Raw genomic sequence first — 60,948 nt, 5'->3', positions numbered from 1 at the left:
GAAAAGTCAGAAGGGCAAGACAATATAACTTCCTGTTCTGAGAAAAATCCTATTATATGAACCTCCATTTTATCTTGTTATTCACTGCCAAACTTCGGAAACATATAGTTGGCACCTGCTGAATCCATTTCCTTAAAACTCCTGCAAATTGGCTTGTCCTCTCATGACAGATAGGTCGGGTAAAAATATGAATGCTTTTTTCACCAACGTCAGACTTACCAAAAAGACTGATTTTTAGCATTGCTTTACTGAAATTCCAGCAGCTCACCAAAACTTTTCTTACATTTTGGACAAACAGCTTAGAGAAAAGCAATCTTCTTTTAAATACAAAAGTGTCTTTATTTCTTTAATAATAAATTAACTAATCAAAATATCTGTCATTTTGGTTTACAAAAAATGCTTATTTCTTTACCTTGATACTTCTACATGTATTTGGTATTATTTCAGGAAGCAAACATAAAGACAGTGACATTTAGAAATTCTCTCTCAATCATGACGGATTTTTTTTTGTCATCAGCCTTGCTGTGGTTTTTAACCTCACTATGTGCATTAAAATGTGCACTAAATGCACATTTAAAAAAAAAGAATCATAGCTAAGGCCTCTATCCCAAGATTTGTTTTCAGCACTTAGATGACGATACTCAACAATGAAGCACAGCTTCAGGACTAGAAGGGACTTCAGATGCCATCAAGTGTATCCATCAGTGATTTTGCAGATGAGGGAAATCAGGTGCAGAAAGGGAAAGTAGTTTGGCCAAAACCAGCCAGGTAACAAGGGGCTCTGGCCCTCTTCAGTGACTCCTCAGGTCTTTTTCCTACACTTTCTTCCTCAGGAATTTTTTTACTTATACCATTCAAAATGTGACTTATACATGGACAATTCTCAAAGCTCCATTTCCGACCCTGAACCTCAGCACCTCATACAGAGTCTGTCTGGCAAGGAAGGGAACAAGATGAAGATGAGTTCTGAAATCATGACAAAAGAGGAACAGAAAGATTGAGAATGGGCACAGACAAGGATAACACGTGGTAGCAGTCTTCAAATACTTAGAGGGTTATCTCATAGAATTAGAAGTAGACTGGTTCTGTGTGGTTCCAGGAAACACAATTAGAACCAAAGGATAGAAGGAATGAGGGGGGAAAAAGAATTTCAGATTAGCAGAAGAAATTTAGAAAAATTAGAGCCATGTAATAATGGGACAGGACAGCTTAAAAAATAGTAAGCTCTATGCAACAGAAAGCATTCACATAGAAGAAGTCTACCATTCTGAAAACTTTCATTTATACGTATACCCAGCAACTCTCCAGGAGACAGACAAATTGACTACATGCACCAGGAGAGACAGTTTTCCTAACAAGAGTTCCTCATACCAGTGAAAGTACAGGGCTGAACCAAAAAACAAACAAAAAATATTCTCATTAAGAACCCATGGCTAGTTCTTGACCTGGAATCCAAAGAACCTGGGCTCTGGAGTCAGCTCTCTCTTCCACGTCGCCATACTAGAGAAGGATCATAGTTTACAATGAGGTAAAGAGCATTCCACTGAGTTAATCTAAGAAAGTTTATTAGTATTAAGTCACAATGGCCAACAAGCCACTTCCCAGCATTTAGTCATCTGAAATGTTACAAGAATTGGACTTCCTTTCCAACAGGTAATAAAAATAACATCATTGATAAAACCTTGTGAACACTCCTTCCTGAAAAATGGGCCTTCCTTGATCTGAGTGTGTAAGGCCAGTCCCTTGATCTCGTTTCCTGAGAACATTCATGGACTTCAAATATGTCACCCTTCCATGAAATTCCACTGAGTCTATAAGCAGGTGTCAATCTCCATCCCCTTCTGACTACAGCCACATTTAGTGAACTCTTTTTTCAGTTAACTTAAGTGAACTCCTGAGTTTCCAGTAGAGGGAGCGTAGGACCATAAAGGCTGAATGGCTGAATTACAGACACCTACATCATGTGTGAATCAGAAGGGACTTAGAGATCGTTTAGTCCAACTGCCTCAATTTACAGATGAGGAAACAGAGGCTCAAAGTCACATGGCTAGATAATAGTGGTGCCAGGACTTGAACCCAGATCCTGGACCTTGTTCTAATCTATTGCACTGATGTTCAATCTCACAAAGTAACTATATAATACTTTTTCTGTGTGTCAACTTATTTAAAAAAAAGTTTTAAAAAATATATGGCACTAATGCGTAAAACTATATGACTTCATAGACTTGGAATTTCCTAGTTTCCAGACAGTAGCAGCTAAGCTTTGTTCTAAATGTACAACTGGTGGGATGCCAGGGTATCCATGAAAGGCCTCACAAGGTTGTCAGTGGAAAAGTAGAAGATGAGACCGAAGGTGATGGAGATGGGCAGGGCAGGCAAGGCCTTCTTGAACACGGCCAGCAGCAAGAGTGTCAAACACAGACCCTGTGGGAAGGACAGAAAGTGAGGCTGGAGAAGACCAAGGTAAACTGTAGTGTGTGCCTTTGTGTGTAAGCAAGAGATCTGCTCTGACCAGAAGACTGTTCATCATGAAACTAAACTCCAAAGCATCTAGCACCCAGAGATGTGTGCTTTCTGAGATACATTCCCATCCCCAGGGTCACTCAATCCTCTCTGTCAATTTTATGAAACAAGTGCTGCAAAACGTTATTTTATCTTCATTTCTTACAGAAGGAGAGCAGATCACAAAGAGGTTTAGCTCATACATCAAGAAGAGAATGTGCAGCTTTTCTCTAGTATTTGAGCGTATTTTAAGAGTTGCAAAGTGCTTTACAAATAGGACCTCCTTATATTCTCATGAAAACTCTGCATGAGGGGAAGGTAGGTGCTATTATTATCCTCTTTTTACAGATGAGGAAACTGAGGCAGAAAGAGGCTAAATAACTTGCTCAGAGTCACACAATCAGTAGGTGAGTGAGGCCGGATTTCCTGAGTCCAGGCCCAGCATTCTTATCTACTATGCCAGAGGAACTTCCCCTCTCACTCTCCAAGGCAATGAAATAACATTAGCAGACACAGGACACTGTATCTCTAATGTAGCACACATACCTCAAATGAATGGGAACTGCAAAAGGCCAATGGGGTTGTCACTAGCTTGAGCTGTGACTGGATAACTATGACCCCCAAAACTCCTCCTCTCAGCACAGCACTAGCTGCAGGTCATTGTAAGCAAACTCTCTGGGCTGGGACCAATCTTCTTGGTTCTTATTATAACAGACCCAAGAACTATGTGAGACCAAGAATTGAGAGGTGGTACCTGGTCGTTCAAGGACTGTTTTTGCAATTGGTATGGTACCATTTGACAAGCAGATGATTCATAGCTGCTTCTGAAAGGGGAAGGAGGCCATTCAACCCAAGCCAGACATCTGTTAGATACATGCTAAGTGTAAGACACCAGACTTGGAAGCCCAGAGACTTCTTGCCAGAGCTGGGCACGTTACAGCAGGTGTTCCTTTGGCACATAGGTCAGATTAGGGCACCACAGAGATTCCTTTCAACTCTCACATTCTGTGACTCCCTTAAGCCCTGCTTTTAAGGCTCATGGTTGTATGGCCCCAAGTGACTCACATGACCACTGGGCCTCAGTTCCTTCATCTATAAAAATGAGGATAACATGACTATTTCATGGTCTGGATCAGACAGACGACAGACGATGGCTAGCTGGGGTTATGCAAATTTAAGTTGTTCCCCTTACTGCCAGCATCTGTCTTGCTACTTACGATGAGAATGGCGACAAAGCAGGCTAGTGTGGTGTTCCAGTCCCCACTGGCCGTGGCTGCTGCTTTGCCCACAAGAACACTGTAGAAAATGAAGTCTCCCAGGCCCAGCTTCACTCCCCCTGTGAGGAAAGACAAAAACCAAGCCTTGTAAGTCTTGTGGCAAGTACCGGTGGAAGGTCGATGACAAAGGATGAGGGATGACACTGACTCAGTGAATGGAAAGCTGACTTATCTCCACACTCACTGTACATCCAGTTCTCTCCGATTTCGGGATCACAGAAAACAGCTGATATCTGAAAGGGTTAGAGAGCCTAAGAGCTCACTCTGGCCCACCAAGTGTGTCACTGCCTCCTTCCCCACCACACTCTGAATCACATGGAAGCCCCAGTGGGAGCTCTGAAACGGATGATGGCCTTAGATTTCCATAACCTATTCAAAATCTTCTGAAATACTGACGGAACTCTTCAAAAATGCTAGGCAGTGATAGAATGCAAACAAAAGGCTGGGAAGTCCCACTGCCTGGAAAAGGCACAGCCCAAACTCATGCTTGTCCTTCAGATTAGCTGGATCAGGCCTGGAAAGAGGCATTGTTCTGGGCCCAGAATAACGAGTGGGATTGGGACTGGATTGATGACTTTACTGGTATAGGGACCTTCCCAGCAAAGAACTACCTCTCCTCAGGCAGTCTGGCACTTTCTGTGCCAGTAAATCTAAAAGGGTAAACCAGGTTATGTTAAAAGTAAAGTTACATAAAAAGTAAGTTTGCTATATCAGAATGCTTGTGTGAGGATGGGGGAGGCAAGAGAAGGATGGAGAAAAATTTAGAACATAAAATCTTACAAAAATAAATGATGTAAACTTTCTTTACATGTATTTGGAAAACAAAAATATCACTGATAATAAAAAAATAAGTCTGAATTTAAATCTATTTTAAGAAACTGTAATTCTATAACTTTGAAGAACATAGAAAACTTCAACTGTGGAACCAAATGCTACATTGGATTTGTAGTCAAAGAACTTGGGTTCAAATCCCAACTTGCTGCTTCCTACCTATGTGACACTGGAGAGATCATTAAAATTCTCTGGGCCTCAATCCTGATGTATAAATTAGATGCCTGACAAGATCCCTTCTGTTCTAAATCTGTGATCCCTAGTCCTGCTTTAAAAAATCAACCAGAATGACGTGGGTTGATAAAGCTAATTTTTGTCTGCAAGATTGGCCTCGTGACAATGGGATATCTGAAGTGTGCCAGCTATGGAGAGACGGCAACAGAGCTGCTCCAGCTTTTCCCATGAAAAAAGAATCAGCTATACCCAGTGTAAATGCCTGGGGGCATGCAGGATACTCCACATTTTTATACACATTAGGGTAATTTCTAGGAAGTTATCATGTCCTAGAATGACCTCTCTACATCTGTCTCCCGATCACGTTGGTCTCTTAACAAGTCAAAGAATAATCTCCTTTGTCTTTTCCTATCCCAGATCCCACAGGCTGATCACTTTGACAGTGGTGACCAGGCCACACTTATCCATGAAACTAACATGCTACTGAGCACCTTTTATGTGCCAGGGATTGTGCTGAGCAATGGGAAAACAAAGACAGAGGGAACCACCAGAAGCCAAAGGACTGTAGCTTGGATTCCTGGGAGTCTGTGATATAGACTCCTTTTCTAAATTTTTCTTTTTTCCTTTTGGAAGGAGATCTTTGTATGGGTGTATAGGAACGCTCTCTCGAGGGAATTGGGAATCCTCTTCCCAGCTGTCCTTCTTCCCACCCTAGTGCCCACTTGGCTAGAGAAAACTAATCCACCTTACTTTCCTCCTCTTCTTCCAGCTCCTCCACTGCATAGGAAGGCACATGGAGTGGGGTGCACCTCGGAGAGTCGTAGGTTTCAGAGTAAGAGTGGTCCCCAGAAGTGTCACTTGAGTCTTCATCTGTGTTCCCAGACAGAGCAGAGCATAAAAAAAAAAAAAAAAAAAAAAAAAAAAAGGCTTGAGAAGCACAATCAGAAGAAATTTTCATTGGGGAAGAAGAGACTGATATGGGGAGAAGATAACTATTCTTCAGGGAAGAGTCCAAGGTGGATCAGAACTTGGATTTAAATGAGTCCCTCTCCTTAAAATTAGTCCTTCCCTATCTTTCTCCTATCCTTCCCACCACCATGGTCAATTACTTATCTTTGGCTCAAAGAAAATCTTGGCAATAACAAAGATAACTGAAAAGGAAATAGAGGAAGGGTCTGGGACATCTCCAGTGTGCCAGCTATGGAGAGATGGCAACAGAGCTGCTCCAGCTTTTCTCATTAAAAAAAGAATCAGCTATACCCAGTTTAAATGCCTCGGGGCATGCAGGATACTCCACATTTTGATACACATTGGGGTAATTTCTAAGAAGTTATCATGTCCTAGAATGACCTCTCCACATCTGAAAATCTCTAGCCCAAACTAATGTTTATGCTTCATTAGGTAAAAGAGCCAGATGTGGAACTAGGATTTCTGGGACTATATCAGGGACTGGGCCTTGGCCTAAACCTATCATTTCATTGGTATTGGAAATTCCCTGGTAAAGATACTCCTTCTACCACTAAAGGCTGGCCCCTTTTCTGCAACTTATGGCCTTAATGGATGTCCAGATACTGAGAATGACTTGCCCAGTGGCACTAGTGTCGGAGATGGACTTGACTCCAGGTCTTACTGGCTCTGACAACACCTCTATCTGCTAACCAGTACTACTTACAATGGCCATATGTACGGTCATAAGGCTTCCTGCTCCCCCGGAGTCTCCACAGCCATCCTGCTACAAGGATGACTGAGCCTGAGGCTGGCCCAGTGGCTGCCGAGTTGGCTCACTTCTTTCTACCATTCCCACCCTTAGCTTTCCCCTTCTCCCCCCGTCCTTCTCTTTTAGAATGTAATCTCCCTTAAATCATTAGCATTTTTATGTTACCAAAAAATCACAGCAGCAAAATAAAGAAAAAATAATCCCGTTTAAAATAACTGTAGACAATATAAAATATTTGGGAGTCTACCTGGCAAGACAAAGCTAGAACTCTATGAACACCATTACAAAGTATTTTTTACCCAAATAAAGATAGCTCTACACAACTGGAGGAATATCAAATGCTCATGAGTAGACTAAGATAATGTAATAAAAATGACAATTCTACCTAAATTAATCTATTCACTGTCATCCCAATCAAATTGCCAAGAAATTACCTTATAGAGCTAGAAAAAATAACAAAAAAGTTGATCTGAAGAACAAAAAGTCAATATTTCAAGGAAATTAATGAAAAAAAAATGCAAAGGAAGTTGGCCTAACTGTACAAGACCCAATACAATATATATATCAAATGAAGTAGTCATCAAAACCATTTGGTACCACCTAAGAAATAGAGTAGTGAATTAGTGGAATAAGTTAGATACAATAGTCAGACCCGATAGTTAGTGACTAGAGTAATTTAATGTTTGATAAACCCAAAGACTCCACCTTCTGGGAGAAGAACTCACTATTTGGCAAAAATTTCTGGGAAAACTGGAAAACAGTATGGCAGAAACTAGGCACTGATACCCAGATAAGATTGAAATGGGTTCATGATATAGACATAAAGGATATATCATAAACAACTTAGGAGGACAAAGGATAGTCTGCCTCTCAGATCTATTGAGAAGGAAGGAATTTCTGGCCAAATAAGAACTAGAGAAATACAAAAACTAGAAAAATATAAAACAGATAATTTTGATTACATTAAATTAAAAAGGGTTTACAGAAATAAAACCAGTGCAGCCAAGATTAGAAAGCAAACAGAAAACTGGGAAAATTTTTATATCCAGTGTTTTTCATAAAGGTCCCATTTCTAAAATATATAGAGAATTGACTCAAATTGATAAAAACACAAACCATTCCCCAAGTGATAAATGGTCAAAGGCTATGAATAGACAATTTTCAGATAAAGAAATCAAAGCTATTTCTAGTCATATAAAAAATGCTCTAAATCACTGTTGATCAGAGAAATGCAAATCAAGACAACTCTTAAGATACCATCATACACTCAGATTGGCTAAAATGACAGGAAAAGACAATGATGAGTATTGGAGGGGATGTGGGAAAACTGGGACACTTATGCATTGTTGGTGGACTTTGATACAGCAGTGTTTCCACTGGGTCTGTATTCCAAAAAGATCATTAAGAGGGAAAAGGACCTACATGCACAAAAATGTTTTGTAGAAGCCTTTTTGTAGGGGGGCAAAGAACTGGAAACTGTGGATGCTCATCAGTTGGGGAAAGGCTAAATAAGTTATAATATATGAATATAAGGCAATATTCTTGTTCTGTAAGAAATAATGAGCAGAATGATTTCAGAAAAGCCTGGAAAGACTTACATGAACTGATGCTAAGTGATGCAAGAAGAACCAAGACAACACTGTACACAATAACAAGAAGATTATGTAATAATCAATTGTGATAGACTTTGCTCCTTTCAACAATGAGGTGATTTCAAGGCAATTCCAATGGACTTGTCATCAAAAGTGTCATCTGCATCCAGGAGGAACTACAGGGACTGAATGTGGATCAAAGCATAGTATTTTCACCTCTTTATTGTTATTTGCTTGTTTGTTTGTTTTTTTTTTCCTCATGTTTTTTTTCTCTTGATCTGATATTTCTTGTGCAGCATGACAAATATGAAAATATGTAAATATGTTTAGATGAATTGCACATGTTTAACCTATATGGAAATATTTGCTGTCTTGGGGAGGGAGAAAAATTTGGAACACAAAATTTTGTAACAGCGAATGTTGAAAACTATCTTTGCATGTATTTGAAAAAATAAATACTATTAAAATGTGAAAAAAAAAAAAGAATGTAATCTCCTTGAATGAAGGAACTAATTCTGCTTTCTTGTACACTTGACATAATGCAGGGCACATAATAAGCACTCAATAAATAGTCTAGTGATCTTTCTGTCTGTCTCCCATGCCCAGAAGGAGGGCCAGACTCCTACAGTGACTGTGGGACACTACATTTTAGGCCTGTGGGTCTGCTTCAGAGACACTGACCTTGCTCTTGGTCCTTGGGGAGGGCTCCCTTTGTTGGTGTATCCACTTTTGCCATGCCAACAGTCCATACCATGGCAGCTGAAAAAAAAAAAAAAACCAGGACAAGGCCACGGTCATTGTGATTGCACAGTCAGCAAATTACACTTTCTTATTCCTACTGTGCCTCAAGAATGATTCTGAATTACAGTATATTGTATTTAATAATATACAAGGTAAATGACATAGTAGAAAGAGCCTTGAGTGTGGAGAACAAAGAACAGAGTTTGAGGCCTGGATGTTGCTACTTAGAGGCTCAAATTTCTTCATTCCTTTGTGGAACAATTTCTTCATATGGGAAATGGAGACGATAATGATACACAATTATATTATATGACTGAAATAATGATAACATACTACAAACTTTAACAATAACATTGCATTTTCTCTGAGCCCCCTCTGATTTCTTCCCTATCCATGTGCTTATCAGTTTTGTTGCCACTGTTGTTTTTTAAATAATCATTGTCAACACCTATGTTTCTGTTTCATTAGGCTCAATCTTTACCATGTTTCTTTTTTCTTTCTTTCTTTCTTTTTTTTTTTTTGGTGTTCTTCAGGGGTGAACGATGGCTAGTGCTATAATGATGAAGGGAAGGATGAAGTAGAATACGAAGAATCGGGTGAGGGTGGCTTTATCTACTGCAAAACCCTCTCATATTCACTCGGCCAAAGTGGTGCTGATGTAGGGGATGGCTGATAGGAGATTAGTAATTACGGTAACGCAATTACTAGTGTAATCTAACACATCCTCAGATTACCTCCCCAAACTGGGTAGAGAGTATTTAAGCAACTGCCTTGACTTCAAAATTCACAAAGTTATTTTAAAGCTACAAGCAACCTCAGACAGACCATCACTCTCTTCCAATCCCTCATGTGACAGAATAAGGAATTGAGGCCCAGAGAAGGGAGATTAATGTGGAAAGAGCCCCAGGACCTGGCTTCACTGCTGCCTCTGAAGCTTGCTGCCTCTGTGTCCTGGCACAAATCTCTGAGCCAAGTGCACTTCAGTTTCCCCAGCTATACAAAGAGGCGAAGATACCTTCTGGTCTAGATCTAAAGCACCTTACTCCTGTAAGCCACTGTGTGGGGACGTATCAAGCACATGGAAGTGACTGGGGGGCAGTTTCATCCCTAGCAATAAGAGATAGCCCACTGGAAGCACAGGCCAAAGGACCTTCCATCACAGATGCTACAGGAGGATGCACTGGGAGCTTAGGCTAGAGATTGAGGACTTTGTAACTCTAAGACTACAATTCTAGTGGACAACATGCTATTTAACAATCTTCAATAATTAAAAAAAAAAAAAAAAGGTCAATTTCCCATTGAATATCAGAGAGAAAAGAGACCAACTCCCCTCTCTTCCCTGCCCCCATCCCCGACCTTGGAAAAGGGTTCTTTATCATAATTGTGAAAGGAAAGAATCAGGAAATGATTATTGGCACTGGGAAAACCAACAGGGAAAGGGTGTGAAGAGATAAGCACCCTCACATGGTTTAAGCTGCTTAGCAGGGGTTGAAGTGGGAGGACTTACATGAATATATGAGTGCAGGAAATATAGGTTCATTTCTTTCCTGAGCAGTTTCTACAAGCATCCTCAAGGGCCCTTTAGGACACAACACAGCCACAAGATCTGTGAAAACCAAGAAGTCCTTGTCAGGGAAAAGCGACCCTCATTCTTAAGCACATTCCAGAAACTTGTTTGATTCAAACTCTTTGAAATGGATAGCTGGGCTTCCCTCACCCCTGACCAAAAAGAAGAATGGATCCCCTCATTTGTCCTTGGTTTTCATCCCTTACTTAAAGCTTACCCATTGTTGAACAAATTTCTGCCCTAAACTATGATGTGTGCCCAAGAACTAGCAAAAAGTTGGAATCTAAAATAGGTATGAAAGAATCAATTTTTAAAAAAAGACAAAATAAGAATTAAATAACTTCTATTTTTTTTGGAAGGTCATTTACTAGTCAAAACCCTCATTTTTGTTTCATAAGATTCACTTCAACACGCACATATTAAATGCCTGTAATGTGCCAGGCACTGGACATACAGTACCTGTTGATAAAAATGAAGTAGTTCCTGCTCTTAAGGAGCTTACATTCTCCAGAAGGAAGACACTTAAAAGATTAACTAGAATTATTCAATCAATAAGCATTTATTAAGTACCTCATGTACCAGATCCTGCCTTAACTTTAAAGATATAAATGACAGTCCCTGCCCTCAAGGATCTTACATTCTAGTGCGTAAAATGATAGGATTTGACCCTTATTGTTTGGTGCAAGATAAGCACCCCTGCCCATGGCTGTCCTACCATACACAGAGATGGCTCCCAGGATGACCCAGGCTGACCATTCTGGGAGGTACTTGATGAAGACCAAGGCCATGAGAGCACTGATCATGATGAGGTAGGCCTGCTGCAGCACCAGGGGACCTTTCCAGTGGATACAGATCATTCCCACTGCCCCAAAGTTCCAGATGACCAAGAAAAGGGTTGGGTAATCCATAGCCACATTGTAAGTCTTGAGCACTTCCCTGAAAAGCAAGACCAGCAGAGAGGAAGTCATTGGGAATGGGGGGAAAAACTCCTGTTTGCATAGTAACTTTCAACTAATTAGACCCTGATCTAATTTAAAATCTTCTACCTTCCAAATGGCAGAGTAGATAAAGTGCTCAACTTGGAGTCAGACAATCTTGGGTTTAAATTCTGCCTTGGATGCCTCTTTACTATGTGACTCTGGGAAGACACCCTCTCTGAGACTTAGTTTCTATGGCTATAAAATAAGAGTAAATAAGAATCTGCTCTACAGAGTTTTCATAACGATCAAAAGAGAGAATATATATAAAATGCTTCAAGAACCTTGAAATCCTATGAAAACTACTAACAGGAGTAATCTCTTCCTCCTCCATGGAATGTTACAGAAACACTACTGGCTCATGATCAGCTTTTTCCCCCCACTATAAACTGCTGGAGATGTTTCATTGGCCTCATACACACACCCACAGCTTCCCTCTCCCTGTCCCTCTCCCTCTCCTTCTTCCTTTTCCTCTCCTTCTCCCTTTTCCTTTCCCTTTCCCTCTCCTTCTCTCTTTCTCTCTCCCTTTCCCTCTTCTTTTTCCTCTCCCTCTCCCTCTCCCTCTCTGAATATGTCACTTCCATTTCTGATAGCTGGATGTACTTTCTTCTAACTCCTATCAATGTCCAGGCAGAAAGAGCAGCCTTTTAGAGTTATAAAAAGCCAGGCCTATACTCCAGCTTTTCCATGTAGTTTCTGAATGACTGAAGAAAACTCTCTAATTTCCCCAGGTCTCAGCTTTCCATTCTGCAGTAAGGAAATTGTACTATGATCTCTAAGGTTCCTTCTAGTGCTAAGATCTCCGTTATCTTAAATGTTCAAATAAGTTTCCACTTCCACTCCAAAATATATTGTCATGAAGAGAGATCTTGTTACATTCATTTTAAGTCCACTATTTGGTTTATTTTAGAATGTCATTTGAAATTTCCTTTAGACTAGGGGATTGTAAATTTTTTTGTACTATAGAGCTCTTTGACAAAGTCTGGTGAAACCTATGGACTCCTTCTCAGAATTTTGATTTTAAAAATATAAGTAAAATAGGATTCCAAAGGACACCAATTATTTAGGTTATAATTAAAAAAAAAAAAAAAACCCAGCTCACGGATCCCTAGTTGACCTCCTGACTTTAGATATCCGAATTTTACTCATCAATCCAGCAAGAAACATAACAGAATATTAGCTGCCCATATCCCCCAAAGCACTAGGAAACCTTTGTTTTGTGTCTTTCTTGCATCACTTAGGAATCTCGAATAAGGAGACATCTCAAAACAGAGTAGTATAATGTCCCAAATCAATCATTTTCTAAATTTGGAATTAACCAAGTTTTAGATTAAAGAATAAAACTTAGATAAGAAGAGTTTTACATCCAACACTGGAGCTGAGGACTTTGGCCTAAATCCCTCTGCACTTATTACCTATGTGACTATGGGCAACTTGCCACTGTGCTGCCTGAATTTCCTCATGTCTAAAATAAGAAGGTTCCATTTGATGGCTTCCCTCCGAGGTCTCTACTAGCTCTCAATATACAATTTCTTAATCAAGTTTAGAGCAAAATGTCAATTTGTTTTTAAATTTTGGTCCTGGATCTGGGTTTTCACTGTTTGAGAGAAGAAGGCCCTGTACCAAGACAAGTTGACACCCATTCTGTATATAGTCTTGGACAGATTGCCTACAGCACTAAGAGCTTGACTAGCTCTGGTCATGTAGCCAGGAGGTGTCAGAGGAAGGACCTGAACCTAGTCTTTTTGATTCCAAAGCCAGAACTTTGTTCACTATGTCATGCTGCCTCTCTCTCTATTATTTTTACAGGAGACAGAAAACACAACACACAGCCAACCAAGGTAGATCAATCTCCATAAGAAAATGGGAATAGAAGTTCCTTGGGCCTAGCTCAGTGCCTGGCACATAGTATTGCTTAATAAATGTCTACTGATTGGCTAGGTGTTCTAGCACCAGAGAGAAGGCAATCCTAGTACTGCTTGTTCCTATATTCTTCCTTTGCTAAATATCATTTTTGTTCCTTATTGAAGTGTATTTCAAAAAGCAACAGAGGCCTTGGGATCAGAGGAAGTGGATCTAGTCCTGGTTCTGACCATGCCCCTCTCGAACTCTTCCAGCTGAATGACTGTGTGTGCCTCAGATTTCTAGTCTGTAAAGTGCAGGGCTGTTATGAGGAAAGGTGGATGCACATCTCCATCTCTGTCCTGGGCCCCCTTTCATGCCCTTCACATCAGGGAGCAGTACGGTTGAAAGCGTAACTGAAACAGTCCCAAACCTCGGGGCAGACACTTACCCAAGATAAATGTAGGTGAAGAGGAAGAGCAGCATCAGAGAAGACAGGATCAACCAGCCATGGATAAACTGGACAACAGAAACACACACCATTGTTTACACAAGAAACGTTCTCGGCCTGCATGCTATTTCAGAGAAAGCTAGGCTTAGCAACAGTAGCGGAGGGCAAGGATGCGCATGGCTCACCTCGGCACTGCCGCGGTGTCCTGTCCAACCTGGACGAATCAGAGCAGGAAAGATGAAGGGCCCCACGACCCCCCACAGGCACCCAGTGTCTCTGTTTCAAAGTGTTTTCCCATTAGCCAATGGCTCAATAACAGCAGCTACAGGTTCTACTCTATGGCTTCACGGTTCCCAAAGGGATCGGGCGTCTCCTGACCCACTGCACTCTCTCTAAGGCCTTGTGCTTTTGCCATCCACTGCTTGGCTGCTGGGCTCTAAGGATGGGACCTTTCCATGTGACTTGCAGCTGAAACCTCCCCTTGTCAGAATGTGAGCCCCTGAGAGCAGGGAATGGCTGACTTTCCTCTTTGAACTCCCAGGGCTCAGCAGTCCTTTGCATGCAGTAAGCACTGAATGAGTGTAGCTGGACCAATAGTGAGCACTAGTGTGGTACAGCAGAAAAGAATGCAGAATTTGGAGTTAGAGGACCTGGGTCTGAAGCCTGCTTCTGTCACTTATAACCTGGGTGATTGTGAGCAAATCTGCAGCTCTTCAAGTCTCAGTTTCCCCGTCTGTAAGGAATAAGGATAATAATTCTTATACTAATTATGTGGCTTTGGGAATTACATGAGATAATGTGCATAAAATGCTTTGAAGATAATGAAAAAAAGTTATAGACTTTAAGAAATTCGAGACTTCCTTAGCACAGATACTAATCTCTTAACCACAAACAAGGATTTAGACCCTTGAATAACAGGAGCTGCTTTGCCCTTTCATGTCCTATCTATGTTATTAGTATAAATTAGGGTCACTGAGGAGCTAGCAAGTTTTAAAGGATCATCAAATAAGGAACACTCCCCAACCTCAGAACAGAAGCCAAGTGGGAAGACAGGCAGTTTCTTTAAGAGGAGGGGGAAGGGATTTCTCTCTAGTACTAGCCCTTTCACCTACAGAGGCAGCAGTGATGATCACGGCACCAACTCTCACAGTAAAGTACATCCCTAGGAAATACTGACCCATTATTCTCTCTTAAGAAGCATCCACTTCAGACATAATGTGTAATTCCTCCAAAAGAAAATGGCAATCAGGAGAGAATCCCTTAGACTTAATTTATATACTAGCAATAAATTTGAATTCTGACAATAAGTAATAAATATGAATTAATTTTATCTTTACAGAATTGGCAATACTTATGTTAGTTGATGATTTAGCAACACAGCCCTCTGGCAACCCTAGCAAGCTAATTCTGGGGTATCTGTCACTAGACTGGGAGTCAGGGACCAAGGTTGCTCAGCCATTAAATCGTCGTATGACCTGGGCCCCAATTTTCTCATCCATATGATAAAAACCTTAAACAGGGTGATTTCTAAGGCCCTTCCAGCTTTAAAATTCTAGGATTCCTGTATATTCCATAACAAGAAAAGGAACTGTAGGGCCATTGTTCCAAAGGCACCAACTCTCTGGGAAGAGCCAGCAGAGGTAAGGAGATATCTTGGTGCAGCCACACTGCCTGGAACTGCCCAGACAAAAGACAGTCTCCAGATGAAATGGCTCTTGGAGACAGGGGCTGAAAGCCTCTCAGACCACAGGGTGGAATCTGCACAGAGCCAGTTCCAGAGGGAAATGGGAAAAGAAAACAAAACAAAAACCAGTTGTGGCAGTTATAACCTTCAAATAAAGTTTTATTTCTTCATAAGGAGAATCAAGGTGGAAATTAATTTTTAACATAGGGAAGTGATACTCTGAACAATCTAAATAAAAAAAGGAACTCTGATAGCACATTTTAAGAAATAAATCATAGCACAATACAACTATACAGCATGTCCAGAAGGGATATGAGGAGGAAAAGGGGAAAGATGCAAACACCTTAACTTGTCTGGCATTAAATACAAACTAGTGGGTAAGCAGCTGGACTGGCCTTTTTCAGGGTACACTCATATATGCAGGGAATGCCTATACGAGGAAGGCTGGCAGGGCAGACAGAGGGCCTCCCCCAAATTAGGAAGCTTTGCATCAAATCCCTGTATATCTGTTTATCTATCTACACACACAAAGTTGTCAATCATCATTGCTAAAAAGGACTTTCTTTACAGAGTTCCTTATACCAAAGGAATTATCAATCTAGACCCCCCCAAAAGACACACACAAACATACAATAACATGTGTATCTCTGACATTTTTCTAGTGCTTTAAAGTTTATAAAATGCTTTATCTCCATTACTTCATTTAAGCCTCACAACAATTCTGTGAAGTAGAAATTAGTATCACAATTCTATAAAGAAGGAAGTGGAGAATGCAATAATAAGTATATATGTAATAATGTCAGAGGCTGGATTTGAACCTGGCTCTCTCCCAATTTCAAGGTTGACACTCTTCATTCTATCACTTCCTCTACTAACAAAACAGATTGCTAGCTACAGAAACAGACAGACATACACATGTATATATGTATACATAGAAGATGTGATTTAAAACATATATATACAAATATGTGATGATTACAATAAGATTAATAACTGACACATGCTCCCACTAGATCAGGTACTGTGCCAAGTGCTTTACATGATATCTCATTTGATCCTCCCAACAAAATGTTACTCCATTTAAGTAAAGGAAATTAAAGCAAACAGAGATTAAGCGACTTGGCAGAATTAAATAATGTAAGTGTGTGGGCCTATGTTTGAATTCAGGTCTTCCTGATTCCTATCCCCGTGCTTTATCTACTGCACCGTCTACACAAATATATATACGTTATGTATAAAACACAATATATACATGTATATATTTTTATATAAGAGGGAGTAATAGAGTGGAAGAGCACCAAACTCAGAATTGGAACAGCCTCAGGTTCAAACCTTATCTCTCACCTTTATGGGTAGCCTGTCCTTATCTTGAGCAAGTTATTTAACCTGGGATAGTATCCAAAGACAAATGAAACTATATAGTAGAAAAAGGACAGGTTCTGAAATTGGAGGCCTTTCTAAACCTTGAAAGCACTGGAAAACATCACAGATATACACACACATTGGGTACAGAAATCTTTTTTTGGACTAGACCTGTATTTTATTGTAACAAACTCACAGAAAGAAAACTTCTTTTGATCAAAGCAAAATGGCAACTGTCCTGTAAGTCATGGTCTTAGAAAGTTGCCTGGAGCATTAAGGTTAAGTGACTTGCCAGCGTCACTGACACATGAGACATGAAGGCTGCCTGTAGGTATGTCAGTCTATGCAAATATCCATGGCATGTCCCAATAGTGAGGGAGACAGCAGGCATGGTGAGAATCTTCACACCAAACTCTCCAAAGAACACAGACAAGAACTGCACAGGATGAGCAGGTATGGATGGAATTCCCAAATGATGAGATCTCAGATTGATGAGGACATCTGAGTATATATACACACAATTATAAAAAGCTATATTGTATGTCACAAGTATACATATATACACCAGGCAAATACACATGTTCACACATACATGCAAAATACGTGTATACCAATCACACAGCCTGAAAGGACAGAGCTGGTCAGGCAGTGACACTGACTCCAGAGCTTCACATGCTTCAGTGCTGATTCAGAACAAGCCCAAAGCAAGGTCCTGACAGACCTCCCTCCACCAGCACTCACCTTGTAGCAGCGATGCTTGTATAGCACAACCAGGAATATCGTCATGACCACAATGACACTGATCATGATGAGGGTGTTTAGCACCGAGTTGAGCAAGCGTTGACCAATAGAAGGGGTATCTTCTGTAAAGGGTGTGTAGATGCTGAAGGAAAAGAGAAAGGATAACTAGTCCCCTAACTTCATCTCTCTCTCAGACCTATCTACACCTAACCTTTTCTCCTCTTCATTTGAACTCTCTCACCCATTTTCTCCCTTTACTTCTCCAGGTCCTTGGCTGACCCACCATTTTAGGTCAGGCTTTGTCATTCTGCCAGTAGACCCAGATTTTCCAAGAATTCACCCAACTCCTCAGGTTAGGTAACTTCAAATTTCAGTCTGTTTTCTAGTCTTAATCTAGCAGGAAGCAAGGAAAGATGGGAGGCCTTATCAAAAGTCTTTTTCTTAGCTAAGATTAAAATTCAGACATTAGTTTCTTGAAAATAATTATGTTTTAGAGGTAAAGTCCTGGGCTCTAATCTCTGTCCTACAGTGACTTTTCTCTGACACAGAGAAAATTATTTAACCCCCAGCCCCTAGTTTCCATACATGTAAAACAGGAATTGGGTTAGCTCAGAGATCATCAAACTGTTAGGAACAGATTAAAATGTAATTAGGAAATATTTAATAAAATAAATACAAAAACAATAGAGCCTTATTTATATATGGTCAATATGCCACCTGCAGGTATAATTTAGTGACCCAGCTTCTATTTTGAGTAGGACACCATTTGGCTAGAGGCTCTGTGAGGGCTTTTCCAGTTCTAATTGTTTTCTCTCTTTCCACATTGAGGACTACAAATCTATCAGGTCCCTTTGTTCTCTCTCTGGCCCCACTCCCAACCCCAACATGCACATTTGTACACCTGCACATATACACGCACACATCCTGCTAGCCTGAGTACACCGTACACAGGGCTGACTCACAGCTGTCCATTCTTCTCTGTATAGAAGCGGACTGACTTAATGGTTGCCACGACGACCACCATGCAGAGAGTAACCGGCACAAAGAGCATGATCACGTGCTTTGCCCCATATTTGAGTGTTAGCTCTTCTTCCTCTTCATCCTCCTCCAGGCTGCTGCTTCTCGATGAGCCCCTGCTGTCGGGGGTACACTGGTCGGCATTGCCATGGTTACATAGACTGCCTTGGCGTTTCTGCAGGAGAGTGACAGACATCATCAGGGGCTGCCTCTCCTTCTATAGGCACTCAAGAATGGGGCCCAAGGAGGATGAGGACAATCCCCCCTTCTTTTTGTTAATAACAACATGCATGTTCTCATTCCATTCTCATGCTTGATGGGGAGATGCTGAGAATACAAGAACCCTGAGCACACTGTCAATTCACAAACACAACTGACATCTTATGGGATGAAGATGACAGAGAAAAGCAAAGAACACAGTCCCTTCTGTCAAGGAGCACATATTCTAATTCTGGAGACAATATGTAAATAACAATGATATACAAGATTGTAGCCAACATACTATGTGGTTTGTTGATTATTTTTAAAAAGGCACTAATTTGGCAGAGTAAAAAAAAAATCACCTCAATGGTTCTCTTCCAAGAAGGAATCTCGTATGTTTAAAACCACACAAGATTCCTTCAAATTTTTAACAAAGGTAACTTTGTTTGATGACTCTTTGATCATTAATGTTAAGGGGACATAAAATCTGGAGACCTCTGCTGGCCACACAGCAGATCTCTGTCATGGAGATTATCTGCCACAGTCCAGATGGATTAAGGAGCCCTTAGAGATAGTAAAACTTCCAAGATATAATCTATTCTGACTTCTCAGAGACATTTAAAAAAAAACTTGGTTTTATATATTTAACATATTTAACATGTATTGGTCTATCTGCCATCTGGGGGAGGGAATGCGGCAAAGAGGGGAAAAGTTGGAACAGAAGGTTTTGCAAGGGTCAATGCTGAAAAATTACCTATGCATATATCTTGTAAATAAAAAGCTATTAAAAAAAATAAAAAAAAAAATTTGGTTCTTGGTCATATTCCACCAAAGTTCTAGTTAAGTGAGATATTAATGTGAGTGTCAAGAATTTTTAACCTTTAACCTATTCAAATATCATAGAATTATGGAACTAGAAGAAAGGTCACCCTGTCCAGTGGTTCTTAACTTGGGGTATGTGAGCAGACAGACCAAAAGGACAGGCGACTCAAAACAACGAAAGTCAATTGCTCAATGGGCAGATTTCCCAAGGGAAAAGTTTCTATTTTTTCTCCTTTTTCTTAATTTAGTGTTTTGTTTTTCCCTAGTTATATGTAAAAACAATTTTTAACATTCATTTCTAAAACTGAGTTCCAGATTCTTTCCCTTCCTTCCTATACCTCCTCATTAAGAAGACAAGCAATTCAATATGGGTAATACATGTGTAATCATGCAAAACATTTCTGTATTAGTCATGTTATGAAAAAAAAACAGAGGCTCCCCCCAAAAAACCCTCAAAAAATAAAGTAAAAAAATATGCTTCGATCTGTATTCACACATCCTCAGTTCTTTCACTGGATATGGATAGTATTTTTCATCATAAGTCCTTCAGAGTCTTGGATCACTTATTGCTGAGAATAGTTATGCCATTCACAGCTAATCATTTTACACTATTGCTGTTACTTTGTCCATAGTACATTTCCCTTTGCATCAGCTCAGGAAAGTCTTTTCAAGTTTTTTTTTGAGAGCATCCTGCTTATCATTTCTTATAGTACAATTCCATATTCCACCACAATTACATATTACAATTTAGTCAGTCATTTCCCAATTGGTGGGCATCCCCTCAATTTTTTGTATATATAGGTCCTTTTTCTTTCCATCTTTCTTTTTAAATCTCTTTTGGGATACAGAGCTAGTTGTGGGAAACTGAACTTTAAGTGGGGATGGTGAAATTCCTCTTACTTTATTTCTCCTAGCTCTAGGACCCTTCCTTCCCTCCTCTTACAGCAACAGAATCTTCTTTTGTGAGATCAGGCAAAATTTATCAGTGGCGTGCAGCTCACAAGGGAAGGAACTCAATATCGAGGGAAGGTTTCCTCAATAGACACATTTAGCATCCTTACTCATGGAATTGAAGATGATGCGGTTCCCTCTGGAAGATGGACAACATCAAACCAACATCACTGAAGATTTCATATTGTTATATAGGTGCCAACCTGAACTCCAATACTTTAAGGGAAGAAAGGAAGCACTTACTATGGGTGAAGTGTTATTGTCTCTTTTGATCCTTGGCAACAACCTTGGGAGATAGGAGTACAAATATTTTTTACAGATGAAGAAAGTGAGACAGACAGAGGTAAAGTGATCTGCCCAGCATCCAAAACCCCTAAATGTCAGAGGTTGTATATGAACTAAGGTCTTCCTGACTCTAGATTTAGAGCTCTATCCACCTTGCTACCTAACTGCCTCTCCCTACCTTATTAGCAGGGGCCATATAAGCCAAGGATTCTTCATCTTTCTGTGGGTCATGGACTTGTTGGGCAGTATGGTGAAGCCTACAAATCCTTTTCAGAATAATGTTTTTAAATGTATAAAATAAATAGGATTACAAAGGGAAATAATAAAACTGAAGATAAGATGTAATTTTTCCTCCCTACAAGTTCATGGACCCCCTAAAATCTATCCACGAATATCCTGGGAATTTGAGGATCTCTTAGTGGAACACAAATATTCTTTAAAATACCCCCAATAAGCTAGTCCTTGGAGGCCATTTGAAAACCTCTAGTGAAGAGGAATTCATGGGCATTTCTTTGGACTGAGTGGAAATGCACCTCTCTCCACCTTCACTCATGTGCTCTGGTTCTGCCTTTTGGTCTACATCCTTGGTCACAGACAATTTCCCACTCAACTATGAGCACCCACGGAGGACAAAGGGAATATCCCAGGAAGCAGAGGGCCTTGTGGGCTGCAGGGAGAGGGATTGAAGCCTAAGAATGTGGCTCTCACTTGCTCAGAGAGTGACTCCTTTCTGCCTCAGTCTCCTGATCTTCACTAAAATTGGAATGCACTGTATTTTGTTGGGGGAAGGCTGAAATAAGTGATGATTATTGCAAATTTCCTTCCCGCTTTTTAAAAGCAAGAAATCATAAATTATACATTTTATAATAATAGTAGTTCAACCCAATAGGGTTGGCTAAGTACCTTCTTACTTGGCAGCTTTGGTACTTGATTCTCACAACTCTGGAAAGAAAGTACTACTGTTGGTGTTGTTCAGTTGTTTTCCTGCATATCCAAAACTTGATGACCCCATTTGGAGTTTTTTTGACAAAGATACTGGAATGGTTTGCCACTTCATTCTTCAACTCATTTTTACTAATGAGGAAACTGAGGCAAACAGAATTAAATGACTTGCCTGGACTCACACACTAATAAGTATCCGAGGCCGGATTTGAACTCAGGTCTTCCTAATTTCAGCTCTGGCATTCTTTCTCCTTTGCCACTAAGCTGCCCCTGAAGTGCTGTTATGATCTTCATTTTACACATAAGGAGGCTGAGACTTAGAGAGAGGTTAAATATTTGTCCAAAATCACATACTATAAACTGAGTATCCATGGAGATGTTTGCATGCTATCTCTCCCATTAGAATATGAACTCCTTTAAGACTGGGACAATGTAAGTAATTACCTCTTGGCACAGTACTGGCTAAAGAATTCTTTTAAAACAAATAATTGTTCTATGATTGCTCCAAGAGTTGCATAACAAAACATTTTATTATTGCAGAGTCTGAAGGTGGTCTTGGTCAGAAGGTGGAATTGGAACTCAGGTTAGTTCTGACTCCAAGACCATTGCTCGCTCCAATCAATCAATCAATCAATCAACAATTCTTAATAAATGTCTACCCTGGGCCAGGTCCTGTGCTATGTGCTGGAGAGCCAAAAGCAGAAATGAAATCATGGTGCAGTGAAAGAAAGACTGGCTCAAAAAGCAGAGAAGATGGTTTCAAATCCCACATCTGATGCTTATTACTACCTGGTATCTCACTGACGCTCTTTAGGTCTCCCTTTCCTTATCTATAAAGTGAGAGGCCTGGATCCAATGACTAATCCTTGTGGTTCTAGGCCTATGATCCTATGATTCTAGTCTCAAAAAGCTTGCATTTTATGGGAAATAAACAGCACAGATACAAACAAATTGAAAACAAAATAGATACCAAGTAAAAGCTGTCTCGGTATATAGAATAATAATGGGAAAAGACATGTGAATAAGTGTGTGTGTGTGTGTGTGTGTGTGTGTGTGTGTGTGTGTGTATGCATAATTAGTAATTGCAAGACCTGAGCAAGTCTTTTTTCTGCTCTGTGCCTCCATTTCCTCATCTGGATTTGATGGCCTCTAAAATGTCTTCCAGCTCTAAATCTCTGCTCAAATAACCTTTCCCCTCAAACTCACTCTCCTCTACTAAACTTTCCTATTTCTGTCCAGGATATCATCATTTCTCCGGGTTGTCTCCAATTATTCATTCTCTCTCATCTTACAGCTTCAATCAGTTGCCCAATCTGGCAGTTTCTGTCACTACACTACCTGCTAGAATTCTCTCTACTCACACAGCCATCATCTTTTACTGAGGTCCATTACAAAAGCCTCCTGGCTTGTCTCTTTTCCTCAATGATTCTCTCTTTCCAATACATGCTTTGCACAACTGCTAAACTGATATTTCTAACAAACAGGTCTAACCATGTCTTTCCTTCATGAATAAAATCCCATGGTTCCTTATCACTCCTCAGATCAAACACAAATACTGATAAATCATTTAGTCTCTGGCTGCCTGGGTTTCTTCAATTGTAATGTGGGGAATGAGAATAGCACCCAGGGTTGTTGTAGGAACTAAATGAGATAATACTTGTGAGGCACAATATAGTGTTTGGCACAAAGTAGGGTGTTTACTTAAACAAGATATAATTATGTAAATGAAAGATAATCACACAGGGAAAAAGAGATCCCTAGGCATAGGAGAAGTCTGTGTTCCCTTCCCCCTCACCTCCTTTAAAATCTTTCACAAGTTGGCCTCAAGCTATCTTTCCGGCCTTTTATCCATCACTTCCCCTCCTGACTTTATGATCCAATTAACTGTCCATCCTGCTTTTCCCCACATATCATATTCCATTTCCTGCCTCCCCGTATATCTGCACTGGCTGGCCAGCCTGGAACACCTGGAACATGGTTCTTCCTCACCTCTGCCTCACAGAATCCCCCTTTACCTTCAGACTTTCTGCCTGAAGCCTTTTATGATCCTCCTAAATGTTAGCATTCTCCCTCCTGAACAATCTCATATTCACTGTGTGTGTTTTTTTTTTTCTGTATAGGATCACAGATGTACGCACTGCCTACTCCTTTGTATAAAACATAAGCTCCTTTGAAATAGAGATTGTTCCATTTTTTGACTTTGTTGAAAAATGCACTGTTTTTGGCATACAGTAGGCTGTTAGTAATGTTTGTTGATTGAATAAATTGTGCTATTTCCGCCATAACTTTGCTTTTAGCAGTTGTGAAAGGGATTCATGGATAAGCTCAGGTCAAAAAAGGTGGGACATTGTTAACAGGCAGCTAGGAAAGAGTCAAGTGAGGACCCTGATGGATCTTGGCCAAAATAGATCTGCAAGAATTTCCATTTTTCAGCTGCAATCATACAAGCATGTTAGCAATCTACTTAATTATATTAATAATCTGAAACCAGAGCCAGTAAAAAAAAAGAGGGAGAAAATCCTTTGTGGTTCAAGTATCCTTCTTTTCCAGACCACATTCCAATCTAAATATTTAGAGGAAGAAGAGAAGGAAAGAGGCAGAGTTGATGAACAGGAACAGAGACAATCTAAAATCCACAGGCATTTAAAAAAATAAAGGTTAAAGAAATTGTGATAATTTAATCTGGCAAGAGAAAGCTAAAGGGTAACTTGAGTTATCATATAAAGTTCAATGCAGTTTTCTATGTTCACTGAAAACAAATGGAAAAATAAAATGGAGGAGTATGGGAGGTCTGGCAATTATTTTTCATTTAATTCAATTTAACAAGCATCTATTAGGTGCCTACAACAATAAAGTGAATTGTAGGGTTAAAAATGCCAGGGAAACAACCAGTATAATGTAAATACTTTAGTAGTTTGTTGGGCAGGTGAGGGGTGTAGAATAACAACAACAATAAAAATCACCATAACAGCAACAATTATAATAATAAACATTTAAATAGCATTAACCTTGTTCCAGGCTCTGTGCCAAGAGCTTTACAATTATTATTTCATTTGATCCTCACCGAGGATACAAGTGCTATTCTTAATCCCATTTTAACAGATGAGGAAAGTGAGGCTGGCAGAGGCTTACTGACTTACCCAGGCTTACATAGCTAGGAGATGTCTAAGGTTGGATTTGAACTTGGCTCTTCCTAACTCCAAGTCAAATATACTATCCATTGCCTCACTATAAAACATGATGTAAAAATTTATTAATAGTCTCATTTGTTCTTATTTGTAGATTAGTCGACAAAAGGTTTAATCCCAGGCTGGTTTCCTCTTGGCATCAATTAATTTCTGGGCTTTTCCCTTCTAATACCCATCAGCACCATCAGTGCTTTCTATGGGCATCAAAATCATCTTAACATTACTCTGAACAAAATGTTATCCTGAACAATTGCATAACTGGGAAGGTAATTGTATAGCTCTAAAAATCATATCACACATTTCAAAGCCAAAGGCAAAATATATTTGAGACAGCATAAGATTTTGGTTTATCTGCATTTTTTTTGCTGCCTCTTCACCAGTATTGATCATCTGGAGATTTTTGGTCTGAGTTTTTAAAGGCCAACCACCTCTGGAAAATTGTTTAAAACCTATAAATAGCCAGTCCACCTGCATGGCTGCTCCCCTTTATCACGGGCATGGGCCTACCTCTTGGATCTCCTTGTCCCGTTCTTCTGTACAGATCCCTTCATGATAAGACCGTGCTGGGGGGCTCTCTGTTGACATCAGGGACGTCCTCTCATTGCAGACTTCCTCTTCACTGTCTGAATTCATGAATGTGATCATGGTTCACCCCTGGGAAGAGTCTGAAAGGGAAGGCACAAAGAAAATCCTTAGAGGCCAATGGGAGTTACAAGAAGATGCAAGATTACTTACAGACAGGGCCAGAAGGAGCTGGAAAAATGATAACAATCTCTCAGAAAAAATAGAACAAACACATTTTAAATATCTGTGATAAAAATGTCAAATCCAAAAACTCATGTAAAGGAGTACTGAAAGAGATTACCTATTGTTCTGAATGTGTATTAGAATTGCCTACCTAAGGCGGCAAACACAGACCCTCAGAGAAGGGATATTCAGCTCTATCTAGGATGATTAAATAAATTAGAGAGGCAAGGGAAAAGACACTCTAATATCTACCTTAATGAAAAGAGGAGTTGTTAGATAAACTCTTAGGCTTACCCTCAGCTGCTGACATCTAAATGAGGACAAGGAATCTTTTCTCAGATCCACAACAGAGTGATTCTCAAAGAAAGGCATCTCTTTCTGCAAATTAGCCTAGAATCCTCAATCTAAGTGACTGGCTTGAAAACCCATGTCCTCAAAACTCCAAACTCAGCATCCTTTCCACACTGCCTCATTTTCATTTTCAAGTAGGGTTCCAAGGAAACATATTTATTAAAGACCTACTATGTGCCAAACACTGTGCTAAGAGCCTTATAAATATTATCTCATTGGATCAGCAAGCCAAAATTGGCTGATGGATCATTGGATAGTGGTTTCTTATACTATGAAGTTTTACATTATAAAAAAGGTTATTCTTTGGTTTCAGGAATAAGTTAATCATTAAGCTATTATCTTTCCTACTAGTGTCTAATCAAAAGCATAATTCTCTTAGTTTCTTCTAAATCCCAGATCCTTAAGAAAGATTGGTGACAACTGGCTCCATTCTGAAACAAAAGTCTGTTGTTTTTACTGACAACTTCTTTAGTTATGCTCTATGACTATGAAATCCATGGAAATTTGGTGTCTTGAGAATTAAATTTGGAAGTCACCCTTAAACAGTGACTTTTTTGAAGTGACTAGAGAAAGCACATGGAGGTAAGTGAGCCACCAAAATTATGAAGGAGTCTGAAGATTAAAAAATAATACTAATAAATTGGGAACTGCTGATGTAGGTAAAAATGCGCAACCTTTCATGTGAATGTTTCTTGGAAGAGCTTAACAATACCCCTCCTCTTCCATCACATTCTGAAACAGCATGTGTGAAAGAAAAGGTAGAAAAACATTAACAAAGGTCTTGATTAAAGATAAAAATGGGAAGGGAAATGAGAGAACGAGCTACCAAAACAGGATAAACAAGGGAACAGCCACAGGTAGAAATGAATCTCTTTTGTTCTGAATTTCTGTAGTTGGACCCTACCATTTTCAGCAAGAAGCCTTTCCTGATCCTCTCAACTACTCCTGACCTCCCTTTCAAAATGTCTGATTTATGTTTGTTTTTATTCACTTGAAATTCAAACTATATATGTGTTTACATATACATCTCTTCTATTTCATTCTTTATACTCATGTCCTCCACATCTGGCACATTGGTAATGTTTAATACATACTTGCTGACTGACTGATAGTTAGCAAAACAAATTCTGGCTTGATGCCTTTGAACTTCTTTGTCTCATTACATATAACATCACAATGGCAAGCTTCTAAATGAGATATGTGCTCACCATGTTAAGTTCTTAAAATGAGATGTTTTCTTTTCTTTTCCCACTCTATGTCTAAGAACCAAAATCATCTGTGTGCAAGACACTGTGCTTTGTACTAGATGTCATCATTCCTGAGCAACCTATAGGAAAGTAGGAGTGGGAGAAAGGACACTTTATTTGAAGGCAAAAGCCTGTTCTAGACAAGTCAAATGTACCTCTCAGTCTTCAGGGGAGAAGAATTGATGACACTTAAAAGCTCTTCCTGGGTCTAAATCCTTTAAGTCAAAGCATAGGGAAACCTCAAAATATGTTGGTAGTATTCTCTTTCCTGTCCTACCTTACTTTCACTCAAAATAAAATATAAAATGTGTATCCCAATATTTCCCCTGAAATTATATACATACATGTATTCAAACTGCATAACACACAACATATGTGTATATGTATACATAAATATACATGTATAGACATATAAATTATATACATACAACCTGGGCTTCTGATATGCGTTACATCACAGTATAAGCAAAAATGGATTTGGAATCAGAGATATCCTTGGTTCAAATGTGACTCTGCTACTTATTATACTATATGTCCTTGGGTGAATCATTTAAATCTCTCTAGGCCACAGGAACTACACAGGATAGTGTCTCTAAGGTCCCTTCCAGATTTAAATTCTATGATCCTATCATACTGTGGGATTTTTCTAGTGTCCTCTCACTTGTGACTATTATAACATAATATCAAGCAAAGAATTAGAGCTGTGGGTAAGCAGAAAATACTCCCATGTTGGACAATGGGGGGGACAACTCGTGGCTGTTTCATGTCCATATCAAACTCACTATATCTGATGTATTTACCAGCACTCATCTTTCTCCCTCCTCCAGTCTTCTCTACTTCTGGTGAGGGTCCCAGTATGCTTCTAATAAATCCCCATATCCAATCAGCTGCCATGTTTGGAGAATTATAACTCCACAATATCTATCTGTTCCTTTTTTTTTCCTTTCACACAGCCACCTAAATTCAAGCCCACCTTTATAACTCTCTAGACCACTCTTGGAGCCTAACTGAATCCTTTCCTTGTCTCCTATTCTTTCTCTGTCAAATCCATCTTTTACTTAGCTGCTAAAATGATCTTCTACAAATACAGGTCTGACCACATCACATCACTGTTCAAAAACATTTCATGCTACCTGACTGCCACTAGAGTAAGTGACAATTCAGCCTAGTAGTTAAGGATCTTTATAAATTTTTCTGCCATCAAAAGCTTCTGCCATCAAGGGCAGAATCAACACCTGGTGCCCTCTGGAGAGAAAAATGTTAAAGACTGAGTGGAGGACTCCAAGCCTGGGGAAAGGAGGCAGAGCTGGTCTCTCACTAGTTGAGTTAGCCAGGGAGAATAGTCAGCACTTTGTAGATTTCTCAGAAAAGCAAGCAAGATAGCCCCTATAGCAGCAAAAAATCTCAGTAGGTCCAAGCACTGAGTCTACCTAGCCATAGCTAAGCATTAAGGGCTGGAAATCTTGTCAAAGGCAAGGACAAGGCTTTGTATCCCTAGCTCCTGTCACAGCACCTGGCACACCATAGGCAGTATCTTCCTTTCCAAGGTATAGCTAAGTTTTCCACAGTGCTCAGAAGTCCTTAGAGAAAAAGTTCCTCAGAAGGTGTACAATTTATAAACAAGTCTGCCAAGAAACACCACACGATGTTTGTCCACTCCAAGTTTGCTGATGCACAGAAGTGATTGGGGTGGGGGTGGGAAAATCTGTGGTTCCCAAACAAGTGGGGACAAGACTGTGCAACTGACATACCTGGTGGAGGTAAAGTGATATCTAAAGGAGGAAATGAAGGTTTTAGCCAACTCCTCTCTCCCAAGGTCCTTTTGCAAAGCCCATTTATTTGACTTACAGATGAAGCAGGCTCTAGTTACTTGACACTTTCAAAGCTAAGGTAGGGCCAGGTGATAGAAGGCTGAGTGGAGGAGGGGAAAAACCAAACAAATCAAGTCTGACGAGGGCACCCAGAGTTATATGGGGAAAGTCTCCTTCCCACAGTAATCCAAACTACCCAGCAGAACAAGAATATTTTTGCTGAAACTTGCTTGGGCCCTGGGAACCTTTTTAAACAAATATCTATAGAAAATACCCCAGTATTGGATCTCATTATTCAGGTGTATGTGGCTGAAAAAGCTGAATGAGCAGATCTGGCAGAATGTCCCTTCTGACTTGCAGATTTTCAGCAAACCTGCTTAGGCCTGCAGTTCCTTGCAGTTAGAATGAAACCCAGTGACCCACTTTCTTCTGCATTTCTGTTTTATTTAGACCCAAAATGAACTTCATGGAGGAGCATAAAGAGGGTCTGCCCTTAAATCTGAAGGTCAAATGACAGTGGGACTGGCAACATGTCAAAAATACTATGAAGAAAAACAGTGTCTTATGAGAGATATAAATTATTGCTTTAGAAGCAAATGTAGAGCACTGGATATTAAGTACTTATACAGTCTGTAGCATGAGGAATAAGTTTGAGGCACTCTATTTAAGAAAGAAAACAAAAACAGCCCAGCTTAAGTTGGATGAGGTGGTGTGGAGGAGGTACAAAAGGTATAAAAACTTTGTATGCTCTCAAACAGCAGCCATGATAACCTCATTACATAAGAAATAATCACTGCTTTACCTTTAGGAGCATTTACTTTGACCAAAGGCTGAGCACTGTCCTTAGAAACCACTGAGCATCACCTCCTTCCATAACCCTCATCAACACAGCACCAAAGCTTGTTCTTGGCCATGTCTCCAAACACCTAGGCCACCATCTATCAAGTCACACTTGGCTGAGTATAAAAAGAACCAACTTGGACAATTGCTTTTCCCTCAATTGGGATGCTGAAAGTGGCTCTGGCCAAAGGGTGGTGGTTGAAACTGGACTTCAAGGTTAGGTCCAGAGCACAACAGCTCTGTCAACCCTTGTAATGCAACACTCCTGTGGCAGCCATCTGCCCTGGTCCATCCCCTGAGAGCGAGCTAGGCTGGGAAGGCTTTGGTTGTTAGGTAGGAGCAGGCTGAGTTAATCCACAGGGGAATCACAAGGGCTCCACTGGCTTACTACAGCAGCCAAATGTCCTATAGATCCCAAGCAGTCTTCATTATGGTTTCTTTTCTGGGACCTCCAATTTTCTTGTTTTGTCTAAAAAAGTCTTGTCTATACTTTAAAAATAAAAGGTAAACACATTTCCCCCACTCCAGTATTTTACTGCAATTTCCTAGTACTATGAGTGGGAGAAAGTGGGGGGAGGGATATTCCCCCCCCAAAATGGTTAGGAACATTCCTTAAATGTCTACTGGCACATAGGCCAGACACAAAAAAGAAAATATCTTTGTCTCTACCCTTAAATAGACTACTAGTTTCTAAAGTCCATAAGGATAGAGATCAGAGCTTTGGCTCTGAAGTCAGAAGACCTATATTCAAATCCCACTTCCAGCACTTCCTACTTTTGACCACAGGCAAGCTTGGCTTAACCCTAGGCCCTGTTTTAGCTGCACTTTGTTAACAGCCCAGTGGCTAGGGCAGTGCTCTGCACAAAGGAATCCTTTAATAAAGGTTTGTTGTTTTTTTCCATTCTGATGGAGGGTGGAGGGAAAGGGGCTCTTGGGACCACATGCACACACATCTAAGGACATGAAACCCCTCAGAAGCCAACATTCCAAAGTCCATCTGCTCCTCTGTGTCTCCCCTCCCCCCCAACAATAGGCAGTAAGGATTTCTTTCTTTCTTTTTTTCCCCCATGACTTGAGATATTTGTAATACAAGTGACAGAAACCAATGAGGAGTGAACACACATCAGCAAGTAGAAGAAACATGCTGAGGCCCTGGAGAATTGCTCTAACCTAGAAAATTAAGGGCTCTCTGATTTACAAAATTAAAATAGCTGGTGTTGATAAAATGATTTAAAGTTTTCAAGATACATTACATACTTCCTTTCAATAACCCTGTTTTACTGGGTACTGATTTTTATTCTTGTTTTGCAGATAAGGCCCCTAAAGTCCACTGAAACTGTAAAGTGATTTGCTCAGGGTCACTTCTCTAGTAAAGTATCTAAGGCAGGGTCTGACCCAAGTTCAGAGCTTGATCCCACAGGAGATAATCTTTGTATAGTTAATGTTATCAGCCACTACCTCATCTCTATTAGGACTCCTCTACCATTTCAGAAAGAGGTTATCTCCTCAGTTACTAATGAGCTCACCAGGTTTAGGGCTTAGAGCCACGAAGAAGCCCTGAGATCACCCAGTACAATACTTTTACTTCATGTACAATGAAACTCAGGCCAAAGAGGTTCTGACTATCTGAAGTCACCCAGACAGAAAGTGGCCCATTACAAATAGAGCAGCTTTCCTAACATAAGATACCGTCCCTTCACCTGGTACATGGCTTCATAAGGAATGAGTGAGGGTTTCTTCAATTTACATTCTCTTCTCCTACCTACCCTAAGTCCTATTCATGACCTACCTCTCCTCCTCAAAGCACTTCTATAAGGACACTAAAATGCTGAGCTCCTGGAGGTAGGAAGCAGGCCTTCCTTAAAGGATCCTGGAATGAAAGAATATGATTATGGATCCAATGCTCCCGTATCTTAATGATAGCAACACTGGTGAGATGGATTGCATAGGAATATCCAGGTGGCTGCTCTCACTACAATCACATCAAGCTCCTTACTGCTATATTATCTTTGATATTCAAAGAACTATTTCCCTGTTAGAAAGTCAGACTATTTCTAACCTCACTTGTCACCTGTGAAAGACCCTTTGAGGAAGATGAGGCTCCCAGAAACAGTCAAGTTCCTGATTTGTTTATCCAAGGGCCTGGCAGTCATCTACAGTCATGTAATCTCCTTAAGGATAGAGACTGGTCCTGCAATTTCACTTAATATAAAAAAATTGGCCAGTTTAGGAAACTCCCTCTTCCAATGCAGGTCATTGCCTTCTCTGCAATCTGTAATCTTAAAGAAAGTTTCCCAGAGCACTGAGAAGTTGAGTGACTTGTGCAGGATCACAAGACCAATCTGGGTCACAGGTGCTCCACAGCTGGCTAGCTTTCTGATTATTAGTCTCTGGTGCCTCTCACTCAGTGAGCTCCCATCTTTTTTGATGATTCTGGGTTACAAAAAGCCCAGATGCTTTGATGGTGACCTGCATTTCTGGTAAATGCTAGTGGAGGATACATTGGCTTACTTTGGATATGTATGATATAATACTTAAACATTGGCTTACTCCAGCAGCTTCTGCATCTGGGGTGGAGAGACCTCTTTTCTAGAGATGCTTTCAGGACATCTTTGTTCACAGCTCTAGAGCCTGGAAGGGGCTGGAAGGATCCTTAGAGGTCACTGAATCCACAATCCTCATTTTGCAGATAAGGAAACTGAGGCCCATACAAGTCAAGGTTAATAAAAGTGGCAGTCAACATCTGAATTCAGGGTCTCTGACTCCAGATCCAACTACTTTCCATCTTTCATCTATTTGTTGCCCTCTAGAACTTCCAGTTGCATTCTTTTTAAGGCAGATTTTTCCAGGGCCTGGAGTCTGTAAAATGAAGGGACTGTCTCAGAAAAAAATAAGGAATCAAAGGACCTGGAGCTGGCAGGGGCCTTAGAGAGAATTTGGTCCCCAAATTCTTCATTTTACAAATGAGATAGCTAAGTTCTACAGCAGACAAAGCACTGGACCTGGAGTAAGGAAGACCTAAGTCTGGTCTCAGATACTAGCTATGTTACCTTGGACAACTCACTTAACTTTAGTGTGCCTCAGTTTCCTTATCTGTCAAATGGTGATGACAATAATAGCTACTTCCCAAGATTGTTGAGACGATAAATCACATATTTGTAAAGGGCTTTGCAAGCTGTAAGTGCTATATGGATGCTAATTATTAGTAATAAGTGCTAACTGTCATTATGAAGCAAAGGAGGGGAATGATGTGAATTATCTAAAGTAAAACAGCTAATGACAGAACTAGACTTTAAACCCAGGTATCCTGAATTCCAAGCCTATGTTATTTCCATTACTACCCTATCATAACCCAAATAATATCTAAATTTCCTCCAGTGTTAACAATCTATAAATCAATTAAATGTTCCCAAAAAGGATATTGTGTCATCTGCCATAATAAGGGACCTAATTTAGAGGATCCCCAAGGTCCCTTTGAGCTCTGACATTCTATGATTCTAAATTCTTCCTGCTTATCGATTTTAAATGGCTATTTGTTTCGGATGTTACCATGAATTCTGCTTGACCAGCATGGATTCCAATGAATTGGTCCTTAATATTTAATAGAAAATTCTTGAATCTTAGGCCAAAATTGGCAAATCTAGAGGTATTAGATATTAGGGAAGCTCACTCAAGCATTTGCAAAAACATGTCCTGGACAGCTGTAAAAGGAGCTGTACTAGTGCTTACGTGGGCAGATATCTGGACCACCCCAGCTACAGAGAATACTCTTCCCCCAGACCATGAAATCTTTTGAAGAGTAAGAAAATCTTGCAGAAGCAGCTGATGTTCCATATGCCCAGAAGTAACTAATATTTATAATCTGGAAACCCTCATTCCAACTCTAATCCCAATTCTGCCCATCTCCATTTCTAACCCTATTTCTGTCTCTATCAATAATCCTACTCAACCTCAATTCAACAAGCATTTGTTAAGGTCTTACCACGTAACAATGCTAAGGTACAAAGAATACCAAGGCAATAAACAAAAAGGGCTCCTGACCTCCAGATGTCTTGATACTGAAAGGTGCATAGAAAGACCAGGAACATCAATGGACATAAAAAAGTATTTGGCCTTTCAAGATATTTTAACATTCCAATCTTTTTAGCATCTTAATAAACATTTTTCAATAGGAAGCCATTTTGGTTGTTAAACTGAATCAACATAAAGAATCATAGGTTAGTTACACAGCTGGGAGAGGCCTTAAAAATCATCTAGTTCAGAGATGTAAACACCCAAAGCATGGGACCCTCAACATTCCTTGAAGAAACAAGTTACAAAATGTAACTGGGAAAATATTTATCAAAATAAACAAAAATACAGCAAGACACAATGTTATTTTAAAAAATAAGTCAACATGTGACTGCCAACATCTTATGTATGGATTAGTGTCCATTTTTATTTGAGTTTGAGGCCATTGAACATTGAAGAAGAATATTTATTAAACAGCACTATGTGCCAGGCTCTGTGCCACATTCTGGAAAGATAAACAAAACATTTTCAATCCTGGGGAGTTAAATTAAACTGAAGGAAACAATATATGAAGTACAAAGTACAAAAACGATAAATACAAAGAAACTGAAGGAAGAGAGGAAAAATCCACTTCCCTTATTTTGTAGATGAAGGGTCTGTGGACAGCTGGGAAGTAACTTGTTAAGAAAAAAGTAAATAGAAAAAACATGGTTAATAGAAAAATTGGAATTGGAATCAAAATTCTTAAATCCTAATACTGTGTGCTTCTCTACTCACTGGGCCACATTGGTACTCTAGTTTCTAAAAAAAAAAAAAAAACATTTTATTTTAAAAATACTTTGTGGCATAGTCTGAGCTAGACTCTTTTGAGATCACAATGCAGAAGTGATGGCAATTTCTGGAGAGCAGTTTGGAACTATGCTCAAAAAGTAATCAAACTGTGCATACCCTTTGATCCAGCAGTGTTTCTACTAGGCTTATACCCCAAAGAGATACTAAAGAAGGGAAAGGGACCTTTATGTGCCAAAATGTTTGTGGCAACCCTGTTTGTAGTGGCTAGAAACTGGAAAATGAATGGCTGCCCATCAATTGGAGAATGGTTGAGTAAATTGTGGTGTATGAATGTGATTGTTATTATGTTATTGTTCTGTAAGAAATGACCAGCAGGATGAATACAGAGAGGACTGGCGAGACTTACATGAACTGATGCTAAGTGAAATGAGCAGAACCAGGAGATCATTATATACCTCAACAACGATCTTGTATGAGGATGTATTCTGATGGAAGTGGATTTCTTCAACAAAGAGATCTAACTCAGTTTCAATTGGTCAAGAATGGACAGAAGCAGCTACATCCAAAGAAAGGACAGTGGGAAATGAATTTAAACTGCTTGCATTTTTGTTTTTCTTCCCAGGTTATTTATACCTTCTGAATCCAATTCTCCCTGTGCAACAAGAGAACTGTTCAGTTCTGCAAACATATATTGTATCTAGGATATACTGTAACCTATTTAACATGTAAAGGACTGCTTGCCATCTGCAGGAGGGGGTGGAGGGAGAGAGGGGAAAAATCAGAACCGTGCAAGGGATAATGTAAAAAATTACCCTGGCATGGGTTCTGTCAATAAAAAGTTATTAAAAAAAAAAAAAAAAAGAAAGAAAGAAGTGATGGCAGTAACATCTGGTGAAAGAAAGAATGGAGGAGAAAGAAGACAAAACACCTGAGTTGCAGACTCGGCCATCCAGCTTTGTGATCTTGGGCAAATCTGCCCAACCGAGTGTTGTGAAACTGAGTGTTCCTCATCTGCAAAATGGTATAATGATGTCCTTGCTCTTAGCTCTTGGGGTTGTTGCTTTAAATAAGATGTATATAAAAGCTCTAAGAAAAGAAATACATGATGCAATGAATTATTATTAAGAAGCAGTCAAGTTGGGATGATTTTAGGAGTATCCTGCCTGAAGGAAATTAAGCAGGAGGGAGTACTGGGCAGGAATATGGAATAAAAGGATATGTCCTCAGGAAAACATAAAAGGCAACCTCTGGGTATTTTTCCAAAAACAAAGGAACAGAGGACTGACCTTTCCCAAGCAAAACATGCAAATTGCCATCTCTAGGGAAATTAGTATTTCCAGTCCAAATGGCAAAAACTTTCCTGGAGAATAGCAACTCACTATCAGCACTTCAAACAAAAGTCATAATAACTCCTCCACTTAATTATAGGTAATCAACTCCTTGAAGATCTTTCTGCAAGACAACCTGGCAGAACAAAAAAACTCTGGGTTGGAAGAAAAAAATGCTGAAGTTCTTTGGATTATCCATGCAATAGAGAATTACCCATATGTTTCACCACTGGGTTCTTAGTCTGCCTTTAGAGGAGCAGAAATATCGTATTCACATGATTACAAATCACTCTATCCTCACTAACTCATGACAGGCATTTCAGAAAGGGAACTTGAATCTCGTGTCAATGACATAATTTGTGCAGTGATTTTAAAGCCTCCTTGAAATATCAAGCAGATGGAGACAGCCTGGGCACTCAAGGGCCTAGAAAAAGGATAGGCTATATATGCATGAAGGATTTTTCCAGGAGAGACAATGAATCGTACTACCTGGGCTTCTTAGTTCTGAATCAAGTCTACTATCCTTGCTGGCTAGGTACAAAGAATGAGACTGCTCAGTGTCATCTAGAAAGTTGGAATTACTGAATGGCAGAAAAAAATCTATTAGTTTACATATAAAAATAGAAAATGTTAGCATGGTATTGTGGAGAGGGGTCCCAGAAGATCAACACTGCCTAATAGGCCAGATTAAAATGTAATTATAACAAAATAAACAAAAAGATAAAACAGATAACACTTACGTTTTAAAACTTACTAAATATGGGACTTTAGAGGGATTTATTGCTGTTTAGTTATCCCCTTTCTACTTGAGTTTGACACCACTGGTAGACTGGAAAAGGTCCCAGGAGTCAAGAAAGCAATTGTTCAAATCTTGCTAGTTGTGAGGGGGAAAACCCACCTATTGGCAAGACTCTGGACAAGTATTGTAATCTCTCATTGCCACTCCCCCCCCTCCAGAAATTCTCTAAAGCAATCAGTGGGGGGTGGGGAGGAAGAAGGGAGGGAAGCTGCTATCTGTGTGAGAGGAAGAAATTTCTGCACCAGGAGTTTTTCAATCCCATGTCTAAACATTGTGTCTGAATATGTGGAGACAGTGGATTAGTAGGAGAGATTTATGGATGGAGGAGACTATGACATTGTCTATTTCAATTTCCTCATTTTATACATTTATACATTTTAATTAACTGGCCTACTCCAGCAGCTTCTGCATCTGGGGTGGGGGGACCTCTGTTCTGTGTAGGATTTTACAGCATCAAAAATCGAGGCCATCTAGTCTAATCTCCATGTTTTACAGATGAGGAAACTGAGACTAAGGGAAGTCAAGTGACTTACCCAAAATTAACTTTTAAAATACGCAAAATTATACAAATTATATAAAAGTATGCAAAGTTACAATATTTGACTATTCAAAGGTACAATTTGAACTCTGATCTTTTAACTCCAGAGTTGTCTATCCACAGGTCCTCTGCTGCCAAATCTAACATCTTTTCCACTCTATCTTCCTCAGAACAAATCTGAGGTGCAACACTGTCTGCAACTAAAATGCCCACATTTACACAGATAGATAATGCACCCCATTATGGTGAAAACCAAATCTACTTCCCTTTTCTCCACCATATTCCTGGTATACTCTAGATACACAAAATGACACTCTCAGTTTGCAAACATAATCATTAGATGTGTTGCTAAAACTAATGTACCCCAGGGATGATCCCAGGGCTATGTGGACAATAAGTATTTTAAAATAACATATGTGTGTGTGTGTGTGTATTTTTAAAAGTTTTTTTTTAAGAGTTACAGAAAACAATGCAAAGTGAGGAAAGCAGAACCAGTTACAGTGTCCTAAGCCACGCTCTGCTGGCTAACATATATCTATATATAACTATATATTGATATAGGCACTTATAAGTCAGAATATCAGTGATGCTTAAGATTATTTTTCATTACAAAACTGTCTTTTAAAATAAGCTCTTCTGCGCTTCCTTTGCCCACGAATTCCCCAGAGCAGCGGCAGGCCCCATTTGGCTTGCGTTGCAGGCCAGTAAGTGAAAACGGCAACACATAAGGCGTGATTGAACAAACCCAACCGGTTTTCTTTACGGAGAGGAAGAGGGGACGCTTCGCCAAGTCTGAGGACGGTCACCTGCACGGTCTCTTTAACTGCACACCTCTGCCGGACGCTGAGGGAGGCACCTAGGCAGGTGGGCAAGAGGAGACGTGGGGGCAGCGGGGCTCCCCTCACACCTGGGACAACGCGGGGTGGGGGGAAGGGGCCTGAGCAGCCCTCCCCGCGGCGTACGGGCCTGGCATTCACGCTCCCCGGCAGCAGAGACTCCCAGGCCCTGCGCGGGGATGCAGAGCTGGACACCCGGGGAGCGGCAGGTAGAAGGAAACGAGAAATGACAGCAGCCGGGAAGCGCGCGCAGCCGGCATATCTCGCCCCCTCTCCCCCTCCCCCGTCCCCAACCCCGGTCCCGGGCCGAGCACGCGCGTGCGCGCCCGCGCCCGACCCCGGGGTGCCCGCTCCTCCCGAGGGCGGAGAGCGCGGTTGGGGGAGGGGCGAGGGCTTTCCCGGGCCGGGGGGCCGGAGTGGAAGGGGGCTGCCGCCGTCAGTCCCCCACTCCCCCAGCCTCACTCACCTGCTCCCAGAGAAGCGCCCCGGCGTTGTTTACCTAACTCTCCGGGTAACGTAGTCAGCCCCAGCCCAGGGCTGAGGCACCACCTCCGGCCCGTCCCGCCCCTCCCGGCACTAGGAGTCCGGCTGCGCAGCCCCCATTGGTTGATCCCAAGGACACCGCCCAGAGACGGGGGCGGGATCATCCCGGTTTATGGGCCAATTGCAGCCAGAGGCAGGGCGAAAGAGGGGCCAATGGGCGATAGACCTCGAGGATGTCCGCTTCCTCGGTGCGGTGGGTTACTGCGGGAGACTCCAGCTCCAGTGTCGGGGGGAGCGCCAGCCTGGGCAACAAGTGTTTGAGGCTTCTCAGCGGGTGCCATTGCTAGTCCCCTACTTGGCCTGAATCCCAGGACAAGTAGGCACTTAGCAGAGCACTGAGCACACAGTAGGCGTTTAATAAAGGTTACAGGACACTGGTGGCGCAATGGGTAGAGAGCCACATCTTAAGACTCATTTTCATGAATTCAAATCCTACCTCAGACACGTCGTAGGTGTGTGACCCTGGACGCGTCACTTAATCCTGATTGCCTCAGTTTCCTCATCAGAAAAACGGAAATGGCCAACCATTCCGGTATCTTTGTTAAGAAAACCCCAAAGAGGGCCGTGAAGAATTAGACAACTCAATAGACAAGAAATAAAGTTGATTAATCAATGGTCACTGAATCCAAACCCACCTTTTATAGATGAGGTCCGGTGAGGTTAAGGTAACACAGGATGTAAGATCTAAGGCAGGATTTGAACTCAAGACTTGCACCTCACTGCCCTCTAGATGGCCATTAAAAGTAGGTAAAAAAATAATGAACCTGCTCCCAGAGAAGCGCCCCGGCGTTGTTTACCTAACTCTCCGGGGAACGTAGTCAGCCCCAGCCCGGGGCTGAGGCACCACCTCCGGCCCGTCCCGCCCCTCCCGGCACTAGGAGTTTGTGTTTGGGTGTAACATAGATTAGAACTATTGAATAAATAAAACGATAAGATGCTTAGTTTGTGCTTTAAGGAGGACAGTTATTCAAGGAATTCAATTTTTAGTCCTCTTAGTGTGTGACATCCTTGTAATGAAATCTAAGATTTTGAAATAGGAAATTTTATCTTTTGAAATAAATGGAAGAGAAAAGTTAGATGAGTATTAATTATGTGACTGAAAAGCCCAGATCTGTCATAATATGACAGCATGATACCTTGAATAGTTTCAATGTTATCTACAAACCCTAGACTTGTAAAGGTTAGAAATGGGGGAGCTCACTGACAGCAAGAATCTAGAACATATCTATCCAGGCTTTTAGTATAGAGGGAAAGCCACTCATTCCTGGCCTGGACACTGGCATGGAAACGGTTTACGTGACAGGAGATAATACTCACCTGGAATGAGATCATCAGAAACATGGGATTATATACAAAATTTTGTCCATATATAATATCACACATGATAATATACTTTGTATATGTATATATTTATATATACAATACATATTTAGTATCTCCACACACATATATAGTTATATATAAATAACTCTCTACACATATAATAATTAACATTCATGCAGCTCTGCATATGTAAACTTCACATATACAGAATATTCCAAAAGTCCTAGCACAAAACAAAACAGTGCTAGCACATTTGGAACATCCCATAATATGCTATTCCAGTCTTACAACAACTGGAGATATTATATATATTCTTGTCCCTATTGTACAAATGGGGAAACTGGGGTTAAGATAAATTAACTCATTACTCATTACTCATTATCATACAGTTGTGTGCCAATGGTGAGATTTGAACTCAGATCTTTCCTGACTTCTAGTTATAAAATCTTTACTATTCTATTAAAGCTCTTCAGAATCTGATTCTTTCCTCTTATCATCTGACATTTGACTGTCCTCCACATCCTAGCCATGCTGGCTTGTTTGCTGTCACAGGTAATTCTCCCTCTCACTTTTGCAACGACTATCCCTTCTGCTTGTAATTCTCTCCTCACCTCTGCCACTTGGTGTCTCTAGCTACCTTCACGATTTAGTTCAAATCTCACCTTTGGCAAGAAATCTGTTTTGCTAGTTCCTTCCTTCAGAGGTTACTTCTTCTATTCTTATTTATCTTGTAGTACATAATCATTTACATGTTATTCCCCCCATTAGAATGTAAGCTACTTGAGGACAAGGACTGTCTTCCCCTATTCTCCATTCTTTGTATTCCCAGGGCTAAGCATAGTATATAGCACAGAGCAAACACTTAATAAATGCTTGTTCACTGACAATCACTGACTATATACCATATTACTCACTTTCTCTTCCCTTAATTAGACTTTTTAATTTAGCTGCCAATGTCAGGACATATGTATAACTCAGTGGAAGAACTGAGAACTTAGGAAACATGAGTTCACCTCCCAGGTCTGCTGCTAATTAGCTTTCCAACTTTGGGCAGATAAATTAATTTCTCTAAGTGTCAACTTCTCTATCTGTATAAACAAGGAGACTAGATTGGATAATCTCCTTTCTAGCCTTAACATCCTATGATTCAATAATAATAACTTACAATTTATATCAGCTTAAGGTTTACAGAGTGCTTTCTTTACAACATTCCTGCAAGATAGGCAGTACAAATAATATAATCCCCATTTTATACTGAGGGAAATCAGGTTCATTGTGTGAAATAATTTGCCAAAGTCACAGCTAATAAGTGGCAAAGCCAGGACTTTGGTATTCTGGCTCCAAAATCAGTGCCCCTGACACTTTACTGGACTATATACATTAGGGAAATACTTCCCTTATCTTCTGCTTGGTCTTTGTAGAGCTCATTTGCAGATTACTAATCAATACCTGCTTCATGAAAGAGTTCATCTGGGATGTATGAACTATATACAAGGTAAAAAAAAGTCAACAAACACTTATTAATGCTTACTATGTGCCAAGAACTTTGTTATAATGAATGGGGATATAAAAGCAAGCAAAATAAAAGACTACTAGTAATAATAACAACAAGTAAGGCAAGTTTATAATAAACTAATGAGAATGGCTATCAAAGCTTCACACACACAGTTTGACCCACACACAGTTTAAATACAACAGAACAGAATTTGTATACTCAAACTAGTATTGTCTTTCATAGTTGTATCATCAGGAGTTATCTCTATATTGTAACAATACTATATTGTGCAGAATGTTTTTAGAGCTCTGCTTTTATAATAACCAAAACAGTTTTGAGTCTCGTGAAAATTTGCATTACAACTTGAGAAAGATACTTCTTTTATTTTGGCCCCAATTTTTATGACTCAGCTTAGATCCACCTTGTTCATGAACTGTGGTGCTGAATAATTTGGGGCTTTTTTTTCTTCTCAAATTCACATCTGCTCTCAGAAGATATAAATATGTCACCTCTGCAGGGAGGTGAAAGACAGTGACATAGACTTTGAAGCCAATTCACTTTAGCCTAATTCTGACATTAAATTTTACTGATATCTGAAAAAATATATTATCTCCAGACAAAGAACTGATATATAGTAGCATGCATACTCCATATTTACATATATATACCCATATAATTGTATCAGATGGTGATTTTCTCTAGTGTGGTTTGGGAAAGGAAGGGAAGAGAGGGAGACAATTCAGAACTTAAAATGTAATAAAAAATTGATTTCAAAAAAGAAAAAAAATTACTATCTTTAAAAAAGAATGCAGTCAATTGGTTAAGTACTATGTGCCAGGTACTATGCTAGGCCATGGAATACAAAAAAAAGGCAAAATACATTCCTTGTTTTTAAGGAATCCTAATATAAGAGGCAACATACAAATATCTAAGCATAAATAAGCCACATTCGGAATAAAGTGGAAATAACTAAACACCATCTTCATTTCCTAATATATCTCCCCTCCCTTACCAAGGTAGCCTTTCTTTATTACAAGGAATAAAAAAAAAGAGTGAAGGAAAGAGGTTCATTGAAACTAATCAACTCAACAAGTCTCTTTGTGTATACAAGGTTTCCAACCTCTGCAGACAAAGGAGAGCCAAGCATTTTCTTATATTTTCTATAGGGCCAATATTGGTCATTATTATTACATAGCATTTGGTTTTGGGTTTTTGTTATTTCTCCTTCCATTAACATTGTTGTAGACTCTCTCTATAATTTTTCCTGATTGTTCTTACTTCACTTTGCATCAGTCCATAGAAGTCTTCTCATCTCTCTCCATATTCTTTATAATCATCATTTCTTATGGCAGAGTGATATTTCATGATACATATAGTCATTACCTAATTGGTGGGCATCTACTTTATTATTCTGACACATTTTATTAGATTGTAGTTTATAGTTGTCTATATGGTTCTTGAAGAGATTTTTTCATCTATTTTATACCTTAGATACCTTATGTGATAATTATTATTAATTATTAAACTGAAATATCAAGGTGTGTAAAGTGAGCATATTGTATATTGGGAAGAACTTAGTTTAACATAGTTTGAAAATACTGAGTATCCTATCACTGATTTTTAGATGGCAACAGTTTATATGACATATTCCAAAACCTGAAATATCCCTACATATGAAGATGAGAAATGAAAGTAGTCTCTAGATTAATGGAAAGACACAGTCAGCATCAATCACTCAGCAGCAGTATATTTATGAAGATGACATATTTATGAAGAAGTAGTCCAAGAAATAGGTTTTTTGGGGGTCTTAACTCATGATTTCATTTGATGTTGAGAACTCTCAGCAAAAAACTCCCTCTCTCAGTGCAGTTCAGTGCCTGCTCTGCAGAATAAAGACTTTAGCACATAAGGGAAGTGTTTTTTGGGGAAAAAAATGACCTGAGCCAGTCATGCAATAAAAAAGAGAGAATAGAATAGACTACTTGAATTCTCTACTGGCATTTGTGGGATATATAATTCTGTAATTCTATAAGTAATACTGAGAGGAAGACTTCCAGAGGGTCAGATGGATAATGGAATTGATAAGAATTGCACAGGATGAGAAAATATAGCTAGCTACAATTTGCACTATTGGCGGCAGTATCCATAGTAGGGTTCAGTCAGTCAATAGGCATTTATTTTTTTTTTTAATTTTTATTTAATGATTACTTTATATTGACAACATTATCCCTTGCACTCGTTTCTTTTCCGATTTTTTTCCCCTCCCTCCCTCCACCCCCTCCCCTAGATGGCAAGCAGTCCTTTATATGTTGGATATGTTGCAGTATATAATAGGCATTTATTAATCATTAATATGTATAAACTCTAGAGATACAAAGAAAAGAATAAACATGGCTCTTAAGGAGCCCATAGTTAAATAGGGAAAATCACCCACGTATAACTATGTAGTTTCAAGATATGTATGGTATACTAAAAGTCTTTATTCAATTTTAACTTTTAAAACTTAATGGTTGAAACTATTGTAGGGTAAAACTGAACGAAGACTTTTGGGATATGCTGATACAGTATAAATGCTGTGTCACATTCATTGAAGTTTTTAAATAAATTAGAAATGAGATAAATTAGGAACATTTGGGTCAGTGATCATATAACTGACTTTGTTGTTTAACTTTTAAAAAGAATTATCTTAAAATTTTTCTCAAAAAAACATAAAATAGAAGTCCATGAAATTTGGCTCCTGGTTTACCAACAGAGATGATTCAGGGACATCTAGTGGATGCTAGTACTAATTTCCTCTGTGGATCCTTCTGTGTACACTATCATAGTACTCTACTTTCTTAGGTATGGACCTCAGGCTAATCATCTTTGTTTTGGTCCTCCTGATTGCCTCAGAGTGAATGTAAATAGCAATTATTTCTGTGCTGACCAGAAACCCAGAAAGTCTTCTCTTTCCAAGTAGATTTTTTTTTTTTTGATTAGGTAAAAAAGGTCATTCTTTGCCTCATTTCTTTCTCACCTAACCTTACTTAAACCCAATTCATTTGCATATCAGGGCACTATCTCTCTGATGTCATATTTGTCTTCAAGAAGGAAGGACAAACAACAACAACAAGATAGTGGGACCTAGAAAGAGTTTTATGTACCTTAGTTTACCAAGCCTGCAACAGAGATAACAATATTTGCTGAAGGTCATCTTGAAAAATAATAAATACTTATATTTTAATGTCCAAAGATAATAGGAAGAAGAATGTTAATATACAATGCAGAGAAATAATAGGAATAAAATAATGAAATGCGGTGAATCTAATATATTCTTGAGTATAGTTCATAGGGGGTGTCAATCAACAAAAAAGATAGATTTTGCTTTTATTTTTAACATCTAGCCACAGTTGATATGATGACATAATGATATTTATTTTTAATATCCAGGCCCAGTTGATAAAAGCATGAGGATGTGAATTCATGGAATCATAGATTTAAAACTAGATGGAACCTTAAAGATCTTCTAGTTCAATACTAAATAAGGAAACTGAGTCTTAGAGAGATTGAATGATTTTTCCAAAGCCACATGATTAGTAAGTGACAGAATCAAGATTCAAATCTAGGTCTTCTGAATCAAAGGCCTAGTATGAAATCAGGTATAGTAGACCTTTAATAAATGTTTGTTGAGTAATTATGATTCCTAATCCAGTATTTAGTTATATATTTAACTGTTATTGCTATTCAATTGCTTTAATCATGTCCAACTTTTCATGAGCCTATTTGGTGTTTTCCTGACAATTTCTTGACAATTCACATGACAAGAATTTTGTATATTCTTGACAAAATATATGGTTTGCCATTTTATTCTCCAGCTCGCTTCACAGATGAGGAAACTGAGGCAAAAGGAGTTAAGTGATTTGCCTAGGATCGCACAGCCAGTAAGTGTCTGAGGCTGGATTTAAATTTAGGAAAATGAGTCTTTTTGACTCCAGGCCCCAAACTCTATCCACTGTATCACAATAATAGTGACATTTACATAACTCTTTAAAATTTACAAAATACTTAACTCACATTCTCACATGTGAGCCCCACAACAAATCCAGCCTTAGACACTTCCAGTTCCCAGATATGGGATCCTGGGCAAGTCACTTAACCCTTTTGCCTCAGTTTCCTTATCTATAAAATGAGCGGGAGAAGGAAATGGCAAACCATCATTCCTTATTATTATTATTATTATTCCATTATTATTAAAGAAGAAGAGGCTGAGGCACAGTGCATTAAGTGATTTTAATAGTCTCATGGCTAATGTCAGAAATCCCAATTTTCCTGAATATAACTCCCTGCTGCTGTTGTCTAATTCCTCACAAAGTCATAATTGGAAGAAACCTAAGCAATCATTTAATCTAATCTCTTCATTCTACAGATGGCCCTACTGAAGCTCAAAGAGATTCTATGAGACAGTCTATGTCTTAATTAAGCTCCTCAGCTTCTTCATGTATAAAATAAGAAGATTGTACTAAATCATGAAACTTTCCAATTCATGACACTATAACATTTTGGGGGAGATGGTGATTTTGAACATATATATCAAAATAGAACTAGTAGATACACCAAAGAAGGAAGACAAGTTAACAGCACCATAAATCTTTCATAGTGATTTTCAAATATTTAGTTTGGAACTATTAAGAGTGGAGAAAATATTCCCCTTGGATATTGCTTTCTTTTTCATTAATTTCATTTGTTCATTTATTTATTCTGTTCATCTTATTCATTGATTTATATTTATTCCCTCCGGATTCTTCTTAGCTCAGTATCAGAAGCAAAAGAATGTGCCTTTTCCCATGAGGACAGGACCTCACTTACTCTTACCATAGATGAGAAAATAACCTATTCTACTTTCTGTTAGAAGTAGAAACTTCTGTTCTGATGGAGGAGTGGAATGTTTGAGGGAGAAGTGACTTAGGCAGGAGGATACACTGTCCTCTGGTGTGACTTCCACCTGCCTTTCTAGTCTTATTTCATATTATTCCTCTTCTTAAATTAGTGGGGAGAGTTTCCTTATCTGAGAGTTCCGTGAATCAGTGAAATCACAGGTCCCATCCTTTCCTACATTTTCCCTAGCCTTTTCAGTCTGACTGGCCTCTGGATACAACACTCTTTCACCCTCCTGTAAGTACTAGCTTTTTTACTGGCTGAATTTCCCCCCAGCCTTCCCAGACCTGAAATGCATTCCCTTCTCAACCCAATCCCTATTCTACCCCTCATATCATTTAGAATCCTTAATTTCCTTCAGCTAGGTAGCAAGTGGTTAAAGTACGGGGCTTGTAATCAAGACTCATCTTTATGAGTTCAAATCCAGTCTTAAACACTTACTAGCTGTGTGATCCTGGGCAAGTTCCTTAACCCTAATTTGCTTCAGTTTCCTTATATATAAAATGAGCTAAAGAAGGAAATGGCAAACCACTCCAGTATCTTTCACAAGAAAACTCCAATAGGGGGAGGATTCTGGGAAGATACAGAAGTCAGAAAATTTCAAGCTCTCCAGCTTTCCCCCATAAATAGAACAAAATTGTGCCTCAGGTGCACATAGACTGGTGAAAAACAAAGAAGACTTGGGGCAGAACAGGGATCCTCCTGTGATAATCTGAGAAGACTGGAAGAAAGACCCCAACCGGGGATTAGCCAGTGTGAAATGCAAACACCTCCAGGCTGGCTCTACAGAAACACCAAATGGGGAACTCTAGGATTAGCTGGGTTGGCTGGATCCTTAGCCTTAACCACAGAAACTTTCAGCTCCCAGACAGGGTGAGGAGTTGGGAGTCTGAGTCTGGGCAGATTGAGGGAATGCCAGGTCCAGCTGTGTTTCAGAGATGGCCCTGGGCAAAAAGGAACCACCACACTTAAAGAGTGCAGAAGCAGTAGGGCAGAGACTCTGTGGCTGTGGGTATTTACAGGAAGGTGAAACTTTTGGTTTGAGGTGCCAGGTCAGAGAGGAGAATCAAAGTGAAGCTAGAGGCACCTCCTCCCAAAGCCAGGATTAAAGGTACTTATATTAATAATTCTTATTTTTAAATAAAAAGGATATGAAGAATCCAACCATAGAAATTTACTATGGAATAAGAAACACCAGGGTTCATCTTTAGATGATGACAGTGAAGTTAAAAAAAAAAAAGCCTCTTCTATCCCAAAGAATAATGTTAAATGATTCTCTGCCCAGAAAGAATTTATAGAAGAATTTAAATAAGACTTTAAAAATCAAGTGAGAATCCCATAGATTTGTGATAGAAAGAGCCATCTGCATCCAGAGAGAGAAATATGGAGACTGAATATGGATCAAAGTATAGTATTTTCATTGTTTTTGTTGTTGTTTGTTTGCTTGCTTGTTTTTTTCCCCTCTTCTAATAATATTTTTCTTATGCAGCATGACAAATGTGGAAATATGTTTAGAAGAATTGAATATGTTTAACCTATATTGAATTACTTGCTATCTAGGGGAGGAGGGATGGGGGAAGGGAGGGAGAAAAATTTGAAACACAAGCTTTTGTAAAGGTAAATGATGAAAAGTAACTTTGTAGCACCAGCCCTGAAGTCAAGAGCACCTGAGTTCAAATTTGACCTCAGACACTTAACACTTCTTGGCTGTGTAACCTTGGGCAAGTCACTTAACCCCAATTGTCTCAAGAAAAAAAATTAAAATAAAAAAAAGTATATTTGCATTTATTTAAAAAAAATAAAAAGTTTTTATTTTTAAAAAATCAATTATGAGAGACTGAGGAAAAATTTTAAAAATAATAAAAACTATCTAAGAAAAACAAGATTATGAAAAAAGTTAACCACCTAGAAATGGAAATACAAAATCATAAAGATGAAAATAGTTCTTTGAAAATTAGAATTGGGCAAGGGGAAAATAGTGAAGCTATAAGACATTAAGAATTAACAAAACAAAATAGAACGAATGAAAAAATAAAACAGAATATGAAAAATCTTATAAGAAAAACAACAGATTTGGAGAATGGATCAAGAACAAAAAATATAAGAATAATTGGACTATCTGAAAGCTGTGACTAAAACACACACACACACACACACACACACACACACACACACACACACACACACACAAAACCTTGACATAATAATGCAAGAAATAATCAAAGAAAATTGTCTTAGAATGGTAGAACACAAGGGAAAGTAGAAATAAAAAAAATCCACCAATCATCACCTCAGAGAGATCCTTTATGAAAAACACACAGAAATATTAGTGTCAAATTTTGAAACCCCCAGATCAAAGAGAAAATTTTGCAAGAAACAAAGATGAAAAACTCAAATATGCTAGAGCTACAATTAGAATTGTACAGGGTTTATTGGCAGGCAAAATAAAAGACAGCTGGTATTGGAATAATATATACCCTCAATCAAAAGAACAAGGCCTATGATCAAAAATATTATATCTAGCCAAATTATCCATGATACTGAACAAAAATGGACATTCAACAAATTTGAAGATTTTTAGGACTTTGACAATCAAACTTGAACTTACTAGAAAATTTAATATGTAAGAATCAATATCAAAGATTAATTTCAAGAAATTCAACATAGACAAATTGTTTACATTTTTTAATATGGAAAAGTATATCATATGTTTAAGAGTGACATCAATAATTGGGTAGCACAAAAGAAAGATTGGAACAAAATTGAGTATGATTTGATTCTAAAAAAGCAAACAGTCTAGGAAAAGATAAAAATCATAATTATGTTATACGAATGAGGTTGAGAGGAAGAATAGATCCAGAGGCATTAGAAGAAGGAGGAGGACTCTTAGTTCTGAAAACCTACTCACATTGAAAAATGGGTTTAAAAGAACATACATACTAAGAAGAGTATAGAACCCTTCAAAATCGATAAAGAAATAAGAAAAGGGAGTGAATAAGATAAGGAGGGATATAGAAGGATATGTAGAGTTATAGCAGTGGGACAATTTGTATAGATTAATGGGCAAGGGATAAAGGATTAGATGAGGTATAGAGTTATAGTGGTAGGACAAAGTATATAGGTCAATGGAAATGGAATAAAGAGGGAAGGAAAGGAGTGGAGAAAATAAAAAAAGGTTTTATGGGTGAGGGAAGTTAAATAATAGCAAGGCAACTTAAGGAGCAAAATTAAAATAGAAGAGTTTGTAGGGATAGGAAATCACACATACACCACACACACTATAACAAGAATCAGGAGTAGAATTTATTAGAAAAAATAGCAGAGCTAGACAAAGTCAAACTTAAAGATTCGATCAAGAGGAAAATCTACATTATCTATCAGCCATATTAATATCATTTTAGAAGCATGTTTACACATAGGTAAATACATGGGTTTATATGTGTATATCTGAGTAGATGTAGGTATGTATGCATATGTATGTGGTATATATAGAAATATGTATATGTATGGATATGTGGGTGGGTATGAATCTATATTTTATTTATTTATTTATAAATATCCATGCTTAACTGTAGTCTACTTGTGGGGAATGGAGGGAATAAAAGGCAGGGGAAGCAAAAGCAAAAAATACACAGAAGAGAACAAAAGAATAACCTATAAGGAAGCTAAAAAAAGATGGACACATGAATATAATCTCTTCTATTATATATATAGTTAATACATATTAAATATACATTCCTATTATATATATTATATATAATACATGAAAATTTATTGTTATATATTTTGAATCTTCCCTGATGTTCTGCTGGGCACATGACAATGTTTTGTTTTGTCTTGTTTTGTTTTTCTGTCTTTCTTTTTCTATTCTGTTTTTTCTTATTTTATATTTACTTCAATTAAAAAAAGTTTTAAAAAATTTAAAAAACAAAAGAAAGAAAACTCCAAATAGGGTCATAGAGAGTCAGACATGACTTAAATGAATACTTTTGTCCCATACATACAGCTAAAGGTTTAAAACTATGCCATCAAATATTCACATTTGCTAGAATCATCACAGTATCCATGATGTCAATATTGCTTCAAGGAGACTGGGAGTATGGTTCAGAATCTGTAATCTCTCAGGAGAGGCATACAAATAGTGATTTCCTGCTTCTGCCTTAGTAGAATACGCCCCTAATCATCTAATATGAATGATCCAGTGACCTGCACTTAATAACACTTCATAGAATAGGATCACAGAATTCACACTTGGATGTCTTGTTATTCTAAATGTGAATCCACCTTGAGAGTCCATACTTGCATATTCTTCCTCCCTCATATTCATTCCCCAGTATTTTTCTCTTACCCTGCATTATGGTCAACTGAAAAGGCACTTATCTCCAGACTTGGAGTTAGGATTCTGGCTCCTGGATTCTGATCCTCCCTGAGAACACTGATATTTATATGACCCTAAGCCTCGATTTTCTTATTTGTAAAAGGAGGGGATTGGACTTGATGGTGTCTGAAGTCCCTAATAGCTCTTCTTTTTAGTCTCTCTTGCCCATTTTATTCTCTGTAATTAACTCACTTAGCTTTCCCATGGTATACCATAAACACACCCAAATCCTACTGCATTCTTTCCACAGGAGCTGCACACTCATCCTCAACATAGCCAGAGGCTGGATCTCACTACCACTTTAAGCCATATTCAGCACCGTTGACAGCACATCTTGACACTATTGTGGTTTGGGTTTTTAAATAACTTGAATTATTATGTAAAATGCTGGTTCTGGAGTCAGAGGTACTGAATTCAAATCCAGTCCCTGTCACTTACTGTGGCCTGCCTGATCTGGACTTGCCAAAATTAATTGGTTTGATTAAATGACTTCTACCTCTAATTCTCTGCTTTTGTTATCCTAAGATTGTGGACAGGTAAGTGAGATCTGAGTTTCTCTCCAAGTTCAATGGCTTCTCTCAGGAATTTCCCTGACCTCAACTCTTCCTTCCCTGAAGTATCCTCAAACTCCAAAATCTTAGCAGCTGCTCTAGCTCTTGGTCTTCATGGACACTGTCTTAGTTCCTCTCATCTATATGGGCAGTATATTTTCTGTCCTTACGCAACAATCCTGAGAGATAGATGCTATTATCATCCTCATTTTATAAAAAAGGTAAATGAGGCAAAAGAGACTAAGTTGTTTGCCCAATGTCACCCTGCTAAATCTTAGGCAAGATTTAATTTTTCTATTTCTAGTTTCCCTAAAAGCCCTAGGCTTCTTCACATTTTTGTCCCCTTGCTTATATGACTCAGAAGTATAATTTAAGTCTATAGAACTCCTGTCTATATCTTTTCTATGAGATGTAACTGAGAGATTGTGTTTGTAGAGGTAAACTTTTTCAATGACCCATTGAATATTAACATCAAAATGAGACATTAAAAAGGGATCATATGTTCACCTGAGATGTTTAACGAGGGGCATAGAAGATAATTCTGGAGAGAGTCCAAACTTATGGATTCTCATGGCATTATTCTATATAGGAGCAACTAAGTGGTGCATTGGATTCAGTGCCCATCTTGGAATCAGGTAGAATTTGAATCCTACGTCACATTTACTAGGTTTGTGCCTCTGTGCAAGTCCCTTGACTTCAGTTTTATCATTTTTAAAATGGAAATAATAATAGCATTTACTTGCCAGGGTTATGATGAGGATCAATTGTAAAATGCTTTGCAAACCTTAAAATGCTATTTACATGTTATCTATTATTATTGTTTTTTAATCTTAGAATACCATAAAAAAACTCCATAGGTTTAACAATACATAAAGGGGGAAAAATGGATGATTAACATTTATCATTCAAATTATTTCATGTTGGATGTGCAGCCTACTGAGACAGTTTATTTATATGCATATTTGAGATAGATACTATAAGTGGACAATGATTTAGATCCAGAATTGAATGTTGTTATTGATAGTCAGTTGTGTCCAATTTATTTGTGACCCCATATAGGGTCTTCTTGGCAGAGACACTGCAATGATTTGTCATTTCCTTCTCCAGCTCATTTTACAGATGAGGAAACTGAGGTAAAAAGGGTAAAGTACTTGCCCAGAGTCACACAGCTACTAAATGCCTGAGACCAGATTTAACTCAGAAAGATGAATCTCCCTGACTATGGGCCTAGAACTCTATACACCAAACTACCATGTGTCTTCCAGAGTTGAATAGTGAAGAGAAATTGGACTGAATGAAATATGGAAATTTGGTTGCACTTCTGTTCTGAAATACTTGTTGCTACAAAGCACATTTTCAATAATAATAATTAGCCTTCCTTTAGCATTTTCAGGTTTCGAAAGTACTGTATTTTCTACTCTCACAACAATCCTGGGAGATAGGTGCTTTTATTATCCTCATTTTATAGAAAAGGAAACTGAGGCAATCAGAAATTAAATGACTTGCCCAGGATCCCACAGCTAATGAGAATTTTAGGCAAGGCTTAAACTTAAGTTCTCGTAATTCCAAATGCAAAACTCTGAGCATTGTTGTCAAGAGCTTAACTGCCTACCTCTTGATAGCAAATGATGCTGTATGTTTGCTGGATGCATCACCACAATCTCAGAAGATTACAGGTAGCCCAAAAGAAAATGGAGAAGCACTTGTTGGATACAAGCAGATGTCATGCAGTCTTTTATCAATGTCATGAAATGGTAACAACAAAAAAAAAGCACATCAAGGAAGGAGAAGGAGGTGGGTTAGTCATATTGCAAAAAATAAGGTCCTTAAACAAAAATTGTTGGGCTACCTCAGCTCCTGTAAGGTCTCAGTGTATTCTTCCTTCTATCAAAGAGCTCAGATGAGAATGCCAGAGAATAAAAAAGCTGAAAGAGTTGCAATCTGAACCTGTGGAGGAAGCAATCACATTAATGATAGAATAAATCAAGAGTTTTCCCCCAGGATATGGATGTATTTGAAGGTATACCCATGTTCCTGCCTTTACTCTGCCATCTTGGCTCTACCTCCATGCTATACTGATGTTCAAAGCAGCTAGGTAACATAGTAGAAAAAGTTATGGAGCTGGAATCAGAGAGACTTAAATGCAGATCTTGCCTTAGTCACCTTTTATTGCCTGTGTGACTCTATGCAATGCTCTCAGCTTCAGTTTCCTTATTTGTAAATTAGAGATAATAATAACTGCCTTAAAGTGTTGTGAGGATTGATATATATGTATGTAAAGTACTTTGCAAATCTTAAAGAGCTATATAAATTCTACTTATTATTATTATTATATATCTCAAGTTCTGGGTGATAGTTTTTCTTTTTGGCAAGACAATTAGGGTTAAGTGACTTGTCTAGGGTCACACGGTGAGTATTAAATGTCTAAGGCTGCATTTGAACTCAGGTCCTTCTGATTTCAAAAGGACTCTATCCACTGTTCCATCTAGTTGCTCCCCCTCCTCAGGGTGATATTTTCATGAACAGCAGTAGAAAAAATGCTTGTTAGAGATGCTAACAATACTAATAGCATCAGAGAGAAATGGACTTAATCCAAAAGCCCTGTGTTCAAATCCTCCCTCTTATTCTTACTGTCTAATACTATATGAATTTGTTACACTCTTGCAGCAGCTTCCCCAAATGGTTTTGTTGAAAACTTCTTCAGCTTTTTTATTCTGTGTGATCCTTATCTGTGTCTTCTGGTGAAAGGACTACCCAATACACTGAGGCCTTCCTCTGGTTGTTTTAATATCTCAAAGTGCCAAGGTTACCAAGAGCAAATCGATTTTCTTCTGAGTCTTAGTTTTCTCATCTGTAAAATAGGAATAATAGCACCTGATATACTTATCTTAGAGCAATGTTGAGAGGTTCAAATGAAATAATGGATGTTAAGTGAGTTGTAATCTTTAATGGGCTCTGTTAATTGCAACTATTATTATTATTATTATCCTAATTTCTTAGGACTCTTGGACTAAAGTGGATTTTTGCCTTAAATAACTATGTTTATACCTGTTCTGATAATTTTATAAAATGAAAACCCAAAATGTTAACTTTTCAGCCAGGTGGCCATTTAATTATCTTGGCAAAAGAAGCTAATTCCTAAAATTATAAAAAACCTTCCATTCCCCTTCCTGAGAGCTGCCTTCTTACTTTAAAAACCCTGAACTGCCATTGTAAGGGGATGCTACTGCCAGCAGATTAATGGTCAAGGCTTGGGCTTCTTTTTCAGGTGATTTACAGAGGTATGCAGAAAGGCCTAAATCTCGAGCTGTCAATATTCCATCCAGACCAAAAAGTAACTTAGGCTTTTGGGAATTGAAGACTGAGTCATCTTAGGCCCAGACACCGTGGTTCAGTAGGAAGTCATTGAAGTACTTAAAATGAGTTAAGTACCCTTTGAAACTTCTCTAGTCACAGAGGTCAGCAGCTAGACAGCAATGCTGGCCTGGGTATAGGAGAAGGCATATTATACAGAAAATATGTGCTGTGAGCCAAAGCTTTCTAGAAGAGCATCAAGACCTCTAAGAAAGCTAAGGTCTTCTGGAGTCTTGGTTTCAATGGAGAAACTAAGAAGGAGAGCCTGCCACCACAATGCTGATGAAGATGGAAATGAATAGTCCATGGGGCTTGAGCTCCTGCCTCCAGTTCTCTTGTCTTCTCTGCCTCTGAATCTGGCTGAGTTTTGTCTGACCTTATATGCTCTCTTATCATAGGTGTGAATCTTGTAGAACTATATTAAGTACTAAGTACATGTACTTACTGTACTTAGAGTACAGTACTCTAGTACTCTAGAGAGTACTCTACTACTCTAGAACTTATTCTGAACTAGAGAACTTATTAAGCTCCATGCTAAATAACCATTGTCTTTATCAATTCCACTGACTTAATACCTTGTAATAATCCTTATTTCAGATTTCTGGCCCATAACATACTTGCACGCTTTTTGTTGTTTGTTTGCAGTTTATTTTCTCTCATTTTTTCTGTTTGATGTTTAACATATATTGGATTACTTGCCATCCAGGGGAGGGGGTTAGGAAAAGGGGGGTGGGTGGAATTAGAACACAAGGTTTTTCAAGGATTAATATTGAAAAATTATGCTTGCATATATTTTGAAAATAAAAAGTTTTAATAAAAAAGGAAAAGAAAGAAAAAGAAAAAGGAATTGAAACTGAGTGGATGGCCATGGGGAATGGCTAAATAACATGATATACATGATAATTGTGGAAATATGTAAAGAAGAATTACATGTTTAACATATTAGATTACTTGCCATCTAGAGGAGAGGGTAAGGGAAAGGGAAGGAAAAAAATTTGGAACACAAGATTTTGCAAAGGTGAATGTTGAAAATTATCTATGCATATGTTTTGAAAATAAATAACTAATAAAAACTAAAATAAAATAAAATTAATGAAAAGAAGGAAAAAAAGTTATGGTATATGAATGTTATGGAATGTTATTATTCTGTAAGAAATGACCAGCAGGATGATTTCAGAAAGGCCTGGAGAGACTTACATGAATTTATGCTAAATGAAGTGAGTAGAACCAAGAGAACATTGTACACAGCAACAACAAGAATATGTGATGATCAACTGTGATAGATTTGGCTCTTCCCAAGTATGAGGGGATTAAGAACAGTTCCAATGGTCTTGTGATGGAGAGAGCCATCTGCATTCAAAGAGAGGACTGTGGGGACTGAGATTACAACATAATACTTTCACTTTTTTATTGTTGTTTGCTTGATTTTTTTTATTTGATTTTTCTTGTGCAGAATGATAAATGTGGAAATATGTATAGAAGAACTGTACATGTTTAATAGATATTGGATCACTTGTCGTCTAAGGAGGAAGGGAGAATTTGGAATACAAGGTTTTGCAAGGGTAAATATTGAAAACAACTTTTGCATGTATTTTGAAAATAAAAAGCTATTATTAATAAAGGCAATCCCTCCCCCAGTACAGGCTCTATGAGGGGCTAATTTTTTTTCTCTTGTCTACATATACATATAATCAGCATCTAACACAATGCCTGTCATATTTTGTTGTTGTTCTAGTCCTATGATTTAACTGATATAGAGAACTTCATTGAGTAAACTCTCTCTACTCATTCATCTTTGAATGTTCTAAGAGTTGCATTGGGACTATTTGCATAAGGTCTCACAGATAGGATGTTAGAAGTTTTCCTGACATCTATCAATCTTCTATCTACTACAGTAGGATAGTTCTCATTTGTAATATAACAGATGTTTAATACGTGTTTGCTGAATTAGAATCAAAGAGCAAGGTGGGAGTTTAGAGATTATCTAGTCCAACCAGATCCCCTCTTGCTCATTCCTTCTCCCTCTTTTTCCCTCCTTCCCTTCCTCTCTCCCCACTCTCTCTGTCTCTTTCTTTCTTTGTATCCTCTGTCTGTCTCTCTGTCTCTATCTGTTTGTCTCTCTGTCTCTGTCTCTGCCTCTCTTTTTTCTGTATCCTCTATCTCTCTGTATCTTCTGTCTCTCTGTCTCTTTCTCTGTCTGTCTGTCTGTCTGTCTCTCTCTCTCTCTATATATATATATCTCTTTCTGTCTCTGTTTCTCTCTGTTTCTGTCTCTCTGTCTCTATATCTCTCTGTCTTTGTCTTTCTCCCTTTCTGTCTCTCTGTCTCTGTCTGCCTGTCTGCCTGTCTGTCTCTTTGTTTGTCAGGATGTTATAACAATTCAACTCAATGGCCCTTAGATCCATGTGATCTTCTCTCCTATTTTATGAAATTTATATGTCAGGAAAAATTACTAGTATAATCATAATGGCTCAGAGCCCCCAGGTAGGACAAATCCCAACAATCAGGCAGAGATTAGGATCTCTGACCCAATTTAAATCTATGTTAATCTGTAGCTGTTTTGTTCAGTGTCCCTTCAATAACCCCATTTGGGGTTTCCTTGGCAAAGATAATAGTTTGTCATTTCCCCAGCTCATATTACAGATGAGGAACTGAAGCAAACAGGGTGAAATAACTTGGCCAGTTCACTCAGCTAGTATCTGAGGATACATTTTTACTCAGAAAGATGCACTACTGTATCACCTAGCTAACCTAACTCCTGGCTTTCTTATGCTTGACACAAAAATCAAGGTACCTGAAATATTTAGATGAAAGAAACAAGCAGGGTTTATTAGAGAGCCTGTTATGGACAGACATGATAAGTAAAAGTTGGGTTTCTTTCTAATCTTTCAAGAGATAGACAACCCTCTTCTAGCTCCACTTTTTCTGCCACAACTCAGCCTTATTTCACTTTCTCCTTTCAGTATCTCCTTCCGATTTCTCTTTTCACATATTGCTCTTAAGTCATTGATTCTTTCTGATTCTCCTTACATCTTGAGTGGGACAGCTTCCCAAGACCTTGTTGCTTTATCTTAGACCTGTCTCACAGATGGTGCATCCCTGGTTATGACTCCTTATTGAAAAATCACAATAGTCTCAAACCCTCTCAGGAAAGGCTTGTCCCTCTGAACTGCAAATCTAGAATGGCAGTCAGTGCTTAAAATTTCTATTTCATCCTGTTGTCCTTATATGTTTTAGTGGTAGAAGTAAATAGTCAATGGAGAACGATGAGACAAGATTAAAAAGATCATGATCTTCAAAGACCTAACATTTATTCTCCAAGGGATACATATTGTTGAGAGAATAGCAGAAACTATGCAGCAGAGTACTGTACTAGGCTATAACTGATTCCACAAAAAGTCTGGGAAGCAATTAGTGCTAATCAAGATTTTTTGCTCTAGGACTCTGGAAGTTTATAGAATTACTTTGGGTATGAATCAAGAGAAAACACCTGAACTAGTTTAAAAAAAATTTCCTATTTCAAGATAACATTCATTGCATATAATTTTTTTCTTTTTTCTTTAATTTAAATTTTTTTTTGTTTTCCTTAGTTACATGTAGGAACAATTTATATATATATATATATATATATATATATATATATATATATATATATATATATATTCATTTTTTACATATTTCCTTATGAATCATATTGGGAGAGAAAAATTAGATCAAAAAGGAAATACCACAAGAGAAAAAAAAACAGAAGAAAAAGAAAATGTCTTGATTTATATTCAGTCTTCATAGTTCTCTTTCTGGAGGCAGATGGATTTTTCCATCCAAAGTTTATTGGGATTGCCTTGTATCACTGAACTGCTGAATAAAAGCTTTGATCATCACTCTCTTGCTGTTGCTGTGCAAAATGTTTTCTTGGTTCTGCTTTTTTCACTCAGGATCGGTTCATGTAAGTCTTTCCAGTCCTTTCTAAAATCAGTCTATCATTTTTTTTCTTAAACAATAATATTCCATTAGTTTCATGAACCATTACTTATTTAGCCATTCCCCTACTAAAGGGTATCTACTCATTTTTCAGTTCTTTGTCACCATAAAAAAGAGCTGCTATAAAAAATTTTGTACATGTGGGTCCTTGTCCCTCTTTTTTGATTTCTTTGGGATATAGACCAATAGAGGCACTACTGGATCAAAAGCTATGCACAGTTTTATGGCCTTTGGGCAGAATAGAGAAGACATTATTAATTTGTGTTTCATATTTGGAAAAATTAACAGCAAGCCACTGACTTTTATGCATATAGACTTTTAGTTTCTGGAAGGAGATAGGAAAAATATGAGCAATATACTAGTGTTGACAGATCATTTCATCCAAAAAGCATAGAAAAAACCAGAGATATCCTATAACAGCTAATAATGTGGTAGAAGAAATATTTCTCTGTTTATATCTTTCCTGTCAGGTTCTGCATTAATCAAAGTAGAGATTTTGAGAGCAAGCAACTTAAGGCTTTTATAGGAATCAAGAAGTTTGGAACTAGACCTTACCATCTTTAGATTGACTTTTATCATTCTAATCACTCCAAGCTGTTCATCTCGGGGACCCTAAGGTCTGAACAGAAAATACTATAGAATTAACTTGTGACATTTCTAGTACATTTTAATAGCCGGAATGGTAGATTCCACAAGCTTTATGTCTTTGGGTTTTTCTGTTGACTTGTGCTTTGGAGACCAGAAGTATGGAAAGAAAGAGGCTTGCCATCCATATGTCTCTGAAATGAGACTGATTGGAGGAAGAAGCCATTCTGCTTTCATGTGGCTTTAATTCAGAAGAGCATCAATAGGAATAAGAGAATATATGTGAGAGACAGCTAGGTGTTACAGTAGTTAGAGCACCAGCCTTAAAGTCAGGAGGACCTGAGTTCAAATCTGGTCTCAGATACGTAACACTTCCTAGCTGTGTGACCCTGGGCAAGTCAGTTAACCCCAATTGCCTCAGGAAAAAAAAAAAAAAGAAATATATGAAGTCTGCTTGGAGAAGATAGTTTTTAAAAGAGATAGATGACATAAAATAGGATACTGTTGGAGGAGACTTGGTACAGGGGAAAGAACCCTAATCCTATGGTTAGACAATTATACATACATACATACATACATACATATATATATACACACATACACTATAGTCTCTATATTTGAGACTTATAAGTTGTTTTCCTTGTTCCCCTTTCCTTGAGAAAGGGAAGGCAAGAAAAGAAAAAATTGTTAGTTGAAAAAAATAATTTAAAAACACTTCTCTCTCCAGCATAAGATCATAATGTATCATAAACAGATCTGGAAGGACTCTCAGAGGCCATCTTATTTCCTCTATATACTTCATTTTACAAATAAGCAAATTGATGCTGAGAGTTTTGTTGATTTTTTCAGGGTCATACAAAGAGTGTCTGAGATGGGATTAGCTCAGGTCTTCTTGACCTCTAATCTGTTCATTACTCCAAGAATTTTGAACTCAAAGAGGATTCCCAATGAACCTGGATTTTATATTTATACAGATAATTTCCTGATTCATTTCCCCAATGAAAATGAAACCTATTATAGCTTTCTGTTTAATACCTAAGGCAGAAGACCCTGCTCATAGTGCTGTACTGGCATGGACAGATTGAATTTCACTTGAGAAAGAAATCCTGTTTAAAAGGTGTTTTCACAGAGTTTGTTCATTTAGTAGCCAATCTATTGAAGGAAAGTTCCAGTTGGGCAGGTTCTAAGCCATTTTGCATATGGGAAACCCTCTGATAGCTAATTCCCTGGTAAAATTTCCCTTTTATCCCAGGTTTAATCTGGAAAAAGGACAGACTCCTCTCTTTGCTCCCATTGCCAGTCTTCAAGTATATTGGGATAGTACCTTTGTTTTTACAGTAAGGCTACTCTCATCCATGATGATTAAACTCCATTCCATTCCACAAAATTTGTTTATTAACTAACTACTTCATCCCAGAGATGCGGTATTGAATAAAAAGTATACATTCTGTTATCTAAAAATATCATTAATTGTTTGCAGCATGGATAGATTGATCTATGGGGGTCATTCCTTATAATCTTTATAGATATTTCCTGCCTAGTTCCAGACTTCTGCATGGAAACTAGGCAGGGGGGAAGGGTAATCCTACTTCTAGTCATGTATGACTGAGGGACTTAGACTGATGATGAGCTAGAAGACTTAATGGCTTAAGGGCTTTCA

General features: G+C 38.6%; 1 protein-coding gene across 3 annotated transcripts; it reads right to left on the bottom strand.

The window, feature by feature from the left end:
• Positions 1–1,548: 1,548 nt before the first annotated feature.
• PSEN2 (presenilin 2) lies at positions 1,549–39,517 on the bottom strand. 3 transcript variants are annotated; one of them, XM_051993422.1, is made up of 11 exons: positions 39,472–39,517; positions 25,372–25,529; positions 18,421–18,650; positions 17,459–17,600; positions 13,672–13,739; positions 11,117–11,337; positions 10,342–10,440; positions 8,775–8,852; positions 5,535–5,654; positions 3,720–3,838; positions 1,549–2,424 (listed from the first exon to the last, which is right to left on the bottom strand). In XM_051993422.1, the coding sequence occupies exons 2-11, from the start codon at positions 25,507–25,509 to the stop codon at positions 2,269–2,271; spliced, it is 1,371 nt and encodes a 456-aa protein (XP_051849382.1). In that variant the 5' UTR covers positions 25,510–25,529; positions 39,472–39,517; the 3' UTR covers positions 1,549–2,268. The 3 variants fall into 3 exon arrangements, with proteins under 3 accessions (XP_051849382.1, XP_051849381.1, XP_051849384.1); XM_051993421.1 differs by lacking the exon at positions 39,472–39,517 and adding an exon at positions 38,631–38,738; XM_051993424.1 differs by lacking the exons at positions 1,549–2,424; positions 39,472–39,517 and adding an exon at positions 38,631–38,739 and having other exon boundaries at positions 3,746–3,838; positions 5,530–5,654.
• Positions 39,518–60,948: the final 21,431 nt, after the last annotated feature.

Source organism: Antechinus flavipes, chromosome 4 (assembly GCF_016432865.1).
Source record: "Antechinus flavipes isolate AdamAnt ecotype Samford, QLD, Australia chromosome 4, AdamAnt_v2, whole genome shotgun sequence".
NCBI lineage: Eukaryota > Metazoa > Chordata > Mammalia > Dasyuromorphia > Dasyuridae > Antechinus > Antechinus flavipes.
The sequence above is the reverse complement of the archived record's forward strand: the minus strand, read 5'-3'. Positions and strand labels throughout refer to the sequence as shown.

Coding starts and splice junctions, on each gene's coding strand:
- PSEN2 (XM_051993422.1), bottom strand. CDS start 25,509: ATGATCACATTCATGAATTCAGACAGTGAAGAGGAAGTCTGCAATGAG. Junction 18,651..25,371: donor GGGACAAGGAGATCCAAGAG/GTAGGCCCATGC, acceptor ACTCTCCTGCAG/AAACGCCAAGGCAGTCTATG. Junction 13,740..17,458: donor ACAAGCATCGCTGCTACAAG/GTGAGTGCTGGT, acceptor TCTGTTGTCCAG/TTTATCCATGGCTGGTTGAT.